At 37.7% G+C, this 72,089-nt stretch overlaps 2 long non-coding RNA genes across 2 annotated transcripts in view; both read left to right on the top strand.

Annotated features, from left to right (window-relative positions):
- The first annotated feature begins 43,376 nt into the window (after positions 1-43,376).
- Positions 43,377-48,948, top strand: LOC138848920 (uncharacterized). The gene is made up of 2 exons (XR_011387082.1): positions 43,377-43,490; positions 47,038-48,948. It is a non-coding gene; the product is annotated as an uncharacterized lncRNA (long non-coding RNA).
- A 22,544-nt stretch (positions 48,949-71,492) lies between these two features.
- Positions 71,493-72,089, top strand: part of LOC138848919 (uncharacterized) — a 5,683-nt gene continuing 5,086 nt past the window's right edge. The window contains exon 1 of the long non-coding RNA XR_011387081.1: positions 71,493-71,566. This is a non-coding gene — a long non-coding RNA (uncharacterized lncRNA). The remainder of the gene's footprint in view (positions 71,567-72,089) is intronic.

Genomic DNA, 72,089 nt, shown 5'->3' with positions numbered 1-72,089 from the left:
CAGGGAAGCATAAATCTCTGACTGAACTCAATGGTATAAATTCCCTCAACAGAGCGCTTAGAAATATCTCATGGAGACAGCTTGTGACTCTATGCAAACACATGCTTTCGGTCAGTGATAGATTTAAAAAACATCAATTCCCCTATTCTCAGAACTTTAGTACTTTAGTAGGATCAATGAAAAAAAATTATAACTGATTGTGTCAACAAAGGAAATCACATAATTGGAGCAAATATTAGGAAATATCAGTTAGGCCTTATATTACCTCTAAAACATAGTATTTTGGGACCTGCAACGTTTCTTTTTGTGACATAAACTTATATACTTGCTTAAAAAGTAATAGTTGTATTTCAACATAATTTATTTGCCTTGGAATAGTTATTTTTTTTTTATGCATTTAACAAGGCTGCTTGAAAAATGCCTGTGTGTACCAGTGTTGCTGCAAACATAGTTTTGCAAATTTTTTTTTTAAACCTTTGTGAAACAAGTGGTTAAGAATGTTATATGGCTGGCGCCGCGGCTCACTAGGCTAATCCTCCGCCTTGCAGCGCCTGCACACCAGGTTCTAGTCCCGGTCAGGGCACCAGATTCTGTCCCGGTTGCCCCTCTTCCAGGCCAGCTCTCTGCTGTGGCCAGGGAAGGCAGTGGAGGATGGCCCAAGTACTTGGGCCCTGCACCCCATGGGAGACCAGGATAAGTACCTGGCTCCTGCCATCAGATCAGCGTGGTGCGCTCGCCGCAGCGCGCCAGCCGCAGCGGCCATTGGAGGGTGAACCAATGGCAAAAGGAAGACCTTTCTCTCTGTCTCTCTCTCTCACTGTCCACTCTGCCTGTCAAAAAAAAAAAAAAAAAAAGAATGTTATATTACTACAGTTTTAATGATCTGTGATTACTTTAAAATTTACTGCACATGTGGGGATTCCAATTCAATCCCATCAAGGTGGCATGTACCAATGCCATCTCACTATTCCAAGTGATCAATTTCAGTTCACAATTGATCATAATGAAAGGACTAAGAGTCAAAGGGAGCACATAAACAAGTCTAGTACCTGCTAACACTAACCGATAGAATAAATAAAGGGGAGAGTGATCCAACATGGGAAGCGAGATACTCAGCAGACTCATAGAATGGCAGATGTCCTAAATAGCACTCTGGCCTCAGAATCAGTCCTAAAGGCATTCGGATCTGGCTGAAAAGCCCATGAGAGTATTTCAGGCATGGAAAGCCAAGACACTCTGGCAAAAGATCTCTGCGAGTGAGATCCCAATGGAAAGAACAGGTCATCAAAGAAGGAGGTACCTTTCTCTGAAGGGAGGAGAGAACCTCCACTTTGACTATGACCTTGTCTAAACAAGATAAGAGTCGGAGAACTCAGAGGGCTTCCATAGCCTTGGAAACTAATGACTGGAGCATAGGGAGATTACTGATGCCAGAGACAGGAGTGTCAATTGGTAAAGTCAACAACAGGAGTCACTGTGCACTTACTCCTCATGTAGGATCTCTGTCCTTAATGTGCTGTACATTGAGATTGAATGCTATAACGAGTACTCAAACAATATATTTCACTTTGTGTTTCTATGGGGGTGCAAACTGTTGAAATCTTTACTTAATGCATACTAAACTGATCTTCTGTAAAAAAAAAAAAAAAGAAATTATCAATTCCCAACTTGACTCTCACTGGGATTAAACATGACAATAGGTCTGATCTGATTTCATCATCATTTAAAAAAAATCATCTATTATTTTTCACTTTATGTTTCTGTGTGGGAGCAAACTGTTGAAATCCTTACTTAATGTATACTAAGCTGATCTTCTGTATTAAGATAATTGAAAATGAATCTTGATGTGAATGGAAGGGGAGAGGGAGTGGGAAAGGGCAGGGTTGTGGGTGGGAGGGACAGTATGGGGGGAAGCCATTGTAATCCATAAGTCGTACTTTGGAAATTTATATTCATTAAATAAAAGTTAAAAAAAAATTTACTGTACATGGGTGAAATGGTTATTTTTGCATTCACTTATTATTTATAGCCAATATCTATATTCCCACTAAATAAGGTTCTTTTGCTTTTTACTTGTTAAACTTCTTATTTGGTGAAACATTAAGCCTTTTACTGTAATGTGAACTTGAAATATCTTATCTCAAAAACTAAAAAAAAAGAAAGGGAGATGGAAAGAGGGTAAGGAGGGAGGGAGGAAAGGAATCATTATGTTCTTAGAATTATAACTACAGGCCGGCGCTGCGGCTCACTAGGCTAGTCCTCCGCCTTGCGGCGCCAGCACACCGGGTTCTAGTCCTGGTCGGGGCGCCAGATTCTGTCCGGTTGCCCCTCTTCCAGGGCAGCTCTCTGCTGTGGCCCGGGAGTGCAGTGGAGGATGGCCCAAGTGCTTGGGCCCTGCACCCCATGGGAGACCAGGATAAGTACCTGGCTCCTGCCATCGGATCAGCATGGTGCGCCGGCTGCAGCGCGCTGGCCGCGGCGGCCATTGGAGGGTGAACCAATGGCAACAGGAAGACCTTTCTCTCTGTCTCTCTCTCTGTCCACTCTGCCTGTCAAAAAAAAAAAAAAAAAAAAGAAGAAGAATTATAACTACAAAGCACATTGAATCTGCTCAAAATTAATTAAAATTAAAATTATAAAAATTATAAAAAAAGAAATCCTTCCAGATCTAGAAAACACAGTGTACCCTCTTACATCAATACTAACCCAGGAGGATTTAGTTTCTTATCTTCATTTTTTTCTTTATAAAAATATTTTTATTTTATTGTATTTGAAAGGCAGAGCGACTGAGAGAGAGAGAGAGAGAGAGAGAGAGGGAAAGAAAGAGAGAAAGAAAGAGAAAGAGACAGCCAGGGCTGGTCGAGGCCAAACCCAGGAGCCCAAAACTTCACTCTGGGTCTCCCACATATGTGACAGGGCCCAAGACTTGGGCCTCTTTGGGTACTTTTCTAAGAACATGAACAGGGAGCTGGATTGGAAGCATAGCAGCCAGGACTTGAACTGGCACTCGGATATGGGATGCCAATGCCACAAGAGGCAGCTTAAAGTATTGCACCACAACGTGAATCCCTCTTATCTTTATCCATGCCTTTAGTTTTTACCACAACCCTGATTCTGGGGTTTCAGAATCCCAGTCTCGGGGAGATCAAAGGAAGAAATGGAGGTGATGAAACTGATACTTCCAACTTGGTCTTCTGTCAGTAGCAGGCTCTAACTGTGGGAGGCAAGAAAATACAATTTTAATTGAGGTTGGCATCTTGCATATTAAAATACATCTGGATATTCTAATTTCTGAATCAAGATTCTGTTTGATGACTTGAAGATCCATGGGACTTCTTATTGTTACAGTCCGGTCACAGCTCAGGCAGAGACAGGAATCCTTACAATGAATTTGAAAGGGATGGTAGAATGCCAAATTAAGTGGCTTTATGATTACACCTCCTAAGTTCTGTATGTTCAGTTTCCAGTTTATGTTGATTTTTGTCTTTTTTCTCAGATGCATAAAAATTCTGTTCTACTGCAAGTAGTTTGCTTTGATCACAGATCCCCAGTCATGTCCTGCCATTCTGTTTGTTCTTGCCGAGAGCCCTTCATTTCAGTCCAGTGCACTATCAACCCCATCATCCATCCGGTCTTGCCCAAGCCCATGGCTTCAGTCATACATCTTTTTCAAACTTTTTAAAAGATTAATCTGTTTTATTTGAAAGGTAGAATGGCAAAGATGAAGTTTTGGAGAGAAAAAGAGGGACCTTTCCATCCACTGGTTCACTTCCCAAATACCTGCCATGGCCAGGTTTGGGACAACTGAAGCCAAGAGCCTGGAACTCATCTGAGTCTCCTGCAAGGGCGGTAGGAACCCAAGTACTTTGGTCATCATCTGCTGCCTCCTATATGCAATAGCAGGAAGCTTGATTAGAAACACAGAGGAGCCAGGACTCAAATTGGCACTCTGATATGGATATGGGAATCCCAGGTAGTTGTTTAACTTGCTTCACCCCAATGCCCACCCCAGGCATGCTTTATTTAAGCGTGCAGCCCAAAGTAATCTCCTCTTAATTCCTACTGCTCTTTGCAGTACCATTTATTTGGCTTAAAATTATCATTTCCATTATTATAAAAACATTTTATTAGACTAAACAATAGAAAAAATTTTTAAAATAAAATACAAGTATATATTTTGCTATAACAAAAGTGTCATTTTTATATAATTTTGCACTTGTGTATAGATATTTATCAATGATTTGAGGGCTATCATTAAGTTTTAGCTCCTGGCCTGCACATATTTAGGTATTTATTATACATTAAATTTAAATATCAATATCCCCACAAGATATCTTATGTAGGATATCATTCTGCAAAAGAATTATTGCTCACTTTCTTCACTTAAAAGTAACCTACCAATACAAAATTCTTTTTTTTCATATTTGCTTGCCTTTTACTATTGACAGAATTTTTCAATTTTTTCCTAATGAGTACTTCATATTTTAAATAATTGTTTTTCTTTCTTTCTTTTTTTTTTTTTTTTTTTTTTTTTAGAACTCTGGCCAACTTCTGGACTTTGAAAATCTGGAGGTAATTTCAAATATGAAAGTAAATGAAAACCTTATTCCTAGTCATATCTTTATTTAGCAGATATAATTCTGAGAATATTATCTGTTTATGTGGGAGTATTAATCTGTTATATGTAAATATTCTAGCTGTGTGCTTTAAAGAGACCTCAGTTTTATTTAAAATACATGAAAGCTTGGAAGCAACAAAAAGGTGTCTCAAGGGTCTTGTGTATTCTGGAGAGGAATGTCAAGAATGTGGGTTTCTCAGCTTGTAAAACAATAACTTCTTTGATTGGATGTTCAGTTGTGCTTTGCCTGGTGTTTTCTGTTTTTAAATCCAAAGGTAAATTTAACTTAGGAAGGCAATATTTCTATTTGTCTGTTTCAAAAGTAATTTGCTTCCTTTTTTGTTCTTTTTTTTTTTTTTTTTTTTTGAAGCAGTGAGTCTTTTGAAATTCAAACTCTACCCTTGTTTGCCACTGTGGTTACTGCTTTAGAGGTTAAAGTTTGTCACAGCCTCAGCTTCTTCCCTATCAGTGAAAGTAGACCAGAAAGGCCATGAAAGAAACTCTGTTGTTAAAACTGTTTACAGATTACATGTGTCCAAAACATATCCCTAAACTATATTTTCTTGATGTTTTAATGAAAGCAGTTGCCACTAATAAAATAGCATTCTGTTACTGGATTAAGCATATATCAGAAGATTATATCCACAATGAATTCACACAAGAAAAATATTTACGGTCTTGTGCCTTTCTCAAATATCAACCAACATTAATAATTAAATCTTGAGATTCTATTTTTGCAAGATTTTCAATATATATTTCAATATTTGGGTTCTTGTTTTAAAAGATGCATGTTTATTTATGTATTTGAAAGGCAGAGTTCCAGAGAGAGAGAAAACACAGAGAGATCTTCCATTAGCTGGTTCATTTCTTAAATACCCACAGTAATCAGGGCTGTGCCAGGATGGGGCCAGGAGCTAGGAACTACATGTGTGATGGAAGTACTTGAGCCATCGTCTACTACCTCCAAGGCAACCTTAGTAGGAAGCAGGTGAGCATGTGAATAAACCTGGATTTCTATATGAGATGCAGGCAACACAAGCAGCATATTAATCACTGTGCCACGATCCCTGTCCCAATGTTTAGTGCTTTTCTTAGTCTTATCCCTAAAACATTTTTTAAAAATGGAAAAGTCTTGGTATTTGTTGTATGATGCTTCGCCAGATGAGTCTCAGACTTAGCATTTCCAAAGCTGTAAGGTAAAATAAACCCCTTTTCTTTACAAAGTTAGACCACGTTGTGTGCTTTGATTTAGCAATGAAAAACTGATTAATACAACATCTTCATGAGTTGTCAAAAATGTAGAATTGAAAGCTAAACCTGAATTTTAATCTATAAATAGACCATTTTCACATGATTTACCAGCTAACAAAAAAGAAAAATACAGATATACAAAAGTAACTTTCTAGTTTACTAAGAGAGAGCAAAACATATAAGGCAGGAGTTGCTTGGAGATCACAGAATAGGCAAACCACAGCCTATGGGCCAAAGTGCCTACCACAAGCTTTTGTGTAGGGAGTGAGAAGGCTTTCTGCACTTCATAATGGTAAAAAATTAAAAGAAAATAGTATCCCATAAAACATGTGAAACATGAAATTCAAATCTCAGTGCCCATAAGTAGATACTTTGAAACTCAACTGTTCTCCTTTTTTATATTTTCTATTGCTGCATTAACAAGACAGTAGCAAAGTTTAATAATTGCAATTGAGTTCATATGACCTGCAAAGAAAAATATGTTTATTATCTAATCCTTTACAAGAAAAGTTCAGCATTTCTGTAAAAATTCCACTGATACCAGCACAAATGCTCATGAGTTATTGTGATTATACATAATTATAATAAATCTGGAAATATTGTCTGCCTATTCTTCTAGGATCGATGACTTTAACAAGTCTCAGGTGGTGATTTATCCTTGTTTTTGTACTCAATTTCCCTTTAACCAAAGAGGATATTTATTTTCAAAACTTAAATACAAAGCCATGAAATATACCCTTGAGTATGGTATAGTAAACTCCTGATCACATTATCAATAGAATCGCATACTAACATGCTTATAAAATGTATTTTGTTAAGAATACATACCATATTTTGATATGATATGTACCAGAATTTAATACATGCAAATCTTATACCACCGAGAAGTTTTAGTATTTATTCTATTCAATTTCCCCCTTCAAAATAGCAAAATAAAACTGGTCTTGATGAATTTTCCAAGTATATGCTGTTAGAATTTTAAAAGCAAATTCATTGTCATACCATTCAATAATAGGTTATTTGTTCAAAATGAGTGATGCATATTATTTACACAGCACTCAATTGCAAGAAATAAGCTGAAACTAAAAAAAATGAGTATGTATTAGTTTTTGTGATAGCAAAATCTATAAGTTAAAATTATGGTAATTGAGACTAGATTTTTAATTTTTTAAAATTTTATTAATATAAAGAGAATAAAATTTATATATTTCATAGGTACAGTTTTAAGAAAACATTCTTCTCTCCCTCCCTCTCTCTCTCTCTCTCCATGAAAACCCCTCCTTCCTTCCTTTCTTTTTCTTCTTTAATTTTACAAAGACATAATTTCAATCCACTCTATAATCACAGGCTTAATTCACCACTAACCACAATATTCAACAGGTGAAAAGCTGGAAGGGCATAGTCCCACAGTAGTATAAGAAGAGCTAAAACCATCAATCATATCACACGATGTCCGTTCCATTTCTACACTTTTATTGTATTCTATATTAACATAGCAGAGAAAACGTATGATATTTGCCTTTTTAGAACTGACTTATTTCACTAAGCATAATGATTTCCAGTTCCATCCATTTTATTGCCAAAGACAGGATTTCATTCTTTTCATGGTTAAGTAGTATTCCACAGTATATGTGTACAGCATTTCTTTATCTAGTCATCAGTTGATGAACTCCTGGGTGGATTCCATATCTACTTTTGTAATTGAGCTACAATAAACATGAAATCAGCACATGTTAGAGTTGTCTGGGGGTGGGTGCTGTGGCGCAGTGGGTTAAAGCCCTGGCCTGCAGTGCCAGCATCCCGTATGGGCGCTGGTTCCATTCCTGGATGCTCTACTTCCAATCCAGCTCTCTGCTGTGGCCTGGGAAAACAGTAGAAGATGGTCCAAGTCCTTGGGCCCCTGTACCCATGTGGGACACCTGGAGGAAGCTCCAGGATCCTGGCTTCAGATCAGCACAGCTCCAGCCATTACGGCCACCTGGGGAGTGGACCAGCGGATGGAAGACCTCGCTCTCTGTCTGTACCTCTGTCAGTAATTCTTTAAATAAATAAAATAAGTCTTTAAAAAAAAGAGTTGTCTGAATCCCTGTGTTTTTGGAAATTTATACTTTTTTTTGGTTCAGTGCCCCTATTCTTTTGTTCAAGTGTTGTGTTTCTTCTCAGCCTATAGCTTGTAGGAAGAAGCTCGCAGTAGTTCCTACATACATTCTCCCAAATTCAAGCCCAGTAGAACAAGAGACTTTCTATTCCCGGGAAACATAACTTAAAAAGAGTCACTAAGACTGGCACTAAGAGTGCAGCTTGGCCAGGCCTGCATACTCTTCCCTACCTATCCCCACCATCACTGAGTCAACAGCTGGCTGTAGGAAATGGGTGGAATGGACCCCCCACAAGAAAGCTGAGATTTTCCTGTTAGAATTAGGGAGAGGGGCCAGTATTGCAGCACAGCAGGTCTGGCCACAGCCTGCAATGTCAGCATACCATATGAGCATTGGTTCAAGATATGGCTGCTCCATTTCTGACCCACTTCTCTGCTAATGCACCTGGGAAAGCAGCAGGTAATGGCCCAAGTACTTGAGCCCCTGGCATTTGCATGGGAGACCCTTACGAAATTCCTGGCTCATGGCTTCAGCCTAGACCTGACTATGCAGCCATTTGGGGAGGGAACCAGTAGATGGAAGATTTCTTTGTCTCTCCCTCTCTTGCTGTAACATTAAATTTTCTTAATAAATTAAGTTAATCTTTAAAAATGAATAAAGAAGAAGTAGGGATGAACAAGGGAATTGCTATCAGAATTAAATAAGAATTATATTGTTCATACCACATAGGGAATGGCTCCATACATTGTATATGATTTTTATAGCGCTACTTCATTTATAGTATTCATATAAAAGATTTAAAATATTATATATTAGGTAAGGTTGAGGAAAGAGGAAAAAATAAGATCTGGAAGGAGGATTTGGGTTCTGTTTTGTTTAGGTCTACCCTTGCCCACCTGAAAACAGTAGACCAGTCACAGAAAACAGATTCTTTTCATCCATTTACTGCATTTTTCCAACTGTAATACTCTGACAGTCCTCAATGACACTACTTCCTTCAGCAACATGATAACAGGACAATGAATTGCTGCACCATGGGCTCTTGAAGAGAAAAAGTCACCATCTAACTGATGTTGTGCGGGCTGGTCCCCAAAAATGAGCTGAGTGGGATGTAGAGTCAACTCTGGCCTCATTGGTGACTTAAGGAGAAATTCAGCTTCCATGTGCTCTTTCTGCCTCTTAAATTAGTGTGAGGCTCAATAACCAGAACTGCTAAGGAACTTGAAAAATTCAGTAGCAAAAAAATCAAGTAATCTAAGTTAAAAAATGGCAATAGATCTAAACAGACATTTCTCAAAGCAAGGCATATGAATGGACAACAGGTACATGAAAAAACACTCACCGTAGCTGGAGCCGAGGCTCACTAGGCCAATCCTCCGCCTGCGGCGCTGGCACCCCAGGTTCTAGTCCCAGTCGGGGTGCCGGATTCTGTCCCGGTTGCCCCTCTTCCAGTCCAGCTCTCTGCTGTGGCCCGGGAAGGCAGTGGAGGATGGCCCAAGTGCTTGGGCCCTGCACCCGCATGGGAGATCAGGAGGAAGCACCTGGCTCCTGGCTTCAGATCAGCGCACCACGCTGGCCGTAGCGGCCACTGGGGAGTGAACCAACGGAAAAGGAAGACCTTTTTCTCTGTCTCTTTCTCTGTCTCTTTCTCTAACTCTGCCTGTCAAAAAAAATTTAAAAATTTAAAAAATGCTCACCATAACTAATCACTAGGAAAATGTAAATCAAACCCACAGTGAAGTATCACCTCACTTTCTATATATTGAATATTTTCAAAAAGAAAAAAAGATAACAAATGCTGGCAAAGATGTGGAGAAAGAGAGTCCTTGCACAGTGTTGGTGGTAATTTAAATTAGTGCAGCCATTGCAGAGAACAGTATGAAGTTTCCTCAAATATCTAAACTAGGACTATCATAAAATCAAACAGTCCCACTACTAGGTATGCATCCAAAGGAAATGTAGTCAGTTGGTCAGTAAAACATCAGTACTCCCATGTTTTTTGTAGCACTCTTCATGGTAGCCAAGAAATTGGAACAACCTGTACCTTTGATGAATAGATAAAGGAATGTGACATATATGCACAACTGAATACCAGTCAGCAATAAAGAAGGATGAAATCTTGTCATCTGCTAAAAAGTGGATGCTTCTGAAGGGAGGAGAGAACTTCCACTTTGACCATGGCCTTGGCTAAAAATGATCAGAGTCAGTGAACTCAGGGGGCTTCCATAGCCTTGGCAGCTCATGACAAGAGCCTAGGGTGATTACTGATGCCATAAACAAGAGTGTCAATTTGTTAAATCAACAACAGGAGTCACTGTGCACTTACTCCTCATGTAGGATCTTTGTCCTTAGTGTGCTGTACATTGAGATCTAATGCTATAACTAGTACTCAAACAGTATTTTTCACTTCATGTTTCTGTGTGGGAGCAAACTGTTGAAATCTTTACTTAATGTATGCTAAACTGATCTTCTGTATATAAAGAGAATCGAAAATGAATCTTGATATGAATGGAAGGGGAGAGGGAGTGGATAAGGGGAGGGTTGCGGGTGGGAGGGACGTTATGGGGGGGAAGCCATTGTAATCCATATTCTGTACTTTGGAAATTTATATTCATTAAATAAAAGTTAAAAAAAATAAAAATAAATTAAAAAAGTGGATGCTAAGTCAAAGAAGCCAACAAGTACCATGGGGGCCAGCACTGTGGTGTAGGGGGTAAAGGGAGTGCTGGCATTCCATGTGGGCACTGGTTCCAGTCCCAGCTGCTCTACTTCCAATCCAGCTCCCTGCTAATGTGCCTGAGAAAGCAGCAGAAGATGGCCCAATTACGTAGGACCCTAAACTCATGTGGGAGACCTGGATGAAGGTCCTTGCTCTTGGTTTGGCTTGGACCAGCCCTAGCTATAGAAGTCATTTTGGAAGGGAACAAGCTCGCTTGCTCTCCCTTTCTGCCTTTCTTTCTCTGCCTCTGGCTCTCCCTCTCTGTAAGTCTGCCTTTCAAATAAATAAATAAATCTTTTTTTTTTTTTTTTTAAAAGAGGAATGGCTACTACCACATGATCTCACTTATATGTGGAATTAAAAATTTGGTTTCATAGAAGTCAAGAATATAATGGTGATTACCAGGGACTAATGAAAAAAGAGGGTAGGGGAATTTGGAGAAAGGTTGATTAATGCATACTAAATTATAGTTAGTTAGGAGCAAGAAGTTTTAGTAGTCCATTGGACAGAAAAGGAACCATGGGTAATGATCCTATCTCATATATTTCGAAAAAAATAGCTAGAGGAAAGGAGTTTGAATGTATACATGTATCAAAACATCACATGATATCCCAGAAATACGTACAATTTTTATGTCTCAGTTAAAAACAAAAGCTATTATTGAGATCGCTTTTCACTAGACCTCCAGCTGTTTAAGTTAAACAAAAACATAAAAGAAAACCTTGTATTTCCTTTGGACCTAAGTAGCAACTATATTCGGATCTTCTGTTCAGCTCAGTGTCCCGTGTCTATGCGGTCTCTGAGCTTGCATAATTCCCATGACATGATTTCCTACATGGCACTCACTAAAAATATTTTAGGTATATAATCTGTGTATTTTAGTTTGAAATATTTTAATAGATAAACATTTTAAAAGATAACAAAATATGTATCCATTTCTAAGAGGTTAGAAATACCTTGATCATAATTTGGCCAATTATCTCTTTTTATAAATAATAAGCTAAGATTTAAAATATTCTTATTATCAAGATATTTTTGGCATATTTCTTAAAATAAAAGAGAATATTTTACTCAATCTTTCTTATGTAAAATAGTTGCAACCTATGCTCCTTGTGTATCAGTTGGCCAGAATTCAACTGCTCCAAGTAACTTAAACTGTAAATGCAGTCTTCCTGTGTGTCCAGAAAAAAAATGAAAAGGAGTTTGATAATCATTCCCCATTGTCTCTGCTTTGGGGAGTAGGAAGAGGCTCTTTGAAAGAGAGAAATGAATCAGGCCTGGAAAGACTAAATAACCACATTTCATCTCTAGCTTTGGAATTCGCTACCCTTTCATGAACAAGAATATCTCATACTCTCTTAACATTGACTCTAGAATGTGAGATCATCATTACCACTGCATATTCCGAAGTGTGAGCAATAAGAGAGAGCTCCTTTGCTAGAACTACAATGGAGTTTGTCAGCTGGAGCTGACAGTAGCAGTGGCTGGTGGAAAACTGACACTGACACTTGATTCTGTCATAAACTGTCTGTCTGCAGCTCATCAATCCCACCATGGTGTGATCTGATTCTGACTCAGTTTTCTTTCTGCATAGATAGCTATATCTGAAATCACAGACAACCTCTAAAGTTTCTGCTTTCTCTGCCCATGCCCTGTGTTCTATGTATTTGGAAGCATTTGATCAATGGCATAGATGGATGGGTAGATTGATAAATGCATGAGAGTAGATAGATGAAAGATACATAGATAGAAAGAGATATATTACTGCATCTGAGAGAATATGTAAAAGGTGCCATTTAGATATTTCCCAGTAAATATTAACTGGGACACTCAATTGATAAACTCCTACTATTGAATGGGTATCTTAAAATAATAAATGTTATTAATATAAGAAAGGTAAAATGGAATTTTTTAAAGATTTATTTATTTATTTGAAAGTCAGAGTTACAGAAAGAGCCAGAAAGAGGGAGGGAGGGAGGGAGAGAGAGAGGTCTTCCATCTGCTGGTTCACTCCCTAAACGGCTGCAACGGCCAGGGCTGCTGGGCTAGGCCAAAGCTAGGAGCCAGGAGCTTCTTCTGGGTCTCCCACGTGGGTGCTGGGGCCCAAGTACTTGGGCCTTCCTCTGCTGCTTTTCCAGGCACATTGGCAGGGAGCTGGATTGGAAGTGGAGCAGCCAGGACTTGAACCAGTGCCCATATGAGATGCTGGTACTAACTTGCTGCACCATAGCAATGGCTGTCAAACATAGACTTTTGACTTTTAGCTAAAACTGCTAAAAATTTGTTTCAAATTAGAAGTTGCTTAAATAAATCAATAGAATTCTGTTTTACAAAAGTCATTGATCACCAGAGATCAATCCTGGTGCATAAAATTACCTGCTTTAAAAAATTCTGGCACCAAAATGCTCATAATAAAGGCATGAGTATGCTAAATGGACATTTCTTAACTCACATACAATTTGATCTTCTTGGTCTTATTGGTCATTTTCAGTTCCAGTTTATGAAAATGAAACTAAATACTCATTAGTCAATGATATTCTGTGTTAGGTACTATGCGTCTTAAACTCCATGGTTCTCTCCTGTCCTAGTTTCTTTCCCATCCCTCTGATACTATAATTTCAATACTCTTTATAGAAGCTCATTCTTTTCAGTGATCTCCAGATAAATCCCCCTATATGTCATCCAATATCGGCTTTTCTTTTGATTCTAGATGCTGCTTATCTAAGGCAATGATTTAATAAAACCATTTACCAAGGATTTTCCATTATACACAACCATAGAACCATCCTAGCTCTCTATTGAGCTCCTTCCCAATATTTCCCAGAATACCCAATTAACACCATGCTTTATGGTAGTTTGCCTTAAATAAAATGTTATCCCTTCAATATCTATTTTAAAATGCTTTATTGTGTGCTTAGACATTTAAACTAGTTTTCATGTGCTTGGGGTTGTGATCCTAAGCTTTGACTGTCCAGTCTACTCCCATTCTTTATGTAGCGCTCCAAATGACCTCCCAAATCTAGCTCTACACTAAGCCTCAGCTCTTTTAGACTTATGTGGGACAAAAACCAAGGGTAGGGAGCAAAGCAATATTTTCATTATACGTGTACTTTCACTGCCTCATGTTTCTCACAGCCCAATCTTCCTATATGAGTTACACAGATCCAATGTCCTTTTTTCTAATTCCTTTTTATTGACTAATCAGTTCAGCCAAATATGTGGCCATTCTAACCAGAATCATAAATGCAACACCAGTTCTCAAATCTAGCAGTGTTCCCTAAGTGTATGTATAACATTGACAAATCCAGCTGAGATCCTTATGTGTGTATGTTGATGGACGTATAGCATCTGACATGGTTGACCGCTATTTTCCCTGGGGTCTTTCAACACTCAAAGATTTAAAGATATGTACCACATTTTAGTCTTGCTTTTTTTTATTCTACACCTTGCAGTGATACATCTCAATCTCCTTTCCAAGTCCCATTGTATACCAACTTCTAATGCAGTATTCTTTTCCAAGATTCTTGGTCTACATGTCGCATTCCAAGCTCATTCATTCTCAAACCAAGAACCTTATATGCAGCAGTAACCGTGGCTCTTCATAATAGTCAAACTAAATTGAAGGAAGAAAATTAGACCTAATTTTTCAAAATAATAATTTTTAAAGGTGTGATTTAAACACATTGTCCCTCTGCTATCATGATTCTTACTTTTTTCTGGCTGACCTCATCCCTTCTCAGATCTTCACTATCAACTCTACACAGATGACTCGCACATTTTTACCTCTAGTTCTTTTTTATTATTTCAGTTTCAAGTCTAAATATGATGGAGATTCAACAAGTTAGTGGAAAGATCAAATTAAAAGGTAATGTGAATTTTCCAAAAATTTTTGAAGCCCCTTCATATTTAACTGCTTCTTGATATATCAACATATTTATTCTAATATAATTTTAATGTCAACTTTCCAAGTTAAGCCCATTTTTCCCTCAAAGCTGTTTATTGTACAGCACTTCTCTTATCTGTAATGAATCAAGCAAAAACATCTGAAGTTCTTTTACCTTCTCCTCCTGTCATTGTTCATCATATTCAACGGGTTTTATAGTCCTACCATTTTTCTTTTCACAGTCACTCTCTTTCGTCCCTACTCCCTACTTCCTTTTCTCCTCACTAATGTTATCATTGTTTAGTCTTCTGTCTACTCTATTGTTATCAGTTCCTAACTAATTATCATGCCTAAAACATTTTTCTGCAATCTATCTTCCATTCTGTTGCAAAGCAAATTTTCAAAATACAACTTTTATCAGGTCACTGCTCCTATTACAACTCTTTTGAACTCCCAACTTCTACAGAATAAAGTCCAAATTCCTCAGCCTGATGTTAGAGTTCCACTGTCAGCTGAGTAGGAACAAAGTTCACTGACCCAATTTCATTTGTTTATTCAACAAATATTTAGCAAGTATCACCAGGCACTATTCTACACACCAGGGATACTGAGAGGAAAAGACAAGAAAATTTCTAACAAAAAATGAGTTACTTTCTAGGTTGAGGAAAAATGAAATAAACACACACACACACACATACACACACACCAAAGCGGTAAGTTCTGTGTGAAAAATTAAAATGGAATGATGCAATTGATACTAACTAAATGACCATTCTATAATGGGGTTAGGTTTCAAGGAAAGCATCAAAAGGAAGGTGACTCCTAATTTGACTCCAGGATCAAAGAAAGGAACCAAGTCTTGATAACAGAAGTCTTGCTAAAGGGAACAACATTGCAAGGGTTCTGAGCATGGTCAAACTTGGTATAGTTGAAGAACAGAAGGAAAAGTCAGTGACTTCCGAGTGTAGAAATTGACTGAAAGACTGATATGAAGACAATTCAAAAAACTTATAGAAAAGTGGAATTAAAAATTTATTTTACTGCAAAAAATTTTTGGATTCCATGTAGATTTTTCATGACACACATTTTCCATGAACTTTTTGAAGGCCACTCGGTAAGGTCAGAGAGGTAAGCCGGGAACAAAGATATCATGGAGCGTTATAAAAGTAGAGCTTTCTATGGCATTTAGATTTTATTTTAAGAAGAGAATGAAATCACTGAGGAGTTTTGAGAAGGAAATAACATTCAATAATCTATATTCTAAAAAGGACATGGAACTACTGGTGCAAAATTGTAACAAGATGATGATTTGGATGGCTAACATGTATTTGAGGTCAAGAGGATAGTAATGTAGATGATATGGTGGAAATAATTGAGAGTGAGGAGATGACTGGATTTTTAAGTGTTTTGAAAAAGGAATAAATAAGCCTTGTTAATAGATATGGATGAAGAGAAAGTGAGTAGAAATGGGAAAAACTTCTACATTTGGGAGATATTAAGTGAATACCCCAATTTGAGCTTCTAAGTAGTGGGAGTGGTAGCTATCATTCGTGGACTAAGAAGCATATAGATTCCATCGAAAACCAAAGGAATGCACGTGATTGTCCAGGGAAGACATATAACCCAGTGCCAATAATTTTAATGTAGATTACAAAGTAGATAAGTAAAGAATATGTGGAAGACTGACAATGAAAGAAAGGAAGATTGGTTTTATGGTCTTCTCACAGTTGAAGGGTCACTTGATCAAATCCCTTGCATATGTGAGCTGGGAAGACAGGGGTGCAGTAAGCGAAATTAAGTTGCTTGTAGAAATTACAGAAGTGGAACACTGGCTGTGATGACAAGCTTGAGACATAACCATGGAAATGTTTGGAAGAAATGAGCTGGAGGGGATATTCCCTGGAAGTCACAAAATCAGTGAACTTAGAGACCAAAATCTCCCTAGTGCTTTCAATCACCATTTGCAACTGGATCATATATTTTATATTCACAACAGGCTTCTCAAATCCCAGGTCGTAGCACCCATTCAAGAATATTGATCAGCTCCTTTGTTTATTGTCTTGTATGTATCACAGTTGTAGCACACTGTTAGAGTTATTTAAACAGCTAGCCTCTCAGTGTTTTAAAGACAGAGAGCAAATCGTACTGAGTCTTGCATCCTCAACACTTATCAGAACAAGCACAGAATAGAAGTTTCATCAGTATTAGTTAAACATATTCTGAAACATTTGCCAATGTCAGTGTTGACTAGACTGAGAATGAGTAAGAACAAGGTATGATATGAGAAAAGAAAGAAGGCAAATCATATTTTAGCATCCAGTTTCATTAAATAAATCAAGATACAGCAGATTTGCAACCTCAAAGTGTATATCTCTAATTTCATAATGTAGGAAACAACCATCAAAAATTGACACAGCACTTTTTATTCCCAGTAGAAACCTATCTAGCTGCCAAAAGTAAATCTTTATTGTTCATATGTTTCATGTTCTGTCTGGTTCTCCTTTGACCGCTTAGTTCTTAGTTTTTTGCTTGTTAATAACAGCATGCAATATACAGCCTCACAAATCTCAGTGGTTTAACAAATCACAGGTTTATTTCTCGCTCATATCAAGTCCTCTGAGCATAAGCAGAGGATTTAATTTTGTATAGTCATTCCAAGGCCAGAATTCTGCGGCTCCTCTACCTTTTAAGGCCTTAAAATTCACTTGATCTCCAACAAGTAGCAAATTAATGGGTAAAGGTCTAAGAATGCCCAAGAGTTTGTGGAAATCAGACCTAGAAAGCTTGTCCACTTCCTGTTGTCCATACTCTCTAGGCCCAGATTCTATAGCATGGTCACAGCTAACTCCATGGGTCTTGGAAGTAAACTGAATCTGTCCATGAAGGAAAGGAAAACATTGCTATTAATGCCAAGATTTAACAGGAAAGGAGTAGCTTGCAGAACAGTGATTCCTTGCAGATTAGCTTCTCACAACTTGCTGTTGGAGCCATCTACAGTCAAAGGCTTAAGACATTCGATTCTAGAAGAGTTCTGAAGTGACAAACCGGGTTATTCATTCACTACATCATGTGAATTATATACAAGAGGCTTTTTCACAGCCAACTGATTACACCATGGCAGGATTTGGGGCTGCTGAAACCATGCATACTGAGCCAGTGGAATTAGGCTGGAGCCAAAGTTCTACCCCCTGATCTGAGGTGCTCTCAGTCCCTGATCACATCTAGAGATGCTATAGCTTAACAAACTGCACCACTGAAAACTTGGAGATCTTTTCGTGGAGTCTGTTATTAGTCCCATTAGTTCTAAGACTGAAAACAGTTGCAAGAGTTTAACAGAGAACCCACAGTCCTACTAATGATACCATTTCTTTTGTTTCACCCTAGTAAATGATGTTCAAACAGACTTACTGAATGCTGTCATGCCTTTTTGCCTTTGTTTACTTAACAATGGCATTTTCGGCCACAATATTTATGTTTAATCTTAGGCTTCCACGTAGTTTCTGGTTAAAGTTGTCTCTTCTTATATTAGTATATATCTGTGCAGGTCTGTTCAACCTACATTTTCCCTCTCAGAATCAGTCTTCAGCCAGCCTTAGGCCAACCCTGTATTGTCTGATTAGAATATCAGATACTTTCCCCACTACATATCCCTTTATATTCAAAGAGACATCAAGTTCTCAAACATAAAGGATTCAGACTTTGTGCCAATTACCCTACTAATTGTTTAAAATTGCTTTGATAGCTTGTTACTTGTGATTGTATTTCCTTAAACTGAAAGACTAAAATGCCTTATAGTAGAAAGCAATTTTTTAAAAAAGTATACCTTTTAATGTCAGTGCCAGAATGCATCAACTCCACCATCATCATTATTAAAAACAAGTAATATCCTGCCATTGTTAATTTGACTATTTTTAACTTATTTAACAAATATTTAATGTGCATTTATAATGTGGCAGGCATTTAGAAAACACTTGGGATACAGACATAAATTGAATAAATCTCTGGCCTAATGCATTCTCTGGTAGGAAAATTAGCATCTGGACTTTTTTATTCTTATTATCTTGTTTATCTATTTGAGAGGAAGAGAGAAAGGGGAGAAGGGAGAGTGCTTCCATGTACTGCTTCACTACTCAAATGTCCACAATGGCCCTGGGTCAGGGTCCAAAGCTAGGAATCAGGAACTCAATCCAGGTCTCCCTCTTGGATTGGCTGTAACCCAATCACTTAAGCTGTCACCACAGCCTTACAGGGCTGCATTGAAAGGAAGCTGGGATCAGCAACTGAGCCCCACATTGAATACAGGCATAACAAATGAGAAATGTGTATCTTAACCATCAACTTAACTGCTAGGCAAAAGTATACACCCTGAACAATATTTAAAGTTAACTGATAAAACTTTATAAAATTTTAAAATTAACTACTAAAGCAAATCTCAGGTTATATTGGAAGATAATAATTCGATGTTGCTAGTTTGAATGTTATTCAAGGATGACCTCTTAGAGGCTGCGTGTAAGTTATATCATGAAAGATGAAGGTAAGTCCGCCAATGAGCAAGGAGAGCATCCTAGACAGAAAAAAAAGTGCACATCAAAGGCTCTTTGGAGAATTGGAAGGATTGGGAGACAAACATACTGGCTGAATCAGCAGTATTGATATGGGGATAGGGATGAGGATCAGCAGTATTGATATGATGAGGGGTTGAAGCACCATGAAGCTGGTAAGAGGATATGCCTTGAAACACATCACATTGTGAAATTTGTTTTTAACCCTAAGAATATGGAGGTCTTTGGAGGAATTCAATAGCCTCAGATGACGATGCTTCACCACTGTCACATAGAGAAGTGCTGGCAAAGGAGTCTGTGATTTGTTTATGGAAACGGTTACAGTTGCCTGTGTAAGTGATGGTGTGGTTTGCACTGGGGCCATAATGGTAAAGAAGGTGATCTGTACACTTATTCATTTAAATTCATTTAAAATGAATTCTATTTATGAAATGAGCAAAAATTAAAGGTAACAGTCACATGAATCCTTGAGAAGAAAGGCACCATTAGGAATAAATTTAAACATTGTCACAAAAATGATTGTATTAGAAATATATAAAAAATATTGTGGTCCTACATACCTGAATCACAGTTTTTCAGTTTTGCCTTCTTTCTCCTGAACCAGGAATTGTCAGCAATTCTCTTAAAAGTGCTATCTTAAGAAAGCTGAAAAAGCATTGCCTCCCCCCAACAAAACCCAAAATTATATTGTCAGACATGAACACAATAAATTAGAATGAATGGATCTCTCAGAGTGGTACATTCCTAGGGAAATGCTGTGGTTGGGGTGTTAAAAGAAAAGCCGGTACATTCCTAGGGAAATGCTGTGGTTGGGATGTTAAAAGAAAAACCATCCATCTAGGCTTGGGATTTGAGTCTGTGTTTTCAATACTTGAAGGTAAAGGTCTACCCTAGAACTACAGATCTACACATCCTGAAAGAGGTTCTTAGGTGATTTCAGTTAGTAATTGTTGCAAAAGATGTCCAGGTAACTCCCATGACAGCCTCATAGGATTCTTTGAAAGATCATTCTATAGGATCAGAAAAGATTACTTTGTCCAGGGTATTTTCAAGATTTCAAGGACAGAGGATAACATATTATCTTAGCTTAATATATGAGAATCTCAAATGCTTCAATGTCTAGTAACATATGTTATTACTTTAAAAAACATATGTTTTGATGGTGGGTGTTATTACACAGGAAAATTTATGGCCAGTGTTTTTTTATATCCACCAAAGCTGTGTTATAACAGGATGGAGTATCTGTTTGTTGTTAATGAACTCTCTCTCTGTATCACTTTGTCCATGAACTTAAGATTAGACTTTGAATCCAGGAAATAGGAAAAATCTGATTCAAAATCTCATAGACATGTAATAGGTTACAAGATTCTTGAGGTAACACAACTATTAGGTTAAGAAAAAAGAAGTGAATCTGAAATATTTTTCATTCGCTTTAGGACCCTGCAATGACATTGAAGTTTCTAAGAGCCCTGACTCCATCTAAGTCAAGTGATACCTTGCTAGTATTACTGGGGCATCTTCTGCTTCCTGTCCCTCAGGGAGTTTCTCACCTGGGTATCTTGGCTGCTGTTTCCTGAAAGTCCAGAAAAGAGAGGTTACATCAGTTTAAAGCAATTACTCTTCATGAAGCACCGTTTAGCACACTAATGGGCAAAGCAAGCAGGGCCTTTACCAACAAAAGTAAACCAGAGGGAGAAGACATACCTCTGTCTTTGAGTGGACTACTTGTTATATATCAAGAAATTTGTGAACCAGGTTGGGGCAGCCTAAATGTAGTCTATGTTGGTTGTCCTGTAAGCACGAGGATTTTGTAAGAGTAAATCACAGTAAGATTTATTAAAATAAATTTTATACCCTTCTCATCATTGGCACTGCTATTAGCCCAAAGATGTTAGATATGAAATCCTTCTCTTCCAAAATGTTGAATATACTATACTTCTCTTGCAATTGGCAAATTCTTAAAGTGTTTGTTACCATTTCTACATCTTTGAATTCTCATATTCATAAGAATCTGCCATATTCAATATCATTACTTTTTTTTCCTAATAATATTCATTTACATTTCTTGTTTTGTACTGGACTCCATGTATATCTAGATTATTTTTCTATGAAAGGCCAAAATTCTATGCTGTAGAATCATACAAGTAAGGGGCAGAAGTTAGTGTATTCACTACAATAGGTATACAAACACATTTCTTGAAAAAGACATTAATTTCATGGGTTGAACTAAATGACAACTTATTGATTGTTAAGTACAACTTCTTCCTTTTAACAAATTAGGTAAGTTATAATTTCCTTCAATACACATTTGTTTCCATCCAGCTCTGTTCACATGCTATGCTAATATAAGTAAGGCATAATTTTTATACTTTATAACTTACATTCTACTATAGGGTTTACAATTTCAATATTTTCTAAAGATATATTTATTTATTTGAAACTCAGAGTTACAGAGAAAGAGAGGGAGAGGGAGAGAGAGAAAGAGAGAGAGAGAGAGAGAGAGAGAGAGAGAGATCTTCCATTGCTGGCTTACTTCCCATATGGCCAGAACCAAGCCAGGAGCCGGAGCCTCCTTTGCATCTTTCGCTGGGCACCAAGCATTTGAGCCATCTTCGGCTCCTTTTCTCAAGCCATTACCAGGGAGTTGGATCAGAAATGCAGCAGCAGGGACTCCAATCAACACCCATATGGGATGCTGGCACTGCAGGTGGGGGCTTTACACACTATTCCATAATGCAGGCCCATCTTTAAAATTATTGATACTTTGGATGTATCATTTTTTTTGTTGTGGATGACTGTCTTCTGTGTTGCAGAGTATTTGCGCTATTCTCGAAGTATAGTAATCCAAAAAATATACAGACGTGTTCTCACAGGCTTCCACTTGAGGATTCCTTCTCTAGGGGCAGAAATAAACATGCACATAAATACACAGAATATAGGAAAATGAAATGAGGCACAGTGGACACAAGCACAGGCTCCAGAGGTAGTTGGCCTGGACTTGGATTCTACTTCTGGGAAGTGGGTTACTTAACCTTTCTGCTCTTCATTTTCTTCATCTGTAAAACTGGGCTAATTATGCTACCTACCAATTTTTGGGTTCTTGTGAGAGAATTAAATGGCATATGGTGTGTGTGAATGTATGTATGAGAGAAAGAGAGAGAGAGATTTTTACATAGTTATCCACATCGTATTACTATTACATTACATATTACTATTACATATTACATAGTACTAATTGAATCTTAGCTTTTTTTTTTTTTTGATAGAAAACTATTTCACAATTCTGCCTTAAAAGGTATTTTGTAAATGCCAGTGGAGAATCTCTCTTCAGACAGGTATAATGAAGATTAAGATTTGGATTAGGGAAACTCTGAGTCATCTATAACTTCTTATGGATGAATGTTCATGTGAGTGAATGGTTCTAGTCCAATGTCCTTATTCTAGAAAAGTGCATGCAAGCGGCTTTAAAGTGATCTGTTATGTTATGATTAAACCACATACTTATGTCTCTGATGTCCGTTTCATCCCAGTTATTTATTTCAGATACAACATAAAATGATAAAGTCACCTAAAATTGCTTGTGAAAATCTTCAGATTTATTTTATTGAGCAAGGTAAATAATTCAGCTATATTCTTGTCAACTCAACAGAAAAATCAGCCATCAGTTGCATTTGCTTCTTCTTGCCTTCTTCCATCACTCCCTCTCTTCTTTCCTATACTTTTCTTCCTTACTCCTTTTCTTTCTAATTTAACAAATATTTATTGAACATAAACTATGACCACTGCTGCAGGTGCTATAGCTATAATTTTAATCTGAAATGGTATAATCTGCCTACCAAGTTCCTGCAATCTAGTGTTGCATATAATTTAAATAGTAAAAGAGAAACATCGTACATCAATCAGTTAACATAATCAGAAATTTATTTTCTCATGTTTTTTCAACTCTACTTTCTAATTTTCTTCTTCTTCTCCAGGTTCGCATCCCTAGACCAAAAATTTCCTTTTACTCCTCATCTCCCACTCTTTGCCCACCCTGGTGGATAAGAATTACCAATGAACAGAGATAAACATTCTGAAACAATGGGGACAAACTAATTTTTCACAGAAGCTCAGGCAAAATTTCATTCCTAACCAGACAGAAGCTGCAGGTAGATGGTTTCTTCCTTTCCTATCTGCCTCAAAAGAGTTGTCCACAGAACATGGCTGTATATTCTCCTAGATCTCCAACTCCTGAGCTTCCAATGTGAAAAAGTTCTCAACAGAATACCAAATGCAAAAGGAAACACTAAAATGAAACAAAATAAAATTCCATTTTTCATAAGGATGTTGTGGATCTGAACCTTGAACATACTTTGTGGCATGATCAGAATGTGATAGAGGGACTAGACATGTTGGGTCGACCTCTTCTTTCATTTCTTCTTTTAAAACATTATTAGGGGGAAACAAAAGTGAAAATGACAGGGTCAGTCTAAGAATCCAGCTATTCTCATTAGATTACAATTTGAGATGAGTAATTTAAAACCGTGCCATAACCCAACTACTACAAGAACAAGAATGAAGAGAAAACATCAGAAAGACCTCAGCTGGCTTGATTTGAAACCTGATTGGTCTCAGACTCTAATTCAGGGGTAAGCTCACAAACATGGGTGACATGTCACTAAACATGTGTGTGTGTATGTGGGGGCGATGGGGTTGGAAAGTGGAGGAAGCCTAGCCCATCTTTTGAATGTTTTTAATCACAATGCACGGCTCCTGAGTGCTGAGGAAACTGCAAGAAACTTTGGAGTACATCTTCTTCTTAATAATTTTTAAAGTATTATTACTTGTTAATACTGTTTTATATTTAACTAAATCATGGACCAGAAAGTTAAAATGACCCCTCCTGAACATAAATCCAGTCAATTGCCGATCTAAGACCTAGCACCTAAGAGAGTGTCACAGCTTTGGCTTTAAGGGAAATTGTATTCTCCTATCTTCTTTAATCTGTCTTCCCATGATATTTCCTTAAAGCTTTTCATCTTTTCTTCCGTTCTTTGACACTCTCAATCCTTAAAACCCTTCAGTGGGTTCCTGTGTCTTAAAAGTTCACAAGTTAATCACTTAGTATGAGGTAAAACCTCTTATTACCGAAACAGAATATAACCATGTACTGTAAGGGCTGACACTGAAATCCACACCCAAGCAGTCTATGTGCAGATCATACCTCATGATGTCCAATGTTTATCCTGTCCCTCAATCTGTCCCTTTTCATCTCTCTATCCCAGGAATGACTATCTCTGGCTGTGCTCAGTTAAACCTACTTCCACCAGTGAGAATCCAGCCTTAAATGGCAGGGAAAATACACCACAGTAATTAAAATTCAGAAACTCAAACTTGAGAACACACTTATGAAAAACACCTCAAGCCATGTAACTTGATTTTAAAATGGGCAAAGGTTTTGAAAAGTCATTTTATCTAAAGAAAATGTACAAATGGGGCCAGTGTTGTGGCATAGTATGTTAAGCCTCTGCCTGTGGTGCCAGAATTCCCTATGGGTGCTGGTTCGAGTCCCAGCTGCTCCACTTCCAATCCAGCTCCCTGCTGATGGCCTAGGAAAGCAGTGGAAGATCCCCAAGTGTTTGGGCCCCTGCACCCATGTGGGAGATATGTGGAAGAAACTCCTGTTTCCTCGCTTTGGATCAAATCAGCTCTGGCCATTGTAGCCATTTGGGGAGTGAACCAAGGCCATTGTAGCCATTTGGGGAGTGAACCAATGGATGGAAGATTTCTCTCTCTCTCTGGCTCTACTTCTCACTATAACTCTGTCTTTTAAATAAATAAAATAAATCTTAAAAATCAGAAAACAAGTTCTGGTGAACATGTGGAGAAATTAGAATACGTGTGCTCTGTTGCTGGGAATGTAAAATAATGCAGCCATTATGGAAAACACTCTTATGGTTCCTCAAAAGATTAAAAATAAACTGTCATATAATCCAGCAATCTTTTGTGTACTTATCCATAAAAATTCAAAGGAGAATCTTGAAGAGATATGTTCATACCCATGTGTATAGCAGCACTATTCACAATTGTCAAAAGGCGGAAGCAACCAAGTGTCTATGCAAAGATGAAAGAATAAACAAAATGTGGGCTATTCATGTATTGGGATATTATTTAGCCATGAAAAGTGAAAAATTCTAGCTCATACTATAACTTTGAAACACTCAAGAAAGTGTTAAAAAGATAAATGCTATATAATTTCACCTACAGGAAGTTTTCTGGAATAGTCAAATTCATAGAAGTAGAAGCTATAATGGTGATTGTCAGGATCTGGAAGGAGGAGTAACTGGGGAGTTCTGTAATGAGTACAGAGTTTCAGTTTTGCAAGTTTGAAAGTTCTGAAGATTGGTTGCACAATATAAATACACTTAACACTACTGAATTGTATATTTAGAAATGGTTAAGATGCTAAATTTTATGTTGTGTTTTTATCACCTTTAAATATTGTCAACTACATTCAAAACTCAAAAAATTTAAACAAATCACTGTAAATGCATTCAAAAATACATTGAAAATGGAAAGTTACAGAAAATCTTTGAATAAATAATTGTGTAATGGATTTATAAAAGATGAACATGAAAATACAGGTAGATTTTAGGATAGAACCTCCACTTCCTATACTTTCATTTTAAGGACAGCCATGTTTTTTCAAAAATACTATATGGTGCCTCACTTTGGTCTGAATTCTTGGGGTGATGGATCTCAGAGTAGCATTACATATCACATATTCAGAGAGGGCTTTTCAGTCAACCCACTGTTTTATTTATTGTGCAAGTAAAGTTAGAATATCCTAAATTAGGATAAGAGATAGGGGCCCTTCCCTCATTGTACTCATATCTGAAAATTATTCTTTGCCACAAAATCTGTTTTTTTAAACTTACTATTTAAAATCTAATTAACCTTAAATGCTTTTATACCTAACATTATCACTTGCTTTCAATGCTTCCTGCTGATTTTCTGATCACTGAGTCTAGCTAAGTGTCTGTATTTCTCACTCATTGCAGGCTGTGTGTTGCTCCTGGATCCCAGACAAAGCATGGGATTCTGTAGACTCAACATAGGGTTTCCATTAAGGACATACTCTAGCTCTGTGGGTTTTTTTCTCCCCACAGATAGAAGTCACACAGATTGCAACAAACCAAGAGAGTGGGTCCTGGATTCAGCTGGGGCAAGTGAAGTACTTATTTCAGATATAAAATTTGTCTTCAAAATAAATAATAGTCTAGTGCAATATTTTTAAAAGTCCAAGTGGAACCAAGTATCAACAGTTTGAATTAGGAGACACTGTTGCTGTTTGTTCTATGACTCTGTGTTTTGGGCAACGGGAACAGTCATTTCCAATCAGTCACTGATTACTGAGTTCGTAGCTTCCCGTACTGGGCTGGTTCACCAGGGTTGACAATGGTGAAAAAACAGATTGGGCAATGGACATCTTTATGTGCAGTCATAGTTTTTGATTGTGAGGTTTCATTAACTCTTTCCACTTGCTTCATATTATTAGAACATGTTTTTCTAAGAATGTATGAGTATACCTTTTTCCTTTTTCTTTGGCATGGTTTACAGGGCACTCCAAAAGAGAATCCAGCTTGGAAGCCTGATTTTAGCAGTTTGTGTTGGGAATACATGGTAGTGAGGGCAGGATTCCTTCTGGGAGTTTTTGAGATGGGACTACATCATGGAGACTCTACCACATGAAGTTTTGTTTAATTCTAGGTCTGTCAAGTTCTTGACATTTTGTCCCCATTCAGCAACACATCCTGAGATAATTTCCTCAATGGAAAATTGACTCAAAATTATAATTTTTTTATTTTTAAAAAGTTCAATTCTTTTTCAAAAAAGAATAAATATTTATATCCTCAGTAAGTTTGGTAACTGATGTGTAACGGCTAAGACATGGTCTTTTTTAAAGAAATGGTGGAACCAAAAGCTGTCCTTCAAGTCACCTGCTTTTCATTTTTCTACTGATTCTGTCTCTCTTTTCAGTGTTCTCAAGCATCAATACTAGATTTAAATGTGTCTCGAGTGAGGAGGACTGGCCAGTGGTAGCAGCTGTTCTGTTTACAATAATGTCTCCACAGTAAGCTTCACCAAAGTTGCCCAAATGTTTATGCAAGCAAACCATTCAGGCTTGAAGGCACTGTTTTTTTTTTTTTTTTTTTTTTTTTAAACTCGAAATGCAAAGACCCTGGAACATTAGGAAACCTGATTGTCAACCATTAACAAATAAGTTTATAACATTTTCTTTAATAATGAATGAATCAGAGGTTGTCAAATTTTCTGTGACTATTATCAGATTTTAGGGTTATATTGGAATGTCAATTTTTTCAAATGCAATTTTTAAAACGTGCTATTACAATCCTGTTCACTTGATATTCTTTCGACAGTGTTTAGAAGTTTGAGTCAAAAGTTTAACTTCCGGGAAATTGTCCTTTGAAGTAAAACACAGAAGAGCTGTATTGCTGTGGGTTGTAGTAAATGAGGTATCCTTTCCTTTTGGTGGCATCAGCTTACCTTTGACCTAAAGAGGTGCATTCCCCCTACTCAGGCTTCAGGCGCATTTGCTCTGACCAGTATCACTATGTACAGTAACGCTGTTCAGCTACTGCAGAAACACATTTCCACATGATCAAAATGTCCTGGAAAAATGATTTAATTGTGATACAATGCTGTTTCAGATGCCAATAAAAAGGAACTAGAATAAACCACAAGCTTGTCTAGGTAGGAAACTCTTGGTCAGAACATTACACAGCACTTGGCAAAAGTGATACAACTGCAGCATTATCTTTAGGGTAAAGCTCCCGAGAGAAGTTTAACAGAGAGATGAGCTTGGGGTGTCTATTGCTGGCGATGGTGGTGGCAGCACCATCTTGTGCTGTTGGACACCACAGTTTCTACAATTCCTGATGACAAGAAACAAGAATGGTAGGAATGTGGGGGGGCCCCGTGACTCTATGGGAAGACCAAGGATAAATGAATGTAGAAAATCAACTATGTGTTCTACGCATCTTACCTATTTAAATTCAAATTTCTTTTAAAATTTTATAAATGGGGCTGGCATTGTGGCAAAGTGGGTTAAGCCACCATCCCATATGCGTGCCAGTTCAAGTCCCAGCTGCTCCACTTCCAATCCGACTCCCTGTTAATGTACCTGGGAAAGCAGCAGAAGATTGCTCAAGTCCTGCGACCATATGGGAGATCAGCATGGAGTTCTAGGCTCCTGGCTTCTGGCTGTTCCAGCCCTGGACATTACAGCCATTTGGGGAGTGAACCAACAGATGGAAGATCTCTCTCTGCCCCTCTCTCTCTTTAACTTCACCTTTCAAATAAATAAATAAATAAATAAATCTTTAAACAATTATGTTTGACATGGGAATCTTCCTCACATAGCTTAAAACAAGGTCCACGTTAATATCAAATAACAAATTGTGTGAGTAAATTTGACATGAACAGGTCTTGCCAAGGAAACGGATAAGAACCTGTTTTATGATTCTTGTATTTCCTCATTTACTTCAATAACATATAAATCTTTACAGAAAGGCTAGGAAGAGATAAGTCAGGAGATTGCTGATACTGGTTGTGGTGGCCGTTCTTCCTCCGATAGTGGTGGTATCAAGCCTGAGGAGGAGTGACCATGTAATGACTCAGAGGGTCATGCAATGTGTACAAAATGTGGCCTGAACTTGACCTGCGCCTGAGAAAGGCACAAGAGCTCAAGGTAGGAGGGTAGGGGTAGCTGCCCTAGGGAGGGCCTGTCTATACTTCAGAAGCATGTATGCCTCACTTACATGTCCTTTGTGCAAGAGAAAACAGGGATGTAGCCATTAAATTCTCCTAAAAAGTCCAACTGCATAGCCAGGGTTCACAATAGAAGATGGAAATGAATGCTATGTTCGTGGAAGACATAAAGCTTTGCCATCTCTCAAAGTTAGAGGCACCTCCCCAGGTCAAGGTGATTATAGGAATGGGGTCCTTTGCATATCCACACAAGTAAATATCAACCTTAACCATCTGTTAGATACAGGAAACTCAAACTCTGATAAGGAGGGTCCAGCTCAGCAAGACCTATCCTCTGCACCCTGCTTCCCCACTCCCACTCCAGGAACCTGGAAGACAGACATTGCCTGGTGAGCTGTTGGAGGAAGTGGAAAGATTACCCTGTAAAAAAGAGAGAGGAAACCAGAGGTAGCACAAACCCCACACCCACCATCCTGAACCCTTTATAGCTTTCCAGCTAAGAACAGGTGCAAACTGAAAAGAGAGAGTTGATATTTGATCATCATACAAACTTCAGTTTGGATTAATGTCTCATATAGGACATTCCATTTTCTAAATCCAAACTTTGTGATATCAAGTGACCACAGGATCAAAAGTAAGTAAGAAACTAATGGGCCTCTTGTTTTAATGCAAGATAAGATTACTACCAGAGATTAAATGTTCAAAATACAAGTGAGCAAATAACTAACTAAATAGACATATAAATAAATAAGAAAAATTGCCCCTGGTTGACATTGTGAGCAATGATGGAGTTCCTCTCCTACAGCTGCTCTTTGACTGGTGGCAACATCTAACATTATTATAAATATCCCTTTCTCTCACTTTGTTGAAACATATGTCCTTCTATCTATTTCTGAAAGGTGAGTTGACACAGGTCATCCTTTTGTTACCTTTGAGATACTATTTTGCTTTATTTTATTTTTTATTTTTTAAAAATTTATTTGACAGGTAGAGTTATAGATAGTGAGAGAGAAAGAAAGAAAGACCTTCTTTCTGTTGGTTCATTCCCCAAGTGGCTGCCACGGCTGGCGCTGTGCTGATCTGAAGCCAGGAGCCAGGTGCTTCTTCCGGGTCTCCCATGAGGGTGCAGGAGCCCAAGAACTTGGGCCATCCTCTGCTGCCTCCCGGGCCACAGCAGAGAGCTAGACTGGAAGAGGAGCAACTGGTACTAGAAACTGGCACCCATATGGGATGCCGGCACCGCAGGTGGAGGATTAACCAAGAGAGCCACAGCGCCTGCCCTATGAGATACTATTTTGGAAAAGTGGATCATGATGTGGGATTCTGGTTTCAGATATAAATATAAGAGATGAATGGCACACTCTGCAAATGGAAACACAAGTCTTCTCCATCTCCTTCCCTTCTCTTGTATCCTGGCCCTATCTTCATAGGCAGGGCTCCCTAGCCTGGGAGACAAGACAATAAGTGCTTATGGTATGAATGAGCTGAGCCTCTCAACAGCACCAAGTTTGGACCCTGGAGTTTCCGTGACATTCTCCCTGTCAGGAGAGGAAGCTGGATGTGCTTCAGCAGAGTTAACATTTTCTAGTTGTGAGCCATTTGATTTTCTATAGCACCATTTCCCAATACCACTACTAGAACACCAGAACTATTTACCTAACAGTTGTGTGACTCATACTCAGGCCAAAGGCCACTCCATGTCTTTGTATCTATTTATGCCTTTCCCAACCAGGCCCCTGCAAGACCTTGGTGATAGCTGACCAGTGTCCTCAGAGGAGAGTTCCCAAGGTTACAACTGTACATGCTGCTCTCTCGCTTTGCTACTTCATATTCTGCAATATTCCTTCCTTCCCATGTTACTGAGCTCAAGGGTCCCTTCTTACTGCTCAGTGTCCCACACTGAACAAAATGCCCTTCTGACTCCCTTGCCCTTTCAGGTTAGGGGTGCGAGGCTTATCTCCTGTTGATACGCCTCAGACAGAAATGTGCCCTCAGAAGCAACCCTTGTGTAGATCTGTTATGTGCGTAGATCTGTTATGTGCCTGTGGTGTTTTCTCTACACATTGTCTGTGTTAGAACCGCTGCCAATCAGAGTGTCTGAACATGTAATAAAGGCTAAAGCATGGAGGAGGTCCTCAGGTCAAGGCTTCAGGAACTCACCTGGATGCAAATCAAAGACTGAGCTGTCAGATTTGACAAAGCCAAGAGGAAGAGAGACAGACACTTCTGACCTCAAAAACAACCATATGGACGATTTCATGGTCAAATGTTCTGTGTTTCTATAGCACCTGGAAAATATTTGTTTTGAGTGTGAATTCACATCTTGAGAATTCCAATGGACCACAAATTGTAGATATTCCAGACATGAATACAGACACAAGCTATGAAGAATTGTTTTTGGAAAGCAGAAGGACTTTTGCCTGGTCCCAGCTATTGACTGAAGTGGTTGCAGCCGTGTCTTTCTCCCTTCACTCCAGATCTGCCTTTTGCCAGCTTCAGTACATTTCAGCCATGCTCAGCCAGGGATGGGTTTTCCCAGATGTAGCAATATCTCTAGATATTTTTCATCATTTCAATTAGGAGAGTGAAGATGATGCTTTGTTAGGTAGAGACCAGGGATGCTGGTAAATATCCTCCCAGGCAAAGGAAATCTCCCCACAACAGAGTCATCTAGTCCCAAATAACAAATTGCAGAAAAATCCCTGCTGTACTCCCACATTGCAGCAGATACAGCACATAATGTTACTCCCCTGCTCATGGGTTTCCTATGGAAAAAGAGTCCAAATTTCTCAAGGCCTGTGAAGCCCAGGAGGATCCCCTAGCCCTGATCTCACCCTCTGCTGCTTGTCTTCTTGTTCATGCTTCTGACCACCAGGCGCTCCCAGTTCTGGATACTCCCTCTATCCATGAACTTCTCTGCTCAAATGTCCTTGCCTTTGGGAGGGCTTCCCTGATCACTCTGCTGACAAACAAACAAAAACCAACCACATATACAGCCCAAACCAATGCTTTTAAAAAAAGATTATTTATTTATTTGAAAGACAGTTATAGAGAGGCAGAGAGAGAAATCTTCCATCTGCTTGTTTACTCCTCCAAATGATCGCAATGGCTGGAGTTGAGCCAATCTAGAACCAGGAGCCAGGAGCTTCTTCCAGGTCTCCCACATGGGTGCAGGGCCCCAAGAACTTGGGCCATCTTCTACTGCTTTCCCAGGCCATAGCAGAGAGCTGGATTGGAAGTGGAGCAGCCAGGTCTCGAACTGGCACCCATATGGGATACCGGCACTGCAGGCTGTGGCTTTACCCACCATACCACAGCGCCGGCCCTGCAAACCAATACTTTTAAAGGAATACAAACAGCTGTGTTAAAAATATGTAAAGTGGGAGGTTCAAGATGGCAGATTAGGGAGTGACATGATGCAGTAGACTAGGGATAAACAATGAAATAAAGGGCTGTAGGAAGTGCATTTTCAAGGGAGAATTGGAAAGGAAACCACACTGAAAATCCTACAAGAGGAGGAGGAACCCCCTGGACCTGTGTGGACGGTGTGGACCCACAGTGTAACTGCAGCAGCCAAGAGCAGGAGTTGGCCACAGCATGGAGACAGAAGTGAAATAGGACTGCAGCACCCCCTGGCAATATAACCGAAGAGAGAGCATGGTATGAGTCTGGACTGGAGCCCTGGGGGCTAGCTGTTGCTAGTGGTTGCCTGTAGACCCAGTAGAAGTAGACAGGACACGTTTGTTTCACTTCAAATTCCCCACAACAGTGCCCACTGCCTGGCTGAGAAAGGGTAGGAGCCATTTTGGGTCAGGGCAGAAACTACTCAAGACTTTGTGCACACCCACAGCAACTGGCTGAGACAAGATGTCACCCACATCGCAAAAATGGCAACAGTGGTGGAGAAATATTTGGCTAGTGACTTTTCTGTACCTGTGTGATCCAGTGATCTAGTAGAAGGAAGCATCTGCAGGTCCCACTGACTGTGAGCCCAGCTAGAAGATGGCTGGGCAACCATGTAGGACAGTGAAGTGCCTGCAGCCTCCCAGGATCAAGACACCTAGGAGGGACATCTGTCTGCCTGTTAACTGGGCCAGCTGGCAGGGCAAACAGAAACCTTTGCACCCAACAACTGTGAGAGCCTTGTGTGCTGAATGTGGGGACTCGGTGGTTACATGAGAAGGTACAGGGAGTAGCTGGGTCTCTGGGCAATCACCAGGAGTGGCTCCACACACTCACTGTGCTCACAGTTAGGACTGTACACAGATCATTTGAGTGGTTCACACAGTGGCACAGAACACACTGGAGACTAACATACAGGCATTGAGATCTACCATACCCAACTTGGGTGTTACCCTGGATACTGGCTCCACCCTGGAGCACTAACCAGAGCTCCTGGTCACACCCACCACATACCTCTCTCTCTCTCTCTCTCTCTTTTTTTTTTTTTTTTTTTTTTTTTGACAGGCAGAGGACTGTGAGAGAGAGAGACAGAAAGAAAGGTCTTCCTTTGCCATTGGTTCACCCTCCAATGGCCGCCACGGCCAGCACACTGCGGCCAGCACACCGCGCTAATCCGATGGCAGGAGCCAGGTACTTATCCTGGTCTCCCATGGGGTTTAGGGCCCAAGCACTTGGGCCATCCTCCACTGCACTCCCTGGCCACAGCAGAGAGCTGGCCTGGAAGAGGGGCAACCGGGACAGAATCCGTCACCCCGATCGGGACTAGAACCCGGTGTGCCGGCGCCACAAGGCGGAGGATTAGCCTAGTGAGCCGCGGCGCCGGCCCCACCACATACCTCTTGATAGTCACTAAGGAGCAGACGTCCCACTAAGCCATAGAGGCATAGCTAAAAGATAAAAGCCATCAGAGGAAAAGAACAAAGTCAAACCAACAAATGCCTAAAAACAAATTTGGAAATTCTATAAACAAGAATAAGGAAGACATCATGATCTCCCCAAAGGAACACAACAACATTCCAATACTAGAATGTGAAGATGAAGAGATTGAGGGAATGCTGAAAAAAGAATTCAAAAAATTAATCATAGGGCTAGTCAAAAGCAATCAGAAGCAAACCTATGTTTAAAGAAACCCATATAAGCAATGAATGAAAAATTTTCCAATGAAATTGAGATTTTAAAGAGAAGTGGGAGGGAAGTTGTGGGGGGGGAAGCCATTGTAATCCATAAACTGTACTTTGGAAATTTATATTTACTAAATAAAAGTTAAAAAAAAAGAAATGAAGAATTCAATAAATCAAATAAAAAATGCAGTGGAAAGCCTTAACAAAAGACTTGGTGATGAAGAAGAAAGAACATCAGAACTAGAAGACAAATCTTTGGAAATCCTACAGTCAAACCCAAAACAAATAAACAAACAAACAAAAAGAACAAAATAGAAAACTCAAAAACAGTGTTGGATACCCAATATCCAGTTATACCCAATATACAGGTCTTAGAAGTTCCTGAAATTGTGGAAAGGGAGAATGGACTATAAGGTCTACTTAGTGAAATAATTTCAGAAAACGTTACGTTCCCAATTTGGAAAAAGAAAGGGACATCCAAATAGAGGAAGCACATAGAACTCCTAATAGAAATGACCAGAAAAGACCTTCAGCACAAGACATTGCAGTAAAACTCTCCACAGTAAAAAAAAAAAAAAAAAAAAAAAAAAAAAAAAAAAAAAAGAAAAGAAAAAAAAAAAGAAAAAGATTCTAAAATGTGCATGAGAAAAATGCCAGGTTATTTTCTTTTTTCTTTTTCTTTTTTTCTTTCTTTTTTTTTTTTTTTTTTTTTGACAGGCAGAGTTAGACAGTGAGAGAGAGAGAGAGAGAGAGAGAGAAAGAGAAAGGTCTTCCTTCTGTTGGTTCACTCCCCAAATTGCCACTACGGCCGACTTGTTGCGGCCGGCGTGCTGCGCCGATCCAAAGCCAGGAGTCAGGTGCTTCCTCCTGGTTTCCCATGCAGGTGCAAGGCCCAAGGACCAGGGCCATTCTTCACTGCACTCCCGGGCCACAGCAGAGAGCTGGACTGGAAGAGGAGCAATCAGGACAGAATCTGGAGCCCCAACCAGGACTAGCACCCAGGGTGCCGGCGCCGCAGGCAGAGGAGTAGCGTAGTGAGCCACGGTGCTGGCCAATGCCAGATTACTTTCAGAGGACTCACAGCTGACTTCTCATCAGAAACTATAGGCTAGAAAGGAATGGCAAGGTAGTCCAAGTCTTAGAGAAAAAAAATTGTCAACTCAGAATACTCTACCATGCAAAGCTTTATGAATTAAGGTGAAATAAAGAGCTTCCACAATAATCAGAAATTGAAAGAATTTGTCACCACTTATCCAGCCTTACAAAAGCTGCGTAAGGATATGCTAGACACAGAAACACATAAATATAACAATAATTATGCAAGAATGTGAAGACAGAAACTACCCACAGTAAAATCACAAAAAGAACCCAAAGTAAATAATAATATTTATGGAAAAATAGCAGGGCCAAGTCATTACTTACCAGTAGTTACCTTGAATGTAAATGGCCTACACTCTCCTGTTAAAAGATACAACATACTGGCTCAGTGGATTAAAAGACAGTACCAATTATTTGTTGCCTACAAGAAACACACCTCACCAACAAAGATACTCATAGACTGAAAGTGAAAGGATGGAAAAAAATATGCCATGCAAATGGAAAGCAAAAAAGGGCAGGTGTTGCCATCCTAATATCAGAAAAAATAGACTTTAACATAAAAACAATTAAAAAAGATAAAGCAAAGCACTATGTAATGATTAGGTGATCAATTCAATAGGAAGATGTGACTATACTAAATGTATATGCATCCAATTAAAAGGCTTCTGGCTAATTAAAAAAATTTAATGGATCTAAAGGGAGACATAGACTCCAATTCAATAGTAAGGGGGACATCATCACCATTACTTTCATCACACCACTTTCATCAAAGGACAGACATACTAGACAGAAATTCAACAAAGAAATAACAGAACTAATTGACACAATGAACCAATGGACCTAACTGATATCTACAGAACTTTCCACCACGCAGTTTTAGAATACACATTCTTTTCACCAGTGCATTGCATGGACTTTCTCTAGGATAGACTACATACTAGGCCATAAAAAAATTACCAGCGAATTAAAAAAAAAATCAAAATCATCCCACTCAGCATCTCTATCCGCAATGGAAAGAAGCCAGAAAGCAACAACTCAGAAATCTCTAGATAATATGCAAAAACATGGATACCGAATAACATGTTCCTGAATGAACAGTGGGTCATAGAAGAAATCAAAAGATAAAATAAAAAAATTTCTGCAAAGAAATTAAGTAAAAAACATCATATCAAAACTTATGGGATACAGCAAAAGCAGTGTTTATAGCAATCAGTGCCTACATGAAGAAATTGGAAAGGTATCAAATATATGAATGCATCTCAAGGACCTAAAAAAATAAGAAACCAAACCCAAAATTAGTAAGAGGAAGGAGATACTTTCAATTAGAGAAGAAATAATCAAAATTGAAACAAAAATACAATATAAAAGCTTAGTGAAATGAAGAGCTGGTTTTTTGAAAAAAATAAATGAAATTAACATACCATTGGCCCACCTAACCAAAAAAAAAGAGGGAGAAGACCCAAATCAACCTAATCAGAGATGAAAAGGAAATGTAAAAATAGATACCACAAAAAATAAAAAGAATCACCAGGAATTACTACAAAGAGCTCTATGGCAATAGATTGGGAAACCTAGAAGAAATGGATAGATTCCTAGACACATACAATCTTTCAAAATTGAGTAATGAAGACATCGAAAACTTAAACAGACCAATAATTTCCAAGCCGGAAATTGAATCAATAATAAAGATCCTCCTAACAAAAAAATAGCCCAGGGCTGGAGGGATTCACTGCTGAATTCTACCAGACATTTAAAGAAGAACTAATTCCAATTCTTCTCAAGCTATTCAAAACAATTGAAAGGGAGTGAATCATCCCAAACTCCTTCTATGTAGCCTGCATCACCTTAATTCCTATGCTAGAAAAAAATACAACATAGGAATAAGATTATAGACCAATACCCCTGATGAACATAAATGCAAAAATCCTCAACTCAAATCCAACAGCACATCAGAAATATCATTCATCCTGACCAGGTGAGATTGATCCCTGGTTTGCAAGGACGGTTCAACATTCACAAATCAACCAATGTGATATATCACATTAACAAACTGAAGAACAAAAGCCACATGACTATCTCAATAATGCAGAGAAAGCATTTGATTAAATAAAATATGCCTTCATTATGAAAAAGTTAAGTAATTGGGTATAGACGGAACATTCCTCAGGACAATCAAGGTAATTTATGAAAAACTGATGGTGCATCCTATTGAATGGGGGAAAGCTGGAAGCACTCTCCCTAAGATCCAGAACCAGAGAAGGATGCCCACTCTCACCACTGCTAATTAATATAGTCCTATAAGTTTTAGCCACAGCCATTTGTCAAGAAAAATAAATTAATATGATACAAATTGGAAAGGAGAAACTCAAACTATCCCTATTTGCAAATGGCATGATCTTATGTATACGGGACCCAAAAGATTCTACTGAGAGACCATTAGAATTCATAGAAACATTTGATAAAGTGACAGGATATAAAATCAACACAGAAAAATCAATGGCCTTTTTCTACACAGAAAATATCATGGCTGAAGAAGAACTTTTAAGAGCAGTCCCACTTACAATAGTTCTCAAAAGAATTAAATAACCTGAAATAAATTTATCCAAGGATGTCTAAGATCTCTACAATGAAAATTACCATACATTAAAGAAAGAAATAGAAGAAGAAATTATGAAATGAAAAAAATCTTCAATGTTCATGGATTGGAAGATTCACCATCATGAAAATGTCTATACTATCAAAAGTAACTGACAGATTCAATGCAATTCCAATCAAAATTCCCATGACATTCTTCACAGATCTATAAAAAAGATGCTAAAATTCGTATGGAAACACAAGAGACCCTGAATAGCTAAAACAATACTATATAACAAAAACAAAGCAGAGGCATTGCAATACCTGATTACAAGACATACTACAGGACAGTTATAATTAAAACAGCCTAGTACTATCACAAAAACAGATGTGTAGACCAATAGAGCAGAATATAAACTTCAGAAATCAATCCATGCATCTAAAACCAACTTATCTTTGACAAAGAAGCTAAAATCAATCCTTGGAGCAAGGATATTCTCTTTAACAAATGGTGCTGGGGAATCTAGATCTTCATATGCAGAAGTTGAAACTATACCCATTTCTAACACTGTACACAAAAATCCACTCAAAATGTATCAAAGACCTAAATCTACAACCTGATGCCATAAAGTTACCAGAGAATATTGGGGAAACTCTACAAGACAATAACATATGAAAAGACTGCTTAGAAAATACCCCAGAAGAGTAGGCAATCAAAGCCAAAATTGATAAATGGGATTACATCAAGCTGAGAAGCTTCTGCACGTCAAAAGAAGCACTCAGTGAAGAGGAAACCGACAGAATGGAAGAAAATTGTTACAAACTATGCAACTGATAAAGGATTAACATCTAGAATTTATAAAGAGCTCAAGAAATTCATTAACAACAAAACAATCAAGTTAAGAAACGGACTAGGACTTGAACACGCACTTTTCAGGAGAGGGAATTCAAATAGCCAACAGATGCTTGAGAAAATGCTCAGGATCAGTAGCCATCAGGGAACTGCAAATGAAAACCACAAGGAGGTTTCACCTCACTCCAGTCAGAATGGCTCACATACAGAAACCAACAAATGACAATGCTGGTGAGGATGTGGGAAAAACGTACCCTAGTCCAGTGTTGATGGCAATGGAAACTGGTGTAGCCACTATGGAAGAAGATATGGTGATATCTAGAAATCTGAATATAGACCTACTATATGGGACTCATATGGTACATATAAATGGTTCAATTAACATTTGTGAAATTAATGAACAATTAAAGGAGTGTACGCCTACTTATCACACAAATACTACTTATTATGAGACTCAGATTGTATTTATATTATTGATGGTCTAATGGTTATTACTTAAAGCTTTGAAGATACAATCCTCTCCAAGCTCATAATATAACCATCTGAAGAAACAGAATACAGAATAGATAAACACATGGATTAGTGTCATACCATTAATTCTAGAGATCTTAATCTAAGAAATGTTTAAGAAGAAGAAGGACTTCTGGGGGGGGTGCTTGATAAGAATAGTTGAGGTAAAGATAGTGATTTCTGCATGCAGCAGTTGTGTTATAAATCATTGCCAGAATAAAGTTAAGGCACAAGTAATAAAATTAATGTTTCTGGAGGTTACTTAAACTCAGAATATATGTTTTATAACTTTAGCTAAATCCTAAATTATATGAATCTGAAATGTCAAGAGGGGGCAAATCCTCTTGGCAATCACAGTCAATCTCTGTCAACTCCTGTGAATTTTGAGTTTGCTTTAAAGAAAGCTTTCTCAGGGCCAGTGTAATACTGCTTATTATGTCAGCACCCCATACAGATTGCCAGTTCAAGTCTCAGCTGCTCTGCTTCTAATCTAGCTCCCTATTGACGTACTTGAGAAGGTACAGTAGAAGATGATCCATGTACTTGGGCCCCTGCTACCCACTTGGGAGACCCAAAAGGAGTTTTGGATTCTTGACTTCTGCCTTGACCCACTCGGCCAGCCCCAGCTATTTCAGCAGCGGGGGAATGAATCAGGGATAGAAGATCTCCCCCCACCCCTTTCTCTCTGTGTATGTATGATCTTTCAAATAAAGAAACAAATAAATAAATATTTTTAAAAGGCATTCTCTATACCGTCATCCTTCTAACCTGATTAGTAATGTGTGTTTTGTATAAGTCCAAATTCCATCCACACACATGGATAGGCCTTTGTGTTCTTTGCTACAACTGCTGCTTAACTGACATTTTTAAAAATAAAATTTTCACAAAAGACGTATCATTCTTGGGTGCTTCTTCAAAGTCAATTAAGTTTCTAACAATAATAACAACAAAAAGAAATGAAATTAACTTCAAGATGAAATGACTTTGAACAGTTCTTGTCTTGACTGTTGAGGAACAGTTGTTTTTTTTTTTTCATGCAAATTGTTTGAATTATTTACTTAGTATAGAGTTGATCTTCTGTGCATAAAGTTAGCCGAAAAAGGACCTTAGTAGAGAATGGGATTGGGTCTGGGAGAGGGAGGAGGGGGAGGGGTGGGAGTGTGGGTTAGAGGGCAGGTATTATGGAAAGAATCACTATATTCCTAAAGTTGTACTTATGAAATGCATGAAGTTTGTATTCCTTAAATAAAAGGTTTCTTTGGGAAAAATAAACAAAAGTATCAAAATGAAATAGCCTAATTAGTTGGAAAAGTTTTGCTTAAAAAATAATCCTCCTAAAGTGATCCACAGTTCCATTTAAGATATGAGAGTGGACAGCCCAGTGCTGATATATTTTGGCTACAAATGGCTTAACAATATGAACACACACGTTTGGTCTGTGCCCAGCAGCTTAGCATGGCTAAAGCAAAGGATGTCTCTCTTGTTTGCATTTGAGATCCCAACAAACCCTGATCATCAAAGTAGAACATTTATGTGCTCAGAAGGAGTGAACTAAAATAATTTCCAGGTTCTTCAGATATTTCCTTGAAAAATCCTTTGAGAAGACTGCTGAGCTTGGATCATGAAAGCAGAGCTCAACTTATACTTTTAATTTTTTCTAGTTTCACAATTAAAAAAAAAAATGCTCTTTCATCACCTCCATGTGCAGAAGGCAATGAGCTTGCTTTGTTTCCCAGCTGACCTATTCATATCAAGTTAGTTACACCCACTTAAGTCCCCCACCCCTACCCCACTTTTGGCCCATCTTATGGAGCCCTCCTATGGAGCTGGGAACTGGTATGGGGACTTTTGTTTTTACAAAGAATTCAATCACTCAATGCCTCAAGACACTCTCTCCTATCAAAACAAGAACAAAATGCATGAAAGTTGTTAAAATCAAATCATTTTCCATTAGTAAAAGTTACATGATTGGAAAAAGAGAAGAGCACATTGCTGTAATTACCGGTACATTAAGCAGGGATGAACAGCTGCGTGAACTTGGAATCAGTGGAACAACAGCCCCTGAGCCAGCTTCCCCATATGGTGCAAGGGAGGAGGTGGGGCTTCTAGCTGCTCTGGGCCTGGAGTGAGGTGAGGAGGGGACAATGTGGACCCCCATTCAAGTAAGAAACGTGCCAACAAATGTCTGGCTTCCCAGTCCAAACCCAGCTTCCTCTAACCTGCAGGAGGAAAATCCCCCTGGCCTCTATAACAAAAACCTCTAAAATCAATGTTGTTTTTTCCTAAAGAGAGCAAAATTGGAGTGTTTTCAGACTTTTGGCTACACTGCTACTAATAGAAAAGAGGACCTCAGAAGAAGTGAGTCACTTCCTCAGCTTACTTGGGGAGTGGCTCTGACTTGGAATGATTGGTATGGCTCCATAAACACTGCATGTGATCTAGCATTGCCTTGTTTCCCAAAGAGAAGTCAGACCCGGTCAAAAGCCATGGTCCTTTCCACCAGGTCATGGCTGCAGGCTTTTGCTGTGACCATTACATCCTTCTCATTGACATTCTCTTCAGAATTCGGTAAATTTGGTAAAAGCAGGCTGGCTCTATAATAACCTTTCACCACCAGTGTAGATCCTAACAAAAGCATTCCAGTCTTCTTACATCGACCGTCATAAATTAAACACAATAAATTTTATTGTGAAATCTCCAAGGAAGAGGAAGACATTCCTGAATAGACGAGGCAGAAAATGCTTGCATTATACTAAACAGAGCTAAAATTTGATAGTTGCTGGAAGCATTGATATAAGGAATCTAACGATTTACAGGGGGAAATACCAGATAGACGACATCATTTGCAAGGAAATATTTTTGTAAGTACCATGTCCAAACCATTCAGGTTCCGACTATATAAAGGTCGTTATCATACAGAATTGTAGCCAGCTGTTCTCCACTGTCAATGAAAAGAGAATTGAGAATGGGGCCGTATGATGCTAAAAAGGTGTTAGAGGAATTTAAGAAACTTTGAATTCACTAGCTTGATGGGTACCTACATCAGGAAATTATATAATAGACATTTCTTTTTTTTTAATATAAAAAGAAGCATTTCAAGATGGTTTAGATAAAATTTGGCCCATCAGTAAAATATTGAAAATTTATACTACTGAAAAATTATGAAAAATTTTTCTATAATGTGACTATGGGTAATTAGGCTAAATGTGGAAGATTTCATTCAGTTATGGTATGATGCCATGGAACTTCATGAAATGAGAATATCACTAAAGGAACCCTATGAGAAATGGGTGCACTTCATACTATGAATTTAATCATATTCCAAGAAAGACTGATAATTTCCCCCATTAAATTGATATTTGATTTTCTCTGGAAATATCTATGTTTAAAAGTAAATTAAAAATATAGTATTCTGCTCAGGTTAGCCATGCTACTATCTCTTAGGATAGTAGGTAATCTTTTAGGAAATTATTTGGTAGGTAGAAAAAAAGAGAAAGAGAGAGAGAGAGAGAAAGATCAATTGATAGATATTAGAGATTCATTTGATATTTAATTTGTGGGCTCTCTAAGATTTTGTAACTCTATTCAAAAACAGATACTGAGACATCAGCTCACAGGGCCTACTTAATACAGCAACTGTGGGAAGGATACCTATTTCTGATCTTTCACGATCAGAGTAAATCTATCATGGCCAGACTCCTGAGCTCCATGGAACATTCCCTTTCATGTTTTTCATTCAACTTGAATGAAAATTTCTACTAGATCTCATTCCAGATCCCCTATGAGACAGAGCTACCTTTTAGCAATTAGTACTTTATCAAGGGCTTCACTCAAATGTGAACATCTCAGTAGGCACAGAATCAGAAGTGAGGGATGACTGGATTTCATTGGGTAAGCTTTTCTTCATGGCTACCATAATGAAAAACAGCCTTTCTTACAGCTAAATGTTATCATTGTGATCCTGACTTTCTATGTAAAAAATACAACTTTAGATTTTAAAATGTTTTTCAAGCCAGAGGAAAGGGTAAAACAACAACTACAACGAAAGTTCCACTGTATAAGTAAATCTTGATTTAAAATACCCTGGCATTTAGACCACAGGCCACAGCCCTCTGCAGAGCTCAGGTGGAGTCAGAGATTCCTGAAAGTTACAGAGCCGGTCACTTGCTTCAGAAATATTCAGTTATTTCATTTTAGGTACAAGTTGCATGAGCATAGAGCTTTTGAAACTGCAATTGAAATTAGTATTTTTCTCTTCTCTTTATCCTTTGTGAAACAATGCCAAGAGACCATTGAATCAGCTGCCCAGCCCAGTTTTCTTCCTTGTAAACAACGTTGCCTTTACTTAGTATAGAGTCAACTTCTGAAGAAGAAATTGTTTGGTCATAGTGGTGAAGAGCACACAATTCAGACCTAGACTGAGTGGACTCGATTTCCAGTTCTGCCTCTCACTGCTCTATGCCCTGAGGTAAGCCACTTAATCTCTCTGAACCCATAACTCTTCTCTGTAAAGCAAGGACTTAATAGCACCTCCCTTATATAGCTGTCCTGAGGACTTTAAAAGCCCCTAAAACCGTACCTGGAACTATTTTTCTCTATCTCTGTAGACTAAGCAGAGAGAAAAGACAGAAGGAAAGAATCTCACCATCACAAGACCAAAATAAAAAATCACTATGTTCTACAGAGCAATGCAAACACCAGGGTCTGATATTTATCTATGGTGCATCAATATATAAGAGTGAATTATTGGCCAGTGCCTCGGCTCACTAGGCTCACTAGTGTGGCGCCAGCACTCCGGGGTCTAGTCCTGGTTGGGGCTCTGGTTCTGTCCCGGTTGCTCCTCATCCAGTCCAGCTCTCTGCTGTGGCCCGGGAAGGCAGTGAAGGATGGCCCAAGTCCTTGGGCCCTGCACCCGCATTGGGGGACCAGGAGGAAGCACCTGGCTCCTGGCTTCGGATCGGTGCAGCGCACTGGCCATGGCAACCATTTGGGGAGTGAACCAACGGAAGGAAGACCTTTCACTCTGTCTCTCTCTCTCACTGTTTAACTCTGCCTGTCAAAATTTTTTTTTTTAAATTTAAAAAGTGAATTATTTTATTTTGAAGCAAAGAGAAATCTTTCTTCACTTATTAATATGAAATACTGGATAAAATGGCACAAGAGCTCCAGTATGGCAGAAAGATGCCACATTGGAAATTTTCCCCATTGCCTTGTTCACATACCATTGCTGTAATAAACAAATGGGAAGAAAAAAGCTAAGTGAAAGGTATGACTACTCCATTTTAGCTGATTGGTGCCAAGTCCTGGAGAACAGGCAGCTGACGTTCAGTGTTTTATTTCTCTATGGCTCACGCTCACCGTCCCTTCACAGAGTTTAGAGGCTGCCTCTGTCTTCCCAGTCCTTTCAAGGTCAATTATAACTTTCTTCACTCACCTCCTCATTCATTTATTTAACTTATGTTAGTTGAGAACCTATTTTGCACCTTGGACACTGTCAGGAGGAAGCAGGGGGAAAAAAGCAGAAGGTGCAGGTGTGAACAAAGCCCCAGAGTCATGCTGAAAAAAGAGATACAATCTTCTTGCTCAAGGAACTGTGGTTTCACATCAAGCAGATGCTCAAAAGGAAACCAAGAGCTAAACAAAGATTATTTGATTCCTAATTTAAAAAAGGGGGCTGTGGTCAAGAACCCAAGAGAAAAGGAAGTCTGTATCTCTGCTCAGAAATTGTCGGGAATGTTTCTCGAATGATAAAGAACTTCATTTTTTGCCATTTTTAATAGAAAACTTTAATACATATAAATTTCAAAAGTATAATTTTTGCATTATATTGGTTCTTCCCCCCATACCCGCTCTCCCACCGACAACCATCCCACTTCCTATTCCCTTTCCCATCCCATTCTTCACTAAGATTCACTTTTAATTATCTTTATACAGAAGATCAACTCTATCCTAAGTAAAGATTTCAACAGTTTGCACCCACACATACACACAAAGTATTAAGTATTGTTTGAACACTAGTTTTACAATTAATTATCATAGTACAATTTATTGAGGACATGTGTCCTACATGGGGAGCAAGTGCACAGTGACTCCTGTTGTTGATTCACAATTGACAGTCTTATTTATGACATTAGTAATCACCTGAGGTTCTTGTCATGAGCTGCTTAGGCTATGGAAGCCTCTTGAGCTCACAAACTCTGACCTTATTTAAACGAGGCCATAATCAAAGTGGAAGTTCTCTCCTTCCTTCAGAGACAGCTACCTATTTCTTTGATGACCTTTCTTTCCACCAGGATCTCACTGACAAAGATCTTTCATTTAGGTGTTGTTGTTGTTGTTGTTTTTTTTTTTTTTTTTTTTTTTTTTTTTTTTTTTTTTTTTTTTTTTTTCTGCAGTATCTTGTATCTTGGCTTTCCATGCCTGAAATACTCTCATGGGCTTTTTAGCCAGAACCAAATGCCTTAAGGGCTGATTCTGAGGCCAGAGTGCTGGTTAGGGCATTTGTGATTCTGAGTCTGCTGTGTGGCCTGCTTTCCATGTTGGGTCATTCTCTCCTTTTTAATTCTATCAATTATTATTAGCAGACACTGGTCTTATTTATGTGATCCCTTTGACACTTAATTAAGGTACTTCATTTTAAGAGTAAAAGGAAAGTAAGTAGTAATGTAGTGAAGAAAGGGAAGAGAAGGCATAAAAAAGATCCTAGGCTAGACAATGCCTCATGCAGAAAGTGCTGAAGCCTAGAACACAAAATGCTCAGGGCATGCCTGGAGGTGTGTGGTTGGAAGCCAGGGTGTTCTGTGGCAGAATGAGGTTTGCTGACAAAGACCCAGGAATCTTCAGAAGGTAGGAGACCACTTAGGAAGTGTTGCTACCATGCAAGCTCGTCTGATTTCTGCCTGAAAGAAAGGAAGGGAGAGCCCAAAGATACTAACAACCTCTGGGCATTTAAGTAAGGAAATTCTGGAAGACAAAGAGCAGAATAATCTTTCCGGGTGGTCCATGTCTCCACTAAACATCTTAGATGGTACCATTCTAAATGTCCCAGAGGAAGTCTATTAACTCATAGTCATCCTGTTTGTCTCAGGGTTCCACTGACTCTATAGCATTTACATATATATATATATATATATATATATATAATGCTCTTTTGCCTAATTCTGATAAAAGGGTTCCTATTCACCCCTGCCAATCAACTGGATGGAGAAAGTGGCATTGTAATAAAAGAATGAAATCAATCTCTTATAGTTAATGACTGTTAACCTAAATGCAAAAAAAGTATGTTTCCAGAGCTGGAAAATTATATTATCATTCATTTAATGAATATTTACTGCCAGCAGATGCAGTGCAAGAATGGGTTAGAAGGGCCTTGTCCTGACCCCTGTGAATTTACAGATTAATGGAGTTGAACAGAATGTGCTGAGAAGAAAATAAAAGAAAGGACATTGAACAGATAGCACTGATCAGGAAACTCCTATGTGATCAGGTGTTTAAAAAGCCACACCTTTAAGACAGAATGACAGAAGCATGGTCAAGGACAGAACAAGGCAGAGTGACAAAGCCAGTAAAGTGTGTACAAATAATATGTGCCTTGTGAAAAACTGCTGAGGCAGCTCAAAGAGGGGTTTTTACATCTCAATTTCAGATCAAGAAGAGAAACACACTCAGCAACTTGGAAATAGATTTGCTGTATTAGAAGCAGTAGTGACAGCACATGTTAGACTATACAAGGCAAGCCCATTCATGGACACTCACCCAGCATCTAAGCTCATTCTCCCATAAAAATCATTAGCTTCTCTAAACAAATATTCGAAAGAGAAATAGTATCTGTAGTAAACATTATGATATTTGACCCTTTTTTTTCTATATGATAGAGCTATAAAAAATTGACCTGGATTAGTCCAACAGAAGTAAAGTTTTATAGGACTAAACCAGTTCAGGTTTTCATGGCTCTGCTATATGGATGAAAAAAAAAAAAAAGGACAATTATCATAGCCTTTACTTTACTTCTCCAGTTTCTGAGAAAGCAGCATGAGCCAGCCTTTTCCAAAGAGCAGAGATGGAATCTGAGTCGGGAAACACGTGGTGTGGTGGACTGTCAAGCTGCACTGTGCCTCTTCTCGCTCATTAAGGAGAGACAAACAAAAGCGGTGAGAAGAAATAAGCACACTGCATCTGGAAGTATTGTACCTGCAGTGCAACCCCCAGGCAGGTAAAGCATTTCATTCCAGTCCGTACCATCGATAAAATCTGCCCAACTCTTTTCAGCGTTTGTGATCAACTCAGTGAGAGGAATTCTTAGGACAAATAAATGGGGGCGTGTGTGAATTAAAGGAGAATAACACCTGCCTCTGCAGCTGGCCAACAGACCTCGCTTTAATGTGCTGTCTACTGGGAAATCGAGGCATCTCATGTTACCCGGAGCCCTTAGTCTACACTGGAGTCTGCAGAAAGGAATTCTATGACCAGAAGATGTGAGGCTTGGTCTGTCGCCAAAAACAATGGTGAAAGGTACAAAATGAAAAGTTCTGTCAGTACAAAAGCGCTCAATCACAGAACAACGCAAACTTGGCCGTCTGAAGACATGAACCCCAAATCAAAGTCACAACTGGATTAACAACTGGTTGATCCTTTTTGCCTTGTAATGCTTCTCTGGCTGGCAATTACTTGTTGAAATCAGAATGGATAGAGTACGACCGCCAGCAGTGTACAGTGTCTTCATTTAGGACTGGTCTTGGCTGGTCATGGCAAAGTAACTCTCAAGATTTATGCTCCTCTGCCTTCCATCCGTATTTTTTTTTCCACTAAAGGGGGAATTTGGAGCAAAGTTACCAATGTAACTTCAACCCAGTGCTGGAGAAGTCCTCGCTGACTTGCAAAATAACTGTGGCTTCAGCAGTACTGTGTGCCCAATAGGAACAGAGGTGAAGTACATAAAATTTGTGTGGACGGATTTTTACAAAACAAGAGAAAATCCCCTGTACTTAGGTCTACATCGGGTCTGGTGGTTGATTTACCACATGGAATGCACTTAAGATTAAATGAGGACAAATAAGATCAAAAAGAGATTAATTCCAAGAAATATTTAGAAGAATCTCTCACTCCCTACCCCGGTAGAGATCCAAATATATATTATATACAATATACAGGCCACAGAGAAGTTACCAAAATTATCTGAAGCAATATTAATTACAGAATGGCTACAGGGTAAAAGAGAAATTGGCTCCTGGAGGAAGGTCACAGGGTCCTGAATGTCATAGAACAACTGGGAGTGAGAATAGTTTTATTTGGATAATGTTGCATGGTCACATGTTTTCTGAGAGCCTAGAGGAGACAATAGCTTCCTTTCCTGCACTTCGATGCCTGCATATACTATAATAAAGGACAGAGCCTCTCATGTCCAAATCAAAGCTCAGATAAAAGACAATGACGTCAGAAAATTACCCATAGAATGAAATTCACAGTGAGTCTTGGCTGGAACCCATCAAAAGTGCAGTGAAGAGTGGTAGAAGAGTTCAAGGATGCCTCTCAGAGCTTAGAGGGGCCATGACAGAGTGGAGTGAATGAAGTAAAGAGGGAAGTTGTGGACATAAATGCAAAGTTTATTCTCTGTTGCTTTGGTCTGATGGGATTTTGACCATTACAAATGGAGTTTATTGGGTCAAGAGTATGTGAAATGAAAAGATCTGCACCCAGGCAGGAAGCAAGTGTCCTAGGTGTCCAGTTTCAAATATTTTAGCAGTGACCTTAGACTTAGACAGAAAAAAAAATTTTCATGGAAAATTTTCAATGACTATATTTGCCATTTTACAATGTAAACAGAAGCAAAGTTTCATTGTTAGCTTTAAAAAATTATCTTTCATTAAAATTTTGCTTAAGGAATTCATGAAATGGAATTCACCCCTTAAAATACATTATCATAACTTTAATATAAAGAGGTATTTGCATTCCAGTGAAAAGCTATTCCCTGTACACCATGTGAGAACACTAAAGCCATTTGAATGCTCCTCCCCCTCCCTAATACAGGTGCACACATATACACGGCAGCAAAGAACACAGATTGGATTCCTGTCTCCTTTTGCATCTGTAAGCATGCTTTTCCCAACCAGCATAGCAAATAAGTGCTGTCTAGACCTTAGTTTACCTCACTCAATATACTAGGAAAAAACCATGTTCCGTGATATTAGCGCCGACTTTACTGAGTAAGATGTTGGTCTGCCAGGACATTTTTACCGAATTTGAAAGCACACCATTCCATGTCTTGCTAACTGTGATGAATTATGATTATGTGTTTAGCATACATCATGTCATTTGCTATGTGCTCTGTCCGTTGGGAAGAGGAATGCAGTCAAATAGCAGTTCAAACCTGGGCACATTGTGCTAGTGCTTATCATGTTGCAGTGTTACTGATTTTCAGCAAGTCTTCTGTCAAGTATCAATTTGCACCGAGAAGTGCAATTTTTGGATAGAAAGAAAAAATTCAGAAATTTGTAACTTCTTGAAGGCTAAGACTATGCTATGAAGTCACAAATTTCTAGGTGATTCTCGGATTTTATTATAGTTGCAGATGTTGAGAATTCATTGGAGATTTGAAAATTAATACCTATGTTAAATGTTTCGCTACCACAGAGAAAGCACTCCACAAATCCAACATTACACTGGCAATAATCAGATTAAAGTACTAACTGCAACTCTTCCAGATCTGGGGCAATATAAATAAAATTTTACCTTTAAAAGGCAGAAAATTGGCAGAAAACATGAGCCTTATTTAGTCACGGGCTTTGAATTTCTTTCCTTAGCACAATTTTTGACTTATTCAACTCCAATGTATTCTTGAAGGTAAAGCATGTAAACTAGACCGTCATCTTCAGTAGGAAACTTGTCAGATGGCAGACAGTTTCAAATATCTAAAACAAACCCAGTTTCCAGGAAGACCCAGTAAGACTGCTCATGGAAGACTACACTCACAAAGAGTTTTGACTGAGTTTTACTCCCTCCTCTGCATGCAACAAAGTATTAGCTGAATCCTTCACAAATACAGGTTAGCACTCTACTTTCACAGCTATTCCCTAGCTATTGCTGAAGGCAGCAGTCTTCACAGTGTAAAAAAGGACTCAAAATTACTGCAACTATCCCATATTTTTTAACGGAATTTTAGTTCAGTTCTCCCTCCTGAAAAACTAAGTCTAAGCTTTCAAAATAATTTACTGTCATCAGACAAACCATAGCATATAAACATTTCAATTCAATCCCATGAACAAGGATTAAATACCTCAATTCACACAGTGAAGTCTGGGGTACGAAGATAAATAAGACAGTGCTCTGGTCCCATGGGGACAAGACAGACCTACACATATAACTATATTATGAAGCAGAACGTTTTAAACACTTTTTGAATTTATATACCAAATCCTCTGAGAACACAAAAGAAAGAACAGTAATTTTCCAGCGAAGCAAGGATGTTTTTAAGAGGAAGTAATACTTGAGCAGTCTCTTAAAAAATGGTTGGAATTTCAACAAAGAGGAGATGGCAGGTAGGGTCTGTCCTCAGAAGTGCACAGGCCTGTGCCAAGCTACTTTGGCAAAGAGTCCAAGATAATCATACTTGAATAGCGGCCTTGCCTCTGCCATCATTCATAGGTTTCCTGGAATCTTAATAAAGACAGAAATGTCAAAATTAGCTAGCAATAATTCTCAGGAAGAAAAGCAAAATGAGGGGGTTTGTGTGAGGCAGTTAGTGTGCTCCATACCTCCTCCTCAACAGCATTAAGAACAGCGCTAGGGCTGCTGCCTTCTCGGCTCACCCAAGAGGCAGTCTGAACAGTAGGTGAATGCCAGCTTCCGTGTCAACCCTGTGTTAAAGTGTTCTCGCCATACTATTGATGATGTCCTGTACAAAAGATCAATTTTTTAAAAAATCTATCACCCTTGTTTCTACAGTTGACTGCATTTTACATCTCTTACTTCTTCATTTTTGAAATAGCTTCTGATTTCCCTAAGCCACCTAGTCCTCTTCTTTCGACTAGCGTTAAAACCTTGGCATTCCTGCAGGCCCTGTCTTAGGTACTGTACTCATTATACCTACCCATCCCCAACCTCCAGTCATCTCATCCACTTCTCCAGCGTTAGCTACACTGCAACCCCAGTCCCTAACTTAAACTGCACCATAAATAGTAAAGCAATCATGAAGTTCTGCTTTTGATTCTGCCTGCTTTCTGAATCAATTTACCTTTCTCTGTGCATGCAAGAAACAACCCAATTAGAACAATGTGACTGCTACAAAGGACTTCAACAATTGCTCCTAAAGGTGTATTTATTCTCGTCCTGTCTTTCTATCTTATCCTTCACACGGGAACCAGAATAATTTTTTCAATACAAAGATGATTCACATACCTATATTTAAAACAAAATCTCAAATGCATGTCATATGAAGTCCAAAGCACTTGTGTTGGTTAACACATACCTCCATTATCCAGGATATTTTTTTCTACACTATTAGTTTCACTGTAATCATTATTCTTCCACTCGCATTCTGAGCAATCACTATAGTGAATATATTTAATTTGAATGCTATAAGTGGCCATTTTATCCTGTCTAGAATCAGTCAACTGATCCATCTTCTCCCTCTTTGATTGGCTCAATTTAAATAACAAATCATTCTTTGAGTCTTCTTCCTGCCCAAGACATCAATACCAAAACCTGAACATGAGTTAAGGTACCTTAGTGTGTACATTTTGAAAATGTATACTTCTTCTAGCATAAAATGTAGCACACTTTTTATTGCCTTATTTATTCCTTAATTTATTGAACTAGAACTGTGATAGCCATGAATATCAAGGGAATTTCATGTTTTATTTGCCATTATATCCTTGGTACAGTATAGAATCTGGCATATAGCATGTACCCAATTTTTACTTCTAAATAGATAGATAACATAGAGAAATGTATAGATCAAATTCTTGGGAAACTAGTGCTCTAATAATTTTGAAGTATATTGAAAAAATGAATCTGAGAAAAGATTTCCAATTTGGAGAAAATGCTAAGCTGTGAACTAAGGAGTTACTGTTTTAATATTTGTATTTTAGTTTTATTATATCAACAATAATAAATAGATTTGTGAAGAGGTAAATGATGTGAACAAATATAGACTTTCAGAGAGAGAAATGATAGCAGAATGCAGAATGAATTGCAGAAAAGAAACACCAGAGAGATATCTATTTTAAAAACCTTAGAAAAGAGATTCTAAACTAGTATCAAGACAACAGTAACAGAAAGAATAAATTAGCAGAAGGGAAGCAGGATTGGCAATATCAAGAGATCAGCAAGATTTGAAAGATGAGAAAAAGAATAGTTGTTCTAAAGGTGAATGCAAGGCCCCAAACCATCACTGATATCAAGGCCAAAGGGGAACAAGGTCATGGTGAAACATCAAGACAAGAACTTACTAGGTCCTTTTCATACTTCTAAGATTTGAGAGATGCCAAACAGGTCATTAGAAATGTAGATTTCAAGTTTCAATTAAGAAAAGAAAAACTGGTGGGAATTGCGGTGCGTCAGATTAAACTAAGCGTGCACACCCACATTCCAGTCCAGAATGCCTTGTTCAAGCTTCAATTACTCTGTGCTTCCCATTCAGCTTCCTGCTAAAACACTTATTTTTAAATATTTTATTTATTTATTTGAGAGGTAGACTTACAGACGGTGAGAGGGAGAGATGGGTCTGCCTTCCGTTGGTTCACTCCCCAAATGGCCTCAACAGCCAGTACTGCACCGATCCGAAGCCAGGAGCCAGGTGCTTCTTCCTGGTCTCTCATGTGGGTGCAGGGGCCCAAGCACCTGGGCCATCTTCCACTGCCCTCCCGGCCACAGCAGAGAGCTGGACTGGAAGAGGAACAACCGGGACTAGGACCTGGCGCCCATATGGGATGCTGGCGCCACAAGTGGAAGATTAACCTAGTGCGCCATGTCGCCGCCCCCCACTGCTAATACACTTTGGAGGCAACAGGTTATGGCTCAAGTACTTGGGTCCCTGCCACCCACTTGAGTGCTGAATGGAGTTCCCGGTTCCTGGCTTCAGCCTGGCCCAGACCTGGATGTTTCAGGTATTTGAGGGCTGAACCAGTATATGGAAGATCTCTCGTCTCTCTGTCTCTCCTTTTCTTTCTGTTAGTATGCCTTTCAAATAAAAATGTTAAACATTTAAAAGCATAAGAGGCAGTTAAAAATATGTATTCAGTTTTATCTACAGAAAGGTGACAATTTATGCTATAGTGTAAACGAGTGAGGAGAGAGGGGATAATTCCTTAAGGTAGTTCTTCTATATGGGGCAAGAAAAACAGGGAAAAGTGAAAAAATACAAGGAATTATCAAAGGTACAGGATTTAAGTAAAATAGTAAATTGTAGTTTAAATAAATTAAAAGGAATTTCAAAGTGAATGAACTGCAATTATTTTGAAGGGATTAGTTAAGATAAGGACAAACATACAATTTTTGACTTTACACTCAGCAGATAGCTGGTGAATTTCAGTCAACACTTTGTTATGTGCTGCCATTTGAAATGACATTATAATGGGCTGAAAAGTAGGTAGAAGGTACAAGAATTAAACCAGCAAATGTAGTCTCCTTTTCACTACGGATGATAAAAGAAGAACGTTTGAAGAGTAACATCAAGGAAAGCCTTTTAAACCATTTGGGAAAAGAGCACCTTTAGAAGTTGAAGGCCACTACACAATAGTGCTATAGATTACGTTAACCCATTGAATCAAGGGATAATTTCAGAATCTGTATCTTAGAAGGAAGAGAAGAAATGGACATGGAACATGTAAAAGGAGTGAGTCTTCTATGGAGACAAAGAACGTAGAACAAGGAATAGACTAATATTTCCATCTTTAGGTATATGTCATAGAAGTGGCAGTAAAATGTGCAGGCAGAGAAAATGCCCTGAGTTTTGAAGGATGAGCAGAAATCTTACATACGTGATAACGGAACATTCCAGGGAGAAGTGTTAATCTCAGTTGAACACGTATGTTACCAATAGCTCATTGGGCATGGTATTTATAAGTAAGTGGATTCTAGTCATCATAATATGTTGCCAATGCATTCTAAGACTAGAAAGACTCTACCTGCTATGAGCAGGGCAAAGCAGGTCATTCTGCCCTTGGCATTACCACATAGCCTCCTTATGCTACTTAGTAACCCTAATATTTATATCAACCTGATTTCTACTGCACACTCATTTTGGAAAAGGAAGATTCATGCCATGAGTTGACTTTTATGCCATATCTTTCTTTCCTCTTGGCTTTGATCCCTGTAAACTGAATTGTTTCCAGGTCAATGTGAACTCTACAATGAATCTGCAGACAGAAGGTATAATTTATTGGGAGTGTAGGTATTGAGCAAGAAAGCACCACCACCTCCATTTAAACAACAGTGTCATTTTATTCCTGAATAACTCAAGGCAATTTCTCATGTGCTTAATTTTTCCAGACAGCTCTCTATCTACACTTCCAGGTTGCATTTCCAGTGGGAATTTCAGAGGCTCTAAGTTGCAGTCAGAGGGTAATTTGTCATTCAGCAGGATGAGAATCAGTGAAAGGTTTTGGGCCATTGAGGACTAAAGAACAAATAAGATCATGTGACTGAAGTAAGAATTTCCTAGGGAGATGTTTCAGGTCACTGAACAGAATAAAATTCATTCCAGGTTTAAGCTCTTTGTCTCATGCTTGTATAACCTTTATAATTAAAATGATTAAAAAAACTTGACAAAGTTATTGTTAGAATATATTAGCAAGCTGATGGAACCAAGCTCATCAATGATTTCACTTTTTCTAGTGTGAGACTTATCTTGTATATTCAAAGAAAATTGTCATATTTTCTATTGGGCAAGATAATATGAAAATGTTATAAACTTAAAGCACAATAACTGTGATTCTGGCAAGCACTAAAATTGATCATTGCCAAACACTTTCCACTCTAACCTCATTTCTTCTTGGTTGAAACTTGTACAAATGCTTTCCCTCTAAGGAGCAGAGGTTTCTCTGCTCAGAGGTGAACTAACTGTCTAAAAAATAAAATTTGAAGTTCTCTGAGCCACTTTTTAATCATAAGCACTAAAAACAATTACCCCACTGAAGCTTTAAATATGAAATTTTTTGAACTTTAAGCAAAAAGATCAGTGTTATAAGGATTAATATATTTTTCAGATAAAATTTTAATAGTTCACTCTGCTATCAACTTCTATTGATTACACATTTCCTATTATTTCTTGATTTATACATTTTTAGGTAATGTTTATTGATGTTCTATTGGAGAAAAAAAATCATTATCATATCCCTCACTATCAAATCCGTTTTTCTACATACTCCAATGTGGTTGTATCATACTTTTATGGCAGCCATTTTAAGCATGATTTACTTAGGCTTTGTTACCATTAATAATAATAATTTTGTTTGCTTTCTTGATTTTATGGTTACTATTATTTTCAAGATCTCTAAGTGAATTAAAAATATCCTTGAATGCACTTTGTCACAATTGGCCAAGCACAATTGAGAAGCTAACAATCCGTCAATTGTTTTCCTTCTTTCATTTTTCCTCTCTATTGCCTCCCTCCCTCCTTCCTTCTCTCCCTTTCTTCCTTCCTTCTTCCCTCCCTCCATCTAGCCTTTTGTGTTTTTTTGCTGTTGTTGGTTTCTTGTTTTTTTTGTTCTTTCTTCCTTGTAACTTCTTTGACTCTACACCCTGGTGCAGTGTGGAGGTACGTTTCTATGCCTGCTGCTCTGTTACTGTCCTCCATTTTCACTGATTCCGAGTATGTCTTTGTCTTGTTCTTCCTCTTTCTTCTTTCATTTCCTGGACTTGGTGGAGTATATGTGTCCTCTAATACAGTGTGTGCACAAACCACCCCTGGTCCACAGACTTCATTATATGAAAATACATGAGCAGAAATAAATAGTAAACTTTTAAAAGCTTTTGTGATCCTATGGTAGGTCTTTATTCAGATTCTGAAGTATCTCCATAGCGTCTTCCACAGTGGCTAGACAAGTTTACATTTCCACAAACAGTGGATTAGAATTTTCCCCACATCCTCTCCAGCATTGGTTGTTTGTTGATTTCTGTATGAGAGTCATTGTAATTGGAGTGAGGTGAAACCTCACTTTGGTTTTGATTTGCATGTCCCTAATGATTAATGATCCTGAGGATTTTTTCAAGTGTCTGTTTGTCATTTAAATTTATTCTTGAAAAATGCCTGTTCAGGTCCTTTGCCCATTTCTTAAGTAGATTGCTTGATTCAGCAATCCCACTCCTGGGAATTTACCCAAATCAAAAGAAATCAACATATGAGTTATCTGTACTGCCATGTTCACCCCAGGTCAAGTCACAATACCTAAGATATGGAATCAACCCAGATGTCCATCAACTGAAGACTGGATAAAGAAATTATGGTATATGTACATTAAGAAGTACTAATCAGCTGGGTAAAAAATGAAGTCCTGTCTTTTGCAACAAAATGGATGCAACTGAAAACCATCATACTAAGTGAAATAAGCCAGTCCCAAAAAGACAGATAATATTTGTGTTTTCCCTGAACAAGGGTAACTAATAGAGTACCTAAAATTTAATGTGTTGGAATGAAATGGACATTTTGAGATTCAATGACAGTTTACAGTCCTTGTCTCTTCTGTTGTGGGAACAGTGGTTTTTTGTTTTTTTTTTTTTTATAATATTTGTTGAACTCTTTTATTTAGTGTAGAGTTAACCTCATGATCATTAAATAAACTGAAACTAAATCTCTGTAAAAATAAAGAGTTGGAATGGGAAAGGGAGGAGGAAGGATTGGGGTGTAGGTACAAGGAAGGGAAGTGTCACTATGTTCCTAAATCTGTCTATATGAAATATATAAAACTTGTATAACTTAAATAAAATTCTAAAAAATATGTTATAAAGCTTTTGCGATAATTTGATATTGTCAATCCAAGTGTACATATGATCTAGCTATAGACCAGTTCAGGCATCATGGCACCAGTGTGATAGTGCACATAGTGGTGCTCTGTAGGACCATTCACACTCCATAGTGGTTCAAAATCATCTAGTGATAACCCAAAAGTACATAAAATTCAAGGAGGGAAATGAGCATTATTTTAACTTGTTACATTAAGTTAATTTTGATTTAATAAGCAATTTATAAATGTACAGTTTGTTATCAAAAAAGGGGAATTTTATTTATTTATTTGTTTATTCTCAACCCTCAAATGAAATAATCTATTCTGGAATTTTCTAAAGAAGGTGAACAATTTTTTTTTTATTTGACAGATAGAGTTAGACAGTGAGAGAGACAGAGAGAAAGGTCTTCCTTCTGTTGGTTCACCCCCCAAATGGCCACTACGGCTGGAGCTATGCTGATCCGAAGGCAGCAGCCAGATGCTTCCTCCTGGTCTCCCATGCGGGTGCAGAGGCCCAAGCACTTGGGACATCCTCCTCTGCCTTCCTAGGCCACAGCAGAGAGCTGGACTGGAAGAGGAGCAACCGGGACTAGAACCCGGCGCCCATTTGGGATGCTGTCACTGCAGGTGGAGGATTAGCCAAGTGAGCCACAGCGCCAGCCCCCAGTAAACAACTTTTCTAAATGTGGCAGTGATAGCCCAGTGGCAATGAGAAAAAGATGTGAAAGAAGTTAAGACCAAGGGTTCCCTGCGAGTGTACATAAAATATATAATAGTTTGTCCTTTAGGAGTGATAGATGACAAGAAAGTGCTTATTTCTTACTAGATGAACTGACTGATGAAGAAAGCAAGCCTTCAATGATTAAACAATTTTATATATGAAGATACAAACAACTAAACTAAACTCAGAACAAATCAAGCCAACATGTTGAGAAATGGCCATATATGTTAATGTGGTAATTCTTTTGGAATGTATAAAGTTCAACTGTGATGGTTATTTGAGTGAATATTTCTCATTGTAAAAAAATACAACTAGGTCTGAAATCTAGAATATAAACTATAAAAGATTCATTGTTCATTAGTGTCAATCAATGCCACAGCATCCTTTACATGAAAGTCTTATTATAAAGCAAGGAAGAAGAATACAAAAGCTATCATCTATAAGGTTAACACATTGAATTTTAGCTTACTCTACTAATTAAAGAGTAATATGTAAATTAATTAAAAACAGTTTCTTTGCAGGCTGAAGTACAATTGTTATCAAGGGGGAAATTTCTGTCTAAACTAATTAAAATAAGGAATAAATTGGTGCTCCTGCAAAATGAGAAACTGGGTGAGTCTTGGAAATTTAAAGGTCTGAACCAATTTGTTTATTTTGTTATTTCATTGATACTTTTAATTATGTTAGCACTCCCTTGTGAGAGGGAATCCAACACTTTTATTAAATAGCATATTAGATTGAAAGGCAAAGGGAAATTTACAAATGTAGAAAATTTCTGTGGTTTTTATGACATTTTCATAATTTATTACAGTTATCAGTGGAATAGAGATTATTCAACATTTTATATCTGGGAAAATTGTCAGTGAATGCATCAAAATAATTTTACCTATTAAAATTATAGGCTGATTCATGAGTTATAGAATCTTTTTATTTCATTCAAAAACATTGAAACAAGATTTTATAAGATATTTTCTTGGTACTTCCTACTATTGATTGACTGAAGATGATGTAGAAAATATTTCATGATTTATTTCAGTTTAAATGAAAGGTAAAATTGAATATCCTGAGCACATGCAGTTGCTTTGAAAATTCACCTTCCATTTTTGCACATATGTTGGGAGGCTTCCTTTTCTATCATAAGTGTTATTAAAATAAAAGACAGAAACATTGTAGGGATTATTCCCTGATATACTATTGTCAACAATCCTAACTAGGATAGATAATTTAACAAGCAAAATTAAGCACATTGATAACATTAAAACAATTAAATTTTGATATAAACACTTTTTGCTAACATATACATTTAAAATGCAGATTCACTATTTCAACAGTAAGTTCCTATTACATCAAAAGTATAAACCAACCAAAATTTTTCAAATGTAATAAATATCCTCATTTTAAATTTAAATTTTTTTCTAGCTTTATTGAGGTGTAATTGATATTTAAATTGTATAAATTTAAGGTGTATATCATGATGATTGTTTAAACATGTAGATTGTTGCCGGCGCCGTGGCTCACTAGGCTAATCCTCCGCCTAGCGGCGCCGGCACACCGGGTTCTAGTCCCGGTCGGGGAGCCGGATTCTGTCCCGGTTGCCCCTCTTCCAGGCCAGCTCTCTGCTGTGGCCCAGGAGTGCAGTGGAGGATGGCCCAAGTGCTTGGGCCCTGCACCCCATGGGAGACCAGGAGAAGCACCTGGCTCCTGGCTCCTGCCATCGGATCAGCGCGGTGCGCCGGCTGCAGCGCGCCGGCCGCGGCGGCCATTGGAGGGTGAACCAACGGCAAAGGAAGACCTTTCTCTCTGTCTCTCTCTCTCACTGTCCATTCTGCCTGTCAAAAAATTAAAAAAAAATAAATAAAAAAATAAAATAAAATAAAATAAAATAAAAAACATGTAGATTGTGAAACTATTACCACAATCGAATCTTTGTGTGTGTGTGTGTGTGTGTGTTAAGAATACCTACTATCTACTTTCTTGGTAAATTTCAAGTATACAACAAAATTTTATGAACTACCTTCATCATGTTGTACATTAGATTTCTAGAACTTATTAATTTTATAACTAAAAGTTTGTACCTTTTGATCAACATTTTCCCATCCCCAAGCCCTGTGAGCCCCTTGTTTGCAATACCATTCTACTTTTTTCTATGAGTTTGCCTTTTCAAAATTCCCCTTATGAGATCACATAGTATTTGTCTTTTTTCTGACTTACTTCACTTGGCATGTTTTAGGGTTCATACATATTGTTGAAAATAACAGGCTGTAATTCTTGGATATGCCTGAATAACATTTCATTCATTTTCTTTCTGGTCACAGATACTTGAGCATTCCATGTCTTAATTATTGTGAGTAATGCTTCAGTGGACATAGGAGAACAAATAACAATTTAAGAGATTTTCTGATGTAATTTCCTTCAGATAGGTACCCAGAAGTGTGATTTTTAGATCACTTGGTAGTTCAATTTTTAAGTTTTTGGGAACTACCATATTGTTTTCCACATTCCCACCAGTAGTGTAAAAATATTCCCTTCTCTCTGCATCCTCACCAATGCCAATTATCTCTGTCTTTTTTATAATAACCATTCTAACAGCTGTGAAGTGATATAGCACTTTATATTTTCCTTTTCCTAATATCAAAAATTTTAACATTTTTTTCATGTATCTATTGGCCATTTGTATATCTTAAGAAAAATGTCTGTTAAGGTTCTTTGCTCATGTTTTAATTCCAGAATATGATATTTTCTATTGAGTTGTGTGAGCTCCTTATATATTTCTAATATTAACCTCTTATCAAATACAGATTTGCAAATATTTACTTTCACTTTGTTGCTTCCTTTTCTGTGGAGAGGTTCTTAGATTGATATATTTTCAGTTTTTTTTTTTTTTTTATGTTGCTCTTACTTTTGTTGTCACATTAAAAAATCGTTGCCAAGACCAAAGTCAAGGACCTTAAGTTTCAATTGAGGAATTTTCTGGTTTCAGGCTGTAAATTTAAGTCTTTAATCTATCTTGAGTTAACTTTGTGAGTGGTTTAAGAGAAGGATCCAGTTTCATTCTTTTGAATATGGATATTTCATTTTCCCAACATCCTTTATTAAAAAAGCAATCCTTTCCTTCTTTTGTTTCTTGACTCCCTTGTCTAATATTACGTGGCTGTACATACCTGAGGTTATTTCTGGGGTCTCTATTCTGCTCCATTGGTCTTTATATCTGTTTACTGTTTATTTGCTTTGTTTTATTTGTTTTTGCCACTGCCTTACTGTTTGCATTACTATAGATTCATAATACCTTAAATCCAAAAAGTTTAATGCCTCTAAATATGTCATTCCTTCTCAAAATAGCTTTATCTAGCTGTAGTTCAATATGAATTATTATATTTTTAAATTTTTGTGAAAAATTTAATTTCAATGGGGATTACTTTGAATCTATAGATTGTTTTCGATTGTATGGACTTTTTTTAAAAGATTTATTTATTTATTTGAAAAAGTTACACAGAGACAGAAGGAGAGGCAGAGAGAAAAAGAGGTCTTCCATTAGCTGGTTTATTCCTCAACTGGCCACAATGGTCAGAGCTGGGCCAATCCAAAGCCAGGAGCCAGGAGCTTCTTCTGGATTTCCAATGCAGGTGCAGGGGCCCAAAGACGTTGGCCATCATCTACCGCTTTCCCAGGCCATAGCAAAGAGCTTGTTCAGAAGTGGAGCAGCCAGGATTTGAAGTGGTGCCCATATGAGATGATGGCACTGCAGGTGGTGGCTCTAGCCTTTTCACCACAGTGCCACCCCTGCATGGATATTTTAATAACAAATTTTTCCAGTGCATAGTCAACAGACATCTTTCCATTTATTTGCATCTTTTTTATTTCTTTTATCAATGTATTAGTTTTTAAAGTACACATTTTTCATCATCTTTGCTCAATTTATTCCTAAGTATTCCTTTTTGGTGCTGTTATAAATCAGATTATTTCTTCACTTCTCTTTCAGATAACATGCTGTTAGTGTAGTGTATAGTAACACAATGATTTTTGTATGCTGTTTTATGTCCTACAACTTTTCTGAAGTCATAGCTCTTCAATGAAGGCTTTGGATTGCTCTATCTATCAGATCATGTCATCTCCAAACAAAAGCAATTTAATGTCTTCCTTTTTTATTTGGGTGCTTTTTTATATCTTTCTTGTCTAATTGCTCTGGCTATGACTTCCAGTACTAGGCTGAATAAAATGTCATGAGAGTGGGACCCCTTGTTCTATTTCTGACCATAGGGGATACATTTTCAGCTTTTCACCATTGAATATGATATTGGAAATGAGCTAGTCATATGTGGCTTTTACTATGTTGAGAAGCATTCCTTCAATATCCAACTAGCTGATAGTTGTTGTTCAAAGCTGTTTCATTCTGTCAAATGTTTTTTATATATCTATTATAATGAAGAATTTATTTAGATCATTCATTCAGTTAATGTGTTTATCAAATTTATTGATTTGCATACATTGAATTATTCCTTTAGCACTGGGATAAAATTTCATTTGATCTTGTTATATGATTTTTAAATGTGCTTTTGAAATCAATTTGCTGCTATCTTGTTGAGATTTTGCATGTATGTTTGCTGAGAATATTGACCTGCAATCTCCTTTTCTTGTAAAGTCCTCCTCTGGCCTTGATTTTAGGATAATGCTGACTTCATAAGATAAATGTGGAAGTGTTTCCTCATCTTCAGCTTTTGGAAGACTTGGAGAAGGATTGGTATTAATGCTTCCTTTATGTTTAGTAGAATCACTACTGAAGTCATCTGGTGCTGAGGTTTACGTTGTTGTGTGTGTCTGTGAATGTATGGGGGGGAGGTTCCTTAGCGATTTAAATTCCTTGCTTCTTATTGGTTGTTTAGAATTATATGTTTTCATGACTCAAATTTACTGGATTTTCTGTTTCAATAAATTTCTCCCTTTCTTCTATTTTATCTGTTTTTGATACATAATTGTATGTGGAAAGTGCTTATGAGCCTTTGTGTTTCTTGGCTACAGTTGTAATGTCTCCACTTTCTCTTATACTTTTATTTATTTGAGTCGATTTCTTTTTCTCTTGGTTAGTCAAATGAAAACTTTGTCAATTTTACGTACCTTTTCAAAGAATCAGCTCTTAAAGTTTCATTGATTTTTTCTACTGTTTTTGAATTTTCTGCTTTATTTATTTCTGCTGTAGTATTTATTATTTCCTCCTTTCTTCTGGCTTTGGGCTCAGTTTTTCTTCCTTCTCTAATTCCTTGAGGTGTAAAGTTAAGTGGTTCATTGGAGATCTTTCTCTTTTTTTCTTAATATAGACATTTATAGTTATAAAGTTCTCTCTTGGAACTTCTTTTACTTATCATCCACAAGTATTGATATGTTGTGTTTCCACTTTTATTTGTCTTAATATATGGTTTATTTCCTTCTTTATTTCATCTCTTAAACATCTGTTGTTTAATAGTGTGTTTAATTTCTACATTTATGTGTTTCCCAATACACATTCTATTACCAATTTACATTCACTTTTAATGAACAACATGCATGTATTTTGTATTTCTTTTTCCTTATATTAGATTTATTCTGATAATTTTTATTGAAATATAATTTCATGCACCTTAAAACTATTAATATTTTATTGATTAAAATATTTACAAGTAACTTAATACCTTAAAATTCATTATTTAATTCACAAAATAACATTGCAGCACTGTTATTATAAATTTGGAGGAAGGAATGAATAGTGTTAGTTATCCTGGGAGATAGAGGGATGGCAAGTGGGGCCACATAGGGTTGAGTGAACTTTTGGAGACTTTGTATATCTGAAAATATCTCTTTTCTATTTTTTAAAATTTTGTTTAAGTTATACAAATTTCATGTATTTCATATATACAGATTTAGGAACATAGTGATACTTCTCATCCTATCCTCCTTACTGCTCATGCTCCAACTTTCTTCTTCCTTCCTCTCTCTGATATTTCCACTCTTAATTTTTACAATGATATATTTAACATCGTTTGAGTAAGGTATTCTATGGGAAAACCACTACCCTTTGGGCTTTTGAAGTGATTACTTCATTTATTCAGTCTTTATTTTTTCTGTTATACCTTTAAGAAATTGAAATACAGTCTGAATCTGTGCTTAGATATACACCGCTTATTCAGTTTTAACTTTTTAAGTAAACATTTAAGATTTTCTCTATCACTGGTATTCTGAAATCTCACAGTGTATTGGGCTTTTTAAATTCACTGTGCAAATTGATCAGTGAATCTTTTCAATCTGAAAATGAATGTTCTTCATTTAATGCTTTTATTTGCTCGACTGTTTTAGATTGTAAATTCCCTATATATGGTTTTTGGTTATTAAGTCATATTTGAGAAGTGAGATATTGAAATAGCTGATTAGAAATTTTTTCTAAAAATTCAGTTTACTTGGAACATAATAGAAGATCCTAAATCTTATAAAGGGTAAGATCTCCTGGCACAGCTGTGTATGGAGACCACATGGAAATGGGGTCAACAATGGTATGGCCAAGGGTCATGTCTCCCGTTCCTCAAAAATAAATGAAAAGGGGGAAATGTGGTGGAATGAGAAGGCCATGCCAAGATGGCCGCTAACAACAGAGCCTGCCTGGCAACAGTCTGTGATTGGATGGCTTCGGAAATCACATGGCAATGGAGCCTGTCTGGCAACAGGCTATGATTGGCTAGGGCATATATCTCCCCTTGACCGGATTGGCTGCCTTGGCTATTTAAGTTGCTGTACTAACTGAAATAAACGAGTCTGAGGGCTGCTCACCTCTGGCCTGCTTTCATGACTCCCAGGGTTTGTGTGGTGACTCCGCGCCTCTTGCCCCCACCGCACTCTTCCTCTCAGAACAAAACCACCAGAACATAAGGATTAGAACTAACCAACTAAATAAACACAATTATGATTAGGTACATGCAACGAAAATCCATACATAAAACTATCTAAAAGTAACTCCAGACAAATGGCTAAAACTAACAAGAGAATTTACCAAGACACTGGATACAAGGTCAATGAGAAGAATTATGTAAATGGAATGATACTCCCTGTCCTTACAACAACAACAACAACAAAATTAATACCTGAAAATTAATACCTGAAAGGTCCAAATACAGCCAAAACAACTCAGAAAAAAACAAATGTAGTGGATTAACACTGTTAGGTATCTAACATTATTTTCAAGCTGCCATTATTGATAACATAGCGTTGGCACAAGGATAGACAAACTCCTGGAGCCTAACGGATTAAAAGACAGACTTGTAAATAAGCATCACCATACTTAGCACAAAGGTGACACTACATAATGGTGGGGAGGGACTTGTTATTGATTAGAAAGTAGTAATGGATCAATCTCTACTGAAGAAAAGATTTCCACCTTGTTTCTAGTGTCATATCGCACACAAAAATGCAATTCTGAAATTTTTGTGAAAATATGAACATAAATTCAAAGTCCTAAAGCTTACTTTTCTGCACCATTGACAATGTTAAAGGCATTTTTATGTATTGTTATTATTTCTTTTTTTATGAAAACCCAGTGAGGGTTCTGTGGAAACTTTTTAAATCTCAGTCCACCAATAATGAGGAAACTGAAGTTTTAGGAGTGAAGGTGTCTGTGAAAATTACATGGTTATTGAACAAAGAAGGATGCCAGCAAGTCCAAACTCAATCAGCTCAGAGAAAATGAGAAATTGTAGGTTCAAGCACTTTGCCTAAATTTATGCCCTAGTCCTTCAATCTCCTCTTTTTTAATGTTATTTGGGTTGGCACAATAAATATAACAATGTGATTCATGTGAACATGTCTATTGTAATGCCTCGCATTTGGTAGGTATGACCATCAGCTTCTCATTTTGGCCCATCTTGAAGTCCACTGGGCAGTCAGCAGGACAGATAGTGCTGGAATGAATGTCCTAGTGTAGCACCACATTGCTCACTGCCTCTGATAAATGATACTGATAAGGCTCAAGAAACTATTTTTAGTGGCATTGGCCACCTGTGTCATGGAAAATTTGTAACTTATCAAACAGCAAAATGGGAAACTTAGAAGGTGACAGGGTATTTTATAGAACCAAATGTTCCAATTTTCAGCACATTTCACAAAGTGCTTTTTTGTGTCTTCATTTCCTTTTCTGTGAGTCTGATTTTTTTAATGCGTCCTCTGTCAGTCTTACTCCAGCTTAGATTTCAGAGCCTTGCAATTTCCTCTTCTGACCTCCGAGTGACAGCGTCATCATTGTTCCTGAGAATGTGATGATGCTGGCATGACAAACCTTCCCAGGGGAGGGACACTCACTTGTTCGGGAGCATTTGTTTTACTTCAGTGAACACCAGCAAGAATGACTTCAGAGCAGACCTCACCGTTATCTTGAAAGTATTGACTCTTTTTTTTTTTTGCCAGAGAAAAAGAGAAAAAGAAAGCTCTCCCCTCTCCTCCATCATTATGTTAGTAATTTACACCCACTACACGATCCTCTTCTGTACACAGATAAATCGAGGACATTTTCTGGAAATGCATAGGTCATGAAATCCTGAAGTTTCAAGACTGCAAATGATTTCAAGATTTCTAGTTCAAGGTTTCAAACTGAAATGCCTATAGAAGCCAAGCAAGTGACATTAGTGAAAATAACAATGCTAACAACCATGATTTTCTAGGGCTAGTCATTATAAAATGCCCAGAATAGATTTCTTTATTAACAGAAATACAATTTCATTGAGATAGCAACTTACCCAGTTAAAACACCTCCTTAGAAGCCCTTGTATCTTGTGATGATCATGCAATATAGTTGTGGCCTACAACATAAAAGGGGGAGTATAAAGGGTAGATCCATTGGGAAAACTGTAGTCTCTGGATGGAAGAAACACATGTTTGCACTTTTTGTCCTTTTTTTTTTTTTTTTTTTTTTTCCTTTCAGAACATGCTGGAGATGTCTGGAAACACAGCAGCCATTTTGCGAACTTGGGCACAAAAGACAGACACTGAAGATGGTAAAGAAGAACTCAGGCAACATGTTTTTAAAAAATACTTCTTAAGTTGCAAGCATTAGGGAGACAGCAGGGGTTTATCTTCAGGGACCCTGAATTCTAGCATGTGAGAGTGGATGAGAAACAGACAGTAAGGGTGCCAGGTACTAATAAGTTATATGAAGAAATAGGAAGGGTGATAAGATGGTAGATATTAATATGAGTGCCATACTAAGTTAATAGGGTAGAAGGAGTGATCTCTGTGCAGGGTGGCATTTGAAACAGAGACTCCTTAAAAGGTAACTGGAATATTCACAAAGCCATAATAGCAACAATTCTGGCATCCAAGTTTTGAAAAATCCTAAACAAAATGTCTTCCACTTGGTGAATTAGATGGCATATCAGCATTTTAAAGACTACAAGAAGTCCTGAGGTAAACTTATATATTTACCTTTGTTTAACTCAGAATAACTCAGATCCACTGCAGCCTGGTACTCTTTGTTGGCACTGGACAAATAAAGCACCTCTAGAATAAGTCTAAGTCACAGTCTTTGGGAAATGCTGGCTGTGCTTACTTTAGGAGAGAAGCAATCAACTACTGCCGAGGCCCCCTGGGAATTCACGGAAGCTGACTGATCTGTTCAGTTCTCATAAATAAACATTTTTATTCAAATAATGTTAGGGTCCCAGATCATGATGTTCTTTTATTCAGCAAACAAAAATAAACAAATCAAAAAGATGAAATTATAATGAAAGCTAGTGATACCAAAGTAAATATAAGAAGTAGAGAGTAATGGTAAATATATATGTACATATATGATCAAAAAATCCCTACTATTTCATAGAGGATAATGCTTTTCCCTGATGCCACTAAATATTTTGCTTTTGCTTCTTTTACTGTATTTCTGTATTGTCCCACCATTTCTAAGTATTTAGAGTGTGTTTCCCTGGCTCTCGGTTAGTATACTGTGTATTTCTTGGAAACATGGACACAATTCTGTTCTTTGATTCTAAATGTCAAATTCAGGGTATGGTACATGGTGTTAGGTTAAATTAGTAATAAATACAATTTATAACATTATACATCAACTAATTAATATTATGAATCATTATATATTTTTTTAAAGATTTATTCATTTATTTGAGAGGCTTAATTACAGAGACAGGGAAGGAGTAGCAGAGAGAGATTTTCCAACTGCTGATTCACCCCCAAAATGACCACAGTGATTGGGGCTAGACCAGGCTGAAGCCAGGAGCCAGAAACTTCTTCCATGTCTCCCACATGGGTGCAGGAGCCCAAAGACTTGGGTCCCCTTCCACTGCTTTCCCAGGGAAGTTTTGAGTGGAAAGTGGAGCTGCTGAGACTTGAACTGGCACCCTTAGGGGAGGCTCCCATTACAGATGATGGCATAATCCGTTAAGCTATAATCTTGACATCAGTAGCTTTTTTTTAAAATTCTAGAGATGATTCTAATAGACCACAAGTAATGGAACTATGTTATATTAATCAAATATTTAAAAACACGAGGGATCCTCTGAGTGCAAACAATCAAACGAAGAGGGCATTTTTGTAGGCAGAATGGTCAATAAAACATACAAATGGAGATACACCAGATCTGAGGATGTGTTGGCTTAGCCTCAGCCTGCTGACATAAACCATAGCATTAATCCATGGGACAAAGGTATCTATGTTACTATATATATTCTTTTTATGTCACACATGACTTCATAGTACATTCATTTTATGTTTATTCTTATATTCTAATTCCTTCTAATTATATTTTATAAACAATATATACTTAACTGCCTTTAAAAAGATAATATAAGTGTTCCCTGAACACCTTTAGAAGGCCAGGGAGGACTCAGTCTCTTTTATTCTTTAAAAAAAAAAATGATGTAAATTTAAATAACCTGTTCTGTTTCCTTTCTCTTAGGGAAAACCTACAGGACAAAAGTTTGTGTGCTGTGGAGGTCTATTTGCTGGATGGTGCCACTGACTTTCCTGATATATTATTAATATAAAATCCCCTTTTACCAAGCAGTCTCTATGTTAGGAAGAATAATGGTGATCTGCATCGTGCCACGTTCCAACATGGCAGTGGAGTGTTGGGTTTGACTAACTCTAAATCCAAACTCTGGTCCAGAGCCTATTTGCTGCAACCAACAGCTCAGCTGATCACCCTCAGCAAGTTATTCTTTGTCACTCAAATCAACTTTGCATTTTACCTCTTACTGAAGCACAGTTCACTGATGCAGACAAAAGAGGTTTTCTTGTATCTCTTAATGAATGCTTTCTGCAAAGTATTCCCCAGAGTCACTCTCCATGGTTTTTACATACGTCAATCAGTTTCTGAATGCTTATTGAGCATATAGAGTAGAACTTGATTAACCTCAAATGTTTCTATTTCATATATGACATAGTCAGGTAGCCTGTAAACTTTTCAAGGGTGCTAAACCTGCCTTAAATACTGATTATTTAATCTTGATAGTGGTAGAGTACTGTCAGCATTGTAGTAAATCAGTAAGTACATCTTAATACTTTGCCTACCTATCAAACATGCTTAATCATTTCTTCTTTCTTACTTTAAAGCCCTTGAAACAATCTCAATCCTACAGAAAAGCAGAAACAACATTTTTTTTTTACAGGCAGAGGGGACAGTGAGAGAGAGAGAGATAGAAAGAAAGGTCTTCCTTTGCCGTTGGTTCACCCTCCAATGGCCGCCACATCCAGTGCGCTGCAGCAGGCGCATCGCGCTGATCCGAAGCCAGGAGCCAGGTGCTTCTCCTGGTCTCCCATGTGGGTGCAGGGCCCAAGGACTTGGGCCACCCTCCACTGCACTCCCAGGCCATAGCAGAGGGCTGGCCTGGAAGAGGGGCAACCAGAACAGAATCCAGCGCCCCGACCAGGACTAGAACCCGGTGTGCCGGTGCCGCTAGGTGGAGATTAGCCTAGTGAGCCACGGCGCCGGCCCTGAGTAGTTCTAATAATGTTTCCTTCACTGCATTTGATACATTACGGTCAATAGATATACAATCAAAATATCCAATATTGGCAATTTTGCCTCCCTTTTTTCCCCATCCTTATACCTCTTCCTTTGTTATTTTATTTTCTTATGATCTGGGAGAGATTTAAAGAATTACATTAGAAATGATGGTAGTGGAATTCTAAGTTGGTCTCTGTTTTAATGTGATGTGAGACAATGGTTGAATCTGTTTTTGTCACATTAAAGAAAATATACCTGACCAATTTGACATAAAGTTTCAACCAAATGGTTCGAACTTTTATCAAAAGCCTTCATTATCTATCCAGAGACTATTATGTGTTTCTTCTTTAACCTATTAATATGATAAGTTGCATAAGTACATAAGCAAATATTCTAATTTTAAAATACGTTTGCCTTCTTTAATGAACTTTATACATTTTTATTTTATTCTACATATTTTATACATTTTACATATTTTAGGCTATTTAATTCAATACTGTGTTACATTTACGTGATACTGGTTATGGAATGTGTGCACTTTTCAGTGTTCCCTTTATACAGCTCTGTGTTTAAATGCCCAGGATATTGCTTGGAATTCCAACTGATTTTTCAATGACACTTGTAATGAAACTACTGAGGCATTCAAAGATTTAAACTGGTAAGACCATAAATTGGCAGTAGCATCTTTTTTCTATCAGCAAGTTGCTATAATTCTTGGTTCTTTCCTTTACTCTCTGACCACACATTTTAGATGAAGTTTCCATGACACAAATTAATCATGTATTTAGGATAATGAGAGATCTCCTGGATAGAGATGTACTATTCAATTGATACTGATCTTTTCCTTCCCAAATTATCTTGGTAGCTGCCAACAATAAATTTAAAGAACACATTAATGTCTGTACTCAATATTGGCATGTATAAACATTTTAATAAACTACCCTGAATGATGGAGAAAAGCAAGTTGGCAAGCAACCAAGGCATTGTGTTCCAGAGCCAAGAATGTGATTCTGGAACATTTCCATTGTGGTTTTCACTTCAGAGTAATTTGTACAATTTTGAAAGCAGGCTATAAAACTCTGTGTAGGAACAGGTTACCCAAGGTAACTCTTCCATCAAATAAGAAAGGGGAGTAATAAGTTTACATTCATAGGAGAACACGTGTTAGCAGCTATTAGGGTTAATAAGGAAAACAGAAAAGTGTTTCACATGTGGTTGTATGTTTTACATATATACATGTGTGCTTGTAAAAATATGTATATTATGTCAGTAAAATAATATGATGTAATTATTATTCAGTGGGTACAAAGTTACTTTGTATATGTTTAAACTATTATCTACTAATATGTTGATAGCATAGACAAAAGATAAATAACAACTCAGCTGTTCTTAAAAAAACACTTTTTAATAGACTATTCAGATTCAGATTCTATTATGGAGAAGCCTTGTCTGCAAAAGGCAAAATATACAGAGTTTAGATGAAATGAGATTTTTACATAAAGGAATTCATAATTGTACAAGCCAAGGACTGTCATTGCTCACCATGGATGTTCAGAATCCAAGTCCAAGAATTTATTATAAGACATTGAGTATTTTTATTTATAATCCTGTCCCTTAGCTGCAATTGGAAATTTGGAATGAGAATAAATGTGGATTGAGAAAGTTAAAATAAGTTGTCAGTCAGTAATGTCTTCTGCAAAGCAGGGCTCAGCAAACTTGTAAAGCTGGGTAAATTTGTATTTTCTCAGTGTTTGACTCCTCCTAGTCCCTTTTGTACCACTCTTGTGTTTCAGGAAGGAAAGTCCTCTTCTTTAACCTCTCACTGCCTTATCAAACTTCCTCCCAGGTTTTACATTCAGAAAGTGAGGATGAGATTCCACCTTTATGGGGCAACATTCTGCATCAGCCAATCTGGCCAGGTAACACTTGACGGTGATATTAATCACACCCATGCTCTGCAGCAACCATAGTTCTGTCTCTGCAAAGTAAACTCTGCATTTTCTTGCCAAAGAGGAAAAAAGTGCTCTTGTATCTTTGTAGGATTTAAAACCATAAATTAGAAAAAATGTAACTCAAGAAGAGGCAATAGAGGGTCAAACCCAACATGTAGACATAATTCTGAATTGGGAGGTATAGAAAGTTTGGGGAAGCAGAGCAGGAATCAGATTCCTCTAGAATCTTTCAAAATCTATCATATATCTATGACTTTACTGACTTACTTTCAGGAGTTTACATTAATAATTAATTTTTTAATTTTTAAAAATGTGATAAAGATATTTCTTTCAAAGACAAAATAACAGTCAGAGCCAAAATTAACCTCCAAAATTGTTAGGAATTTTTTCCATCTTGTGAGCAGAAATAGTGGAATGAATGGCAACACTTCATTATATCCCAGAAACGAATGCTCAAGCAGCCATCTTACTGCATCAAAGTAGGAAGAAA

This window comes from Oryctolagus cuniculus, chromosome 3, assembly GCF_964237555.1.
Source record: "Oryctolagus cuniculus chromosome 3, mOryCun1.1, whole genome shotgun sequence".
NCBI lineage: Eukaryota > Metazoa > Chordata > Mammalia > Lagomorpha > Leporidae > Oryctolagus > Oryctolagus cuniculus.
This window is presented reverse-complemented; position numbering and strand designations above follow the sequence as displayed.